Here is a 72,089-nt window from a genome sequence, read left to right on the forward strand (position 1 = left end):
TGAGCTATTAAGCGTTTTTAATAGCTATTATTTTAGGGCCTAAGTTTAATAAAAGAGCCGAGAAGGTTTATTATAATATCAATTTATTAATGTTTAGTAGCGGCAGTACGCGTATTGCTAAAGGTATAAAGACCGACGGTTCTGATGATCAATAACAGAATGTGAAAGGGCAGGCGGGCCGAATTGCCCGTGCCCTAATGCAAGCGAGAGAGAGAGAGCAAAATAAGCAATAGAAGCTCGGGCTGCTGCTGACCCGAGTACGAGCAATAGATAGAGAGAAAGAATGCGAGAGAGCAGCATATATGAAGAGAACGATAGCGAAAGAAAGCTGTAAACGAGGTGCATATATAGACGGCGATTCGTGTGTCACCTATTGACCGAATATATGCGTATGTATATATGCGACGGCAGAAAAGTTCGAGAGATTGCAAAGGCATGCAAGTGCTGGACCAGATCATGACCATTGCGAAGGCATGTTAGGGCAGACGGACCGAATTGCCCGTGCCCTACGCGATGCTACGAAATAGAGAGCGAGGGAGTGTTCGAGAGAACGAGAGAGCTGATAGATCGAGAGAGTGATATAGCGAGATAGTAAAGTAAAGGAGAAAGGTACGAGTCGAAGAGACGAAAGAACGGTTGCATAGGCTATTAGCTTGAGTAATTATAAGCGGATACAATATTTATATGCAGTGGGCAATGCAAATAGCAAACAAAGGTGAAATTACATTAGTTTGCGCCACTGGCTATTATTCGAGGAATTTGTTGGGGAATTTGAAGCTGGGAAACCAGAAATGTAGCTTAAAGTTTCTTACTCCCTTTTTAGAAATCGCGAATGGATTCGAACTCGTCATGGTTGGTATTGGTTTGGAATACTGGATCGTTAATGCCAAAGACTTGGTACATCGAATTGTCCGCTCCTGTGTACATTGTGTTCGCTATAGACCAAAGCGGCTACAAAAACTTATGGGCTCATTACCACCGTCTCGAATCTCTCCTACCCGACCTTTTGAACACTGTGGAGTGGATTTTTGTGAACCCATTAATACATATCTACGGATTCGAGGAAAGGGGCCTACAAAATCGTACTTGGCCGTGTTCGTTTGCCTTCTCACCAAAGCCGATCACATTGAAGCAGTTTCGGACTTATAAACGAAGGCGTTCTTGAATGCATTGAAGCGGATGGGAGGTCGTCGCAAGTTTCCGGCAGACATTTTCTGCCATAGTGCCAATTTTTGTGGCATTTTGTAGGGGCATCAAATCAACTGCTTGAACTCAAAAGGATTATGTTCATGAAGGAGTCCTAAGATAAAATTTATAAATTTTGCGACACAGAAATTTATTAATTTCCAATTTATTCCTCCCAGGGCACCTCACTTCGGAGGCCTTTGGGACGCTTTCCGTCAAGAGTGCGAATGGACTCTTGAATTGAACATTGGCAAACACTAGGTTCACGTTTGAAGAACGTGACACTCCTCCATGCTACCTCCTTTCCGATCTTTGACAGGGATCACCACCCTGTGCCCCGCACAGGTCACCTTTGCTCCGACCGCGCTAAGGAAATTCCCCAGAACCAAATCATCGATCACGCCCGGCAAGACGAGCAACGCCATTTGAACCTCCTGGTTCCCGAACGCCACCTTTGCCTCGAGCTGTGCAGTCACGTCTTGGCTACGGCCATCCGCCAAACGCACGCGTTTATTCGTCGCGGACTCTCTTCCCGCTCCCCTCAGCCTGTCCGCCAACTCGCAGCTAATGAAACTACTGGTGGCTCCCGTATCCACCGTAGCCCGCAATTCCTGCTCTATGCCTTTCTAACGCCTCGAATTCGTCGGCTACAATCATCATGGCGTCCAGGTCTCTGCACCTATTCGGACGCATATATGCCCTCAGGTCCGGAGTAAACGGCTCGCCCCACTTATGCTTCCGTACCCTCACTTCTTGGATCAGTTTTTCCAGATATCCGCGGGGCAAGAAGTAAGCTTGGAAGCTGTCGGAGAACTCTCCCCACGTCTTCCACTGCCGGTTATTTGCCACGAACCACATCAGTGCCCGCCCCTTTAGGAGCTCCGGCATCGCCCTTGGAATCAGATCAGGTTCTAGGCCATACGTCTCGGCCGACCACTCGACCTGCTCCAGGAACTCAAGATGCTTCGTCGTTCCGTCGAAACGGAATGACCACTCTCTTACTTGCTTGGTCATCCTGGCGTAGTCTAATCGGGCCGGCCGGGGGGCCACTGGTTCGACCGGCTCTGGAGTGGCCAGTCTCTCCGGCACCGTGAGACTCGCGATAAGCTCCTGCTGGAAGTCGGCTGATTTTTACCATAACTAGGCTGCGGCTGTGCTTGGCGGAAGTGTCAGGTGCTCGTGCCCGACCTGCTTGTCGTCAGAATGGGGTGTTGGCGATTCTCCACCCGCTTGCCCTTCCCACGCCTCTAGCAGGTCTGCCCACTCGGGTTCCGCCTCGTGCACCTTCACCCACTCCTTAAATTCCTTTCGCATCGCATCTAGAGTGCCTTCCAGTCGCACGCCGCACGCCTGCCCACACCGGATCAGCTCCTCCTTCCTCAAAGTGTGTATCCACTGCCCTTTTCCCATAGTGCTGCTATTCTTTCTCTGTTGTTTTTAAAACCTTCCCCTTCCACTGGTCTCTACTTTGGTCGTGGGCCCCACGTTGGGCGCCAGTTGTAACGAACCCTTTTTGTCCGTCGGAGCTAGGCTGGGCTTGTTTAGTGGACGGAGTTCGGTGCAACGAATTTATGTTGTTGCCCGACGACCAAGTAATCACGCAGGGAGTTTGTGGCTTATATAACTATATTTATTATGTCTTACACTCGGACTTAGGGCTATGGATATATAATGGATTTTCTATGCTTAACGACCTGCGACCAGCGTCGGATCGGTGATACGAGAGGGAACAGCGAGCGGTTGAGTGCGAATTCAGGGAGGCCTGCGAGGACGCTGATCTCCTCTTAATTATACACTCACTCTGTGCTCAGGCTCTGCCTTGTGCTCCGGCTTGTCTCACTCGCCGTTACGTATTCACTCGGACACTTGACCGTTCACTTTCGTTGCCCGCGTGGGAAGAGACCGCATCGCCGCCTCCAGCCCCAATATATAGGCCTCGGCTAACGGTACTCCCACGCGGCTCGCGCTTTTCCATTGGCCATTCCTGTTGGTTCCACCAGCTTCGCAACGGGACTTCGTCGGTGGCGTGATCTCATGCCCATATTTGGGCATGCGCCGAGCCGCTGCCAGCCCGATCCCATTGTCCCGCTCTCCTTGGCTGATCCGTACCTCCTATTCGCCACTCTCCGCGAGAGCGCGGCGACCTCGCCGCATCCGGATATCCACGGATAATCGCCCGGCTTTAACCCCCTGCAGCCTGTAAGGAACCCAACTCCTCAAAACATCTACGAGTATTATTGGAAAGACAAGTTTTGGGGAATCCAGCCGACCGGACCACATCCACCCTCCTACAAAACAAGAGTAGTGGCACGCTCGGCGTTACGTGGCACAAAGAAAAAAGTGATGTATATAGCTTGACCATCACTCCCAAGGAAATGCCACCACCACAAAACAAACAAATCTTATCCACTGCATCATCGTTATTCGATCCAATCGATCTGCTTTCGCCTCTATCTCATCCAATCGTCGCTAAGATAATTCTTCAGAAGTTGTGGCTGTTAAAACTTTATTGGGATGAGTCTATTCCGCAGACTCTAAGCAATACATGGAGAAACTGTTTGGAGTCCTTGAATTCACTCTCGGCACTATCGGTACCACGGTTTTGTTTGCAGCCCGACGCCAGGACTATTCAACTGCATGGATTTTGCGACGCCTCGATTCGGGCATACGGCTGCTGTATTTATGTGCGCTAGGACAGGTTGCAGTGAAATTGTTCACGTCTAAGTCGAGAGTAGCACCAGTAAAGAAACAGTCTCTTCCGAAGCTTGAACTGGGCCGCGCACATTTTCTGTCTCAGCTTTTCAAAAATTTAAGGATATATTCTCTGATCACAACATCACGTAATATTTTTTGAGCGACTCACAGCTCGTAGTGATTTGGCTGCACTCAATCAGTTTATCGATCTTTGTTGGGGATAGGGTTTCTGACATTCAGGAGCTGACATCTAATGGGAATCTGATCTTTGCGAGGCTGCAACGTTAGTGAGCTTGTCAAATCGACATGGCTTTCTGGTCCCTCATTTCTGCAGCAGTAAACAGGTCGTCGTTGACATGGACGTAGTCAACTCGGAGAAGCGGAAAAGTATATTCACCGTGGTACAGGAGAAAAATTATATCCTCGAGATAGTCGATAATATCAGCTCGTAAAGTCATAGTTTTCGTCTCATTGCCTGGATGGGAAGGTTCATAAGGAGATGTCGGGAGCAATCGTTTTTCTTCGCACTGCCTTATTTGGAACATTCAACAAACTCATTTCACAGAAGATATTCGTATACTTCAGAAGCAAAAACCATTGAAGAGTAGCTTAAAGTTTCTTACTCCCTTTTTAGAAATCGCGAATGGATTCGAACTCGTCATGGTTGGTATTGGTTTGGAATACTGGATCGTTAATGCCAAAGACTTGGTACATCGAATTGTCCGCTCCTGTGTACATTGTGTTCGCTATAGACCAAAGCGGCTACAAAAACTTATGGGCTCATTACCACCGTCTCGAATCTCTCCTACCCGACCTTTTGAACACTGTGGAGTGGATTTTTGTGGACCCATTAATACATATCTACGGATTCGAGGAAAGGGGCCTACAAAATCGTACTTGGCCGTGTTCGTTTGCCTTCTCACCAAAGCCGATCACATTGAAGCAGTTTCGGACTTATAAACGAAGGCGTTCTTGAATGCATTGAAGCGGATGGGAGGTCGTCGCAAGTTTCCGGCAGACATTTTCTGCCATAGTGCCAATTTTTGTGGCATTTTGTAGGGGCATCAAATCAACTGCTTGAACTCAAAAGGATTATGTTCATGAAGGAGTCCTAAGATAAAATTTATAAATTTTGCGACACAGAAATTTATTAATTTCCAATTTATTCCTCCCAGGGCACCTCACTTCGGAGGCCTTTGGGACGCTTCCCGTCAAGAGTGCGAATGGACTCTTGAATCGAACATTGGCAAACACTAGGTTCACGTTTGAAGAACTGAGCACCGTCGTCGTGGAGATAGAAGCGGTCCTTAACACGCGCCCGATATCCCCACTCTCGTCAGACCCGAAAGACTTTAACGATCTCACGGCTGCTCAACTTTTAGTTGGCGATTCATTACGTTCGTTGCCTGAAAGGTCCCTCGAAACGTCGAGATGTCATATTTGAACCGATACAACATGATCACCGCCGTCAAGCAACGGTTTTGGCAGATTACGTCAACGAATTGCGATCTCGCACGAAATGGACAGAACCCTCAACGAATCTCACCGAGGCACAGTGGTTGATTCTGCCTATCTGGCAGGCAATAAATCAAAAATTAAAATGTCGAATCTTGTTAATTTTTTTTAATTTTTGGAAAGTAAACATCCCACTGATATTTATTGCTATATTTATATATTTTTCGTATCGATAGTCCAGTACCTGCACGCGGTTGAAACGCAAAAAACTTGTATGTCGATACCTAAGTAAATTTTACCGCCTTTTTATGGCTTTTTGTAAAGCAAAATAAATATTAATGTTTTTTGAATTGTATTAAAATTACCATCCATTTTGATCATAGGTGGTAAGTATTCAATAAAAAATATATGTGTTGGTCCCGTGCTTGCATGTATTAGAGGTAAATCGTTGTAGAACTTAACATTTCCTTTAGTGTGCTATTAATATCATACCCGACACTTGCATGGAATAGATTTTTTGACTTCCGCACCCTTCCGCCTTCAATCTTTTTTTATTTATGAAACCAGTATTTTTTTAATCTTCTGTGTTAAAACCAATTGCAACTACGTGCAACTCGTTAATTTATTTGATTTTGTAGGACAAATGTCAGTTTCGAAAAACGCGCTTTTTGCGATGTTTCGTAAAAAACTGAGTAAGAAAAAAAGCTGAAGCGAGTTGGATCAATGTTTTCGCTCAAATAATTGATTATTGATAAAAACAAACTCAGCGAAACTGATTGTTAGCGAATAAAAAAAAAATTAATTAATTTTGCCTCTGAGTGAAGTGTGCAGCAGAAATTTAAAATACTTCAAAAAACAGACCATAAGTTTTAATTTTGACCTATACTTTTTTTGTATTAATATAAAGTGTTTATAAAAACATTTTATAATATTTTGAAATAAAAAAAAATTATTTTTTTTTAGATTTATTTTTAAAAGTTTTTAAGTTAAAAAATAAAACTTTAAAATTTATTTAAATACTCCGCGGATTTATATTCCAAAATACAAAAATATTTTTAAAAATGTTACTCATTTATTTTTTGAGTTATTAATTATTGCCTGCCAGATTGGCAGAATCGACCACTGTGCGAGGGCACATTGGTCATCATGTATGAGGACAACCTGCCCCCACTACGCTGGGAACTAGGCCGATTGCAGTCTACCGTGCTTGGAAATGATAGTTGTGTACGAGTGGTGCAACTCCTTAATGCAAATGGAACATTCTGCAGGCCAATACACAAGTTGGCAATTCTTCCGGTAGTTTGAAAGTAATCCTTTCAACGGGGCCAGGATGTTTGGTCAAACTCTTACTATCATAAAATGTTGCATTGTATGTTTGAACTTCAATGAATAATCAATTAAATGACCCTCGCTCGCTGACCCCTATGCTCATTATTACTCTCTTTGTTACGCTCTTGCATTAAATTTTTAATTGAACTCACCACATTAGAAGGCCGCTTAAGCTCAGTCTAATGCACTTAGAGACCGAAATAGTTATTGGCTAGTACTCAGCCGAACCCCTTTGACTACATGTCGTTTTTGAAATGACATATCTCCTCGCGGAGATATATGTATCTTTAGAGTCCGCGCGGAGATATGTCGCCAGGGGATAAGACCCCAAGGCTTTTTGAAATGTGTACAATTGTGTTTGCTTGTAGAAGATAGAGCATTGATATCTTTTTCGAGGGGCTAGCAACATACCAATGAATACCAGCAAATACCATCGGATACTTTTCTATTATCTACCGACCTTTTTTTTGTTAAACTGAGTTGAACTTTCCGTACAGAGCCTAGAAAAAATGTCTTATCGGTTTCGTACGAATATCAACCCTGATTCTGTTCGCGAGCTGTTTTTTCGGATCTGAGTACTAGGCATAAATCTTAATATATCTTTTGCTTTATTAATTTGGTCAATCAATTGAACGTTGATCCGCATCTAGTTGGAATCCAATTGAGGTAATTTAAACTTTCTTAATTCAAATAAATTACGGTAACCGTTTGATTTCTTCCGAATGTATTTGGTAATAGCCTTTTTACACTGCCGCATCATTGTCGAAAGTGCGGAAAAATTATGCGAGTCATTTACACCAAAGCCGCATCTTCTTTCGCATCATTAGCTTTTTTGTTATTGTTTGATGGGACAAAAACAGGTGTTTGCTATCGAGATTCCATTGATACCCCTAATAATACGGCAACATTTGCTTATTATCCGCATTATTGTCTTCTTCTATCCACAGGGCTCTTATGGGCATCATTGTCGAATGTTCCATTTAAGGGAAAAATTCAATGATGCGGCCCAGTGTAAAAAGGCTATAATAAGATTGCGGAATTGAAAAAAATACTCTCTTATAATTGTATGTTTTGTAACGTTAAGTGCACAAAGCTGTGCTTTGTGTGTTGCATATTGACACACTTGTATATCACCCATATGAATAGTTTTTATACCCGTACTCAAAAAAGAGTTAAGGGGTATATTAGATTTGTGGTAAAAGTGGATGTGTGCAACGCAGAGAAGGAAACGTTTCCGACCCCATAAAGTATATATATTCTTGATCAGCATCAATAGCCGAGTCGATATAGCCATGTCCGTCTGTCCGTCCGTCCGTCCGTCTGTCCGTCTGTCCGTCTTGATGAGCGCCTGGATCTCAGAGACTATAAGAGCTAGAGAAACCAAATTTGGTTTCCAGACTCATGTGATATCACACTGCTACAAGTGTATTTCAAAATTTCGCCCCGCCCCCTTCCGCCCACACAAAGGACGAAAATCTGTGGCAGGCACAGTTTTAAAGATACGATAAAACTAAAAACGCAGTATCGTAGAGAATGCCCATATCTACCAGATTGCCAAATCTGAATCAGATCGGATCATAATTATAGCCAGAATGAAGAAATTAATTTTCAGTTGCTTCCCCTGTCCCCCCTCCTTCAAACAACAACGCAACTCATTTTCCTTCTCGCTCGCACACTCTGCCGCGTTCAGTGCGCGAGCAACCCCTAGCGGAGGAGATGTAGAATATGAATGGAACATGTACAATCTACATGTTAGATGTAGAATAGACATTGTATATGTAGATGTAGATATCAGATGTAGCAAAAAAATGTAAAATGTAAAATTTTTTTTTTTTTTAATTCTATAAAATCATAAGCTCAAAAATGTATATACTGACTGAGTACGGGTATAAGTAGAGTCGTGTCCGCAGAAACGACTCACACGTTCCTTCTCGTTTTTTTTAAAGTGGTGTTGGTGTACTCAAAATTTTTCTGTTCAATATAGGCGTCATCAATACCCTGCAGTTCCAAAAGTCACTTTTCCCTCGTGATCCATTCGGTGGCATGGCATGTCAAAAGCCACTGGTGCGCCTCACTGGTGAAACTCCAAATGAAATTTGTATGGGCATGTCCGCTTTTGTCACTCGTGAAACTTCATATGAAATTTTCACTGAATTTTCTAGTGATTTCACCGGTGGCTTATAAGCCATGAGTGAAATCACTCGAGACATGCCACGAGTAAAAACCTGTAAAACTTCACATGAAATTAAAAGGATTTTCACGGATAATTTCATACGAAAAAGCCACCCAAAAATTGTTTTCAAATAAAAGTAAATATATTTATTTTACACCGATTTTCTAGATTTTTTGTTGATTTAAATATTTTCAATTATCTGTAGGGCCTGATCGGGTTAAGAAGCAGCAATGCTCCAGAAATGAAATAGTCGGGCGGGGCATTTTAAACATATTTTTGCCGCAAATCCCGTTTAGGTTGTACTCCAAGACTACTGTGTCGTCCAGCACATTTTTGAGGCACCTAGGCAATGGGTCCTTCTCCAGCAACTTCCGAACTTTTTTGATCTGTAAATAAATATGTCAAATTGCATATATATTTTTTATTAAATTAAAAACCCAGTATTTACAGTTACATGGGTTTCCTCTAACCACGCGGCTAGAATGTTCTAAAATCTAGACATATTTTTTCTAGCGAAACCCATGTAACAATTTAATTTAACTTGTAACGAATCATGGTTCTACCCATGGCTCGTTACAAACAACTTCCCACAGCGACACCTCCACGGTAGGCAGCAACCAAAATTCAACTAAGATATGCAGAACAGAAGAACCATGGCTCTAGCCACGGTTCTCCACCAATATTGTGTGTCAGCACCCAGGAAATAAAAATACTTCTAAGCAACGCTCACAATTTAATTAAGAACTCTCAACTCTACACATTTTTGTCCACACAACAATTGTGACATTTCGCAATCGACGGTGCGCATGGTTTGCGTTATTTCACAATAAATCCAGCTAACATAAAATTATGAAAGGGTACCGGCCCCAAATTCCGGGATGCAGCCGCAGCAAAAACGCAAAGCCCCACATTTATTGTCGTAATCATAAGTTAGCAATACACAATTATTTCCGGGTGCCAGCTACATAAAAGGGCCAAGCACGGCCAAAGTCGGCACCCAGTCCAACGGCTCCAAGGCCAAGTAACTAGATCCGCGAGTTAAGTCATTGTAAACAAACCAGAATTAAATAATAAAAGAAACAACGCAAAAGAACACCAACAAAAACAACCAACCACCGGCTCACAGGCCAAGTAACAAGATCCGCGGGTAATCCATCGTAAACAAACCCACAAAGAATTGTAATATGTAATAAAAATAATAAACACCAGCAAAACCGAAAACCACGATTTTCTTGAAGTATTTTTCGTCAGCAACAAAACGCTCCTCCGGTGTCCTACCTCTCTTTCGGTCAGACAAGGCCGCTCCAAACCTGAAAGTCACCTGCGATCTACAAATTGTCTTGTAGTGGACCCTGGACAGGCTGATGCTTACCTCAGCCTGAAATAGGACCTCACAAGTGGCGCCCGAGCAGGGACTTTTTGGAGACTTTAAGGAGACTAACACCTTAATACGGAGCTTTGTGGAGTAAAGACCCATGGCCACTGAAAGAGACTAGGCTAGCAAGGATCAATACCCGTCCAGCACAAAACCGGCACCCTCGCAAAATCCGGTCGCAAGCAAAAGTGCTACAGTACAGAAGTACCACAAACAAAACGTAAGTCAGTGATACTAACCGCAGAAACACACCATGGAAGCCCACGGAGCCGGTCAACCCGACGAATTTTATCCGGAGGGACACCATACCAATCCAGGAGTCACCACCGGCTGGATCTACAAACTCCGGTGGGACGAGCTGGAAACCCTGGCCGAGGAATTCGGATTTGGCAACGAAGGAACAGTCGAGGAACGACGAAAGAGATTCGCCGCATTAGTCGCCGGAACACTCTCGCAGGACGCCTGGGTTCGACTAGGAGACCTTGAACGGCAATACGCCAAACCAGCAGGACGCTCCAGGTCGCCCATGCCCACCACTCCTGGGCCGTCTGACCAGCGGAAAACCGACCCAAAAGCCGGGTTACAAGTCCCCACCGCGGCCGAATACAGCACACCCTGCCCACCTCGCATCGTAACGCCAGCCGATTTGCCCAGACCTCCAGTTACGGAGACCAACCGCTCGCCCACACAGAGGATCGTGCCAGCCATGGACTCTTCCACCGGCCACATCGCGGAACAGATTCGGAAATGGGGGATCAGGTTCGACGGACAGGACGATCCACTCGCGTTTCTGGAACTACTCGAGGAACGTGCTCTCTCATATGGGGTGGACACAAATCAGCTACCTCGGGCCATGACAGAGCTTCTCACCGATCGGGCCAGTCGCTGGTACCGCACCAGCCAACTACAAGGCAGCTCATGGGCATATTTCCGCCAAGAATTCTTGACTTTCTTCTTGCCGCCACGGTATTTTGAACAATTGGAAGACCAGATCCGAGCCCGCAAGCAAGCGGTAGGAGAATTGTTCAAGGATTACCTCATCGAGATACGTCTACTCATGCACCACGCCAGGTACGACGCAGCCAAGGAACTGAACAGGATCTACGATAACGCCCTGTCAGCATACCAGATGTACGTGCGACGACACGAACTACAAAGCTTAGCACAGCTCACAATGTTGGCCACCGAGTTCGAGAGCATCCAAGAGCGGACCATCCCGACCACTTTCGCACCGCCACGAAGCACCCCAAGATACCCAAGGCCGGCCACCGAGCCAAGGAACGGCGGCCCACCCCGGCCACCATTTCGGCAACCCCACGGGGAGGCGACAGACTCGCCAAGGAGGCAGCAAGCCCCTCCAGCAGCCAGACAACGCCCGAGGTGGCGCACCGCATGATCACGACCCCTATCGCCAACCCACGCGCAGCCTGTCGCCGGTATGGTGAAGCGGGGCATGTGGCACACGACTGCCAGAACCCTTCGATCCTATTTTGCTGGGAATGTGGCAAACGCGGCACACGGACCGTAAATTGCTGCCGCCAAAACACATCGGGAAACGACATGCGTCCCCAACTGACACGGGATCAGCCGGGAACGACACCCCCCCTGGATTTCCTATGCGCCATCGAAGCCACGATCAAATGCGGCAGCACACAACTGCAACTAAGCAATCAGTCGGCCACGCCAACCGCACCCGAAGATCCGACCAATCACATACCAGACACCGCGCCCAGAAGCCAGAAACAACGTACCCAACCTACCCCAATGCTCACGACACCCAATAATGCAACGCAGCACTCGACACCCAAACCAATGACAACGAAAACGAAACGCCGGCCCACAACGGAGAACACGGATCCGAAGCCAACACAAGCCAACCACAACCAAGCAATCGGGAAAACGAGTCCCACGGTCACTACGGAGCAACCGCGTCCTAGGCCAACCACAGGGGACACACACCCCAAACAAACCACGAGGATCTCACACACGAGACAAACACACTTGAACCCGGCGCTCGACACAGGAAGCCCAGGTCCAAGACAAGCAACAGAGCAAGCACGCAGAGAAACCGCATCGGAAGCAGGGAACGCACGGACACCCTCAAAACCGATCGCCAGCAGCGAAAAAGGACAACGGCCACCACCATCCGACAGCCCAGCCACACGGGAAACAGCCACGCTAACCCCACGCTGGACGGGGCCCATAATCGAACTGATCTCCACAGAGCCCCTCAACGAGGGCCCGGAAACCAGCACGATGCCCCCACGATGCCCAGACAGCCGTCCTGTCCGACCCACGGCCGACGCCACACCGATCCTCGCCAACACAATGGAGTACCTTCCGCGTACTGACATGATTCTTAGCGCCATGCAGCGAGCCATGCCTAGAGCCTTGTCCGCGATCTTCGTCGCCCACACAAGTCGTTGCTGCGATACCAGAGGGGTCATCGCGACTCACCTGTTCACGTACCAGTCTGGCTGTAGTATAACACGAGTACTACACCCGGCGTACCAAAACATCATACCCATGGTCGACACCACACCCATCGTCGCCCACATAAGCGACTACCAACGGTGGATCGAAACGCCCAGCGCCTTCGACACAACCCTCTCACCCGAAGACCCCAGCCAGCCATTTGACTCCGAAGCCGCCGATCCAACCGGACATGAGCCCGAACCAGTCCCGGAGCCGTGGCCGCCGGACTTGGCCCCGCAGATCCAAGCATTTACATTCGACAGACCCATCCTACCGAAAGACCCCAATCAAACCTTTGACCTCGGAGCCACCGAAGACGACCCAGAACTACCGACGGCTCCTTGGCCACCCGACATAGCACCGCCGATTCAAGAATGCCTGGACAAGGAACTACCGAAGAAAACCGCCGAGAAAACCATTGTCATATGGGATAATCGACCCACCAAGCAGACACCAACTACAAAGCACCCAGAACCGAAGAAAAACTTCCACGATCACAGCAGCAGTAGAAAATATAACGTTACCGACGCCACGCTAAAGTGACGAGATTAACACCGACGAATCCAAAGACTCGGCACAAGCCCAAGGACAGGATAACCCGGTAAAAAGGCGATCCTCAGCACCCGCCAAGCGACGCCACTAATCTCTCCATCACCCACCTGGAAGAAAGGGGGGTGTAACGAACCATGGTTCTACCCATGGCTCGTTACAAACAACTCCCACAGCGACACCTCCACGGTAGGCAGCAACCAAAATTCAACTAAGATATGCAGAACAGAAGAACCATGGCTCTAGCCACGGTTCTCCACCAATATTGTGTGTCAGCACCCAGGAAATAAAAATACTTCTAAGCAACGCTCACAATTTAATTAAGAACTCTCAACTCTACACATTTTTGTCCACACAACAATTGTGACATTTCGCAATCGACGGTGCGCATGGTTTGCGTTATTTCACAATAAATCCAGCTAACATAAAATTATGAAAGGGTACCGGCCCCAAATTCCGGGATGCAGCCGCAGCAAAAACGCATAGCCCCACATTTATTGTCGTAATCATAAGTTAGCAATACACAATTATTTCCGGGTGCCAGCTACATAAAAGGGCCGAGCACGGCCAAAGTCGGCACCCAGTCCAACGGCTCCAAGGCCAAGTAACTAGATCCGCGAGTTAAGTCATTGTAAACAAACCAGAATTAAATAATAAAAGAAACAACGCAAAAGAACACCAACAAAAACAACCAACCACCGGCTCACAGGCCAAGTAACAAGATCCGCGGGTAATCCATCGTAAACAAACCCACAAAGAATTGTAATATGTAATAAAAATAATAAACACCAGCAAAACCGAAAACCACGATTTTCTTGAAGTATTTTCGTCAGCAACAAAACGCTCCTCCGGTGTCCTACCTCTCTTTCGGTCAGACAAGGCCGCTCCAAACCTGAAAGTCACCTGCGATCTACAAATTGTCTTGTAGTGGACCCTGGACAGGCTGATGCTTACCTCAGCCTGAAATAGGACCTAACAAACTAACAACGCACGTTGTAATCACTGAATCCACTTACCTGACTTTAAAAACACTGAAAAACTACCTTTAAAAGGAATAAACATCATAAACATATAGACGCACATCAAAAAAAAATTACAGGCGCTCGCAACAAAAGATTGCACCAATTAATCGGTTTTTCTCCCATCATCCCTTTGAAAAGACGAAATGAACGAGAGTAGAAGAGTTAGGGTCGAATCTATGGATATCTGCTTCTCTTTTTTATATGTCCGCTTCGATCTGCAGCAGTTGAAGCTGGTCAGAATTTCATGCTTTCGTCGACGTCGCTGCCTATGTCGACGTCGAGCCCGAACAATATTTCCTATGACTCTTTCATGCCGTGACAGCCAGAACTGTTGTCCCCATTATCCGATGTCATTGATACAATTTGGACTAGTTTTATTTAGTAATTATTTAAAACAATAATAATTTTTTAGCGAAATTTTTGGATGTGTCTGAATCAGCTCCTTTTGAGTTCCACCATTCCAAGAATTCGCGATCTTATTTAATTTTTGTTGATGAATTGAACACTGATGCCAAACATATTTCGACCAAGTCGCGTTGCACTATCAATTTTTAAAGAAAACAGGCGATATGTACATTCTTGTTGTATATCAAGTCTAATAACACTACTCGACAAAATCGAACTTTCTTTTCTTCAAGGATCCAAACCAACTTTTTCTGATAGATATGGGGCTTTACAATTTTTTAAAGAAATATGGTTTTTTTTCTATGGCAGAACTTTAGCTTGAAGAATTTTTTAAGTCTGGTATTTTTTTTTAAGCTTTATTCAGAGGTAGCGCTTGTTTTTTTCACATAACTCTAGTATCTTACGTCTGGTTGTAAAGAACTTTGCTATTTTGAAAAGATAATTAAAACAGCTAGAAGTTAAGCTGAAACACTTTGTGATTTCAGCTTACCGTCTGGGAAATATAAAGCATTGAAATGCAAAAATGATGATTTTAGTGCGGTATTTTTTACAAAATTTTGACTTTAAAAACTCAGGAAATTATATCCTGTGTCCTCTATTTTTTGTGTATAGGAGCAGTAATTTGGCGTCGTTTAAGGTATCGCTCATGAAAATCTATGGAGAGACTTTGGAGCTAAAATTCGTTAACAAAACCTAAGAAATGAAAAAATTTAACAAAAAATACCTTTTGGAAGGTTGCGGACCAACTGCCAATTGGGAACAAAGAAAACAAAAAAGGGTTGTACATTTGGTACCTGATCGCGTTCCTTTGGTATGAAATGTTGTTGACAGTTACTTTTTTCGTTATCTGAGGTAGGATACCTATTCAGGTCAAATGTTTCCTTTATATTCTCACAAGTGCAGGTCCATACAAATTGGATCTCGTCGCGTCTACCTAATTATATTTCAATAAAACCAAAGTAGAAATACCTGAGATATGGGATTTCATTCCTTAACCCATACAACAATCAGTAATTTTTAGTCTTTTCAGTCAATTCTAAGGATATACAAACCTTTTTATTTGGTTTTATGTTGCTACAAGTTTTTAAACATAAGTGATACATTTGGTTTGCTAATGCTTGTTAACATTTTTTAAAATAATTTAAGTTTTCTGGCTGTCTTCCTTTTGTATTCGAACCAGATTCTCTTATGAGATTCCACACATAGTCGCCCATCATGTTCTCATTCCAAACACCTTGATAACGTTGTTCCATAGATTTAAATTGTTGATAAAATCTCTCTCCGTGTTCATCACTAACGTCGCCTAGGTTTGTCGGAAAAAATTCCAAATGGGAGTGCAGGAAATGGACTTTTAGTGACATATTTGCCCCGATTTTTTATAGTTCTTAATTAGCTCTTGGACGATATTAACATAATCAGACTTGCTGTTTCCAAGAAAGTTTGTTACTACCATTCGGAATGAGTTCCAAGCTGCTTTTTCATTCTTAAATAACATATTTGGAAATCCATCATCTTTTAGTAGTTTTTTTTTTTTGGGGACCATCAAATACTCCTTCTTTCACTTTTGCCAGCGATAGACGTGGAAAAACAGCTTTTAGGTAACGCATTGATTCGCCTTCCTTATCCAGTGCTTTAACCAAAATTTTCATTAGTCCCAGCTTAATGTGTAATGGTGGTAAAATAACGTCTTTAAACTTCACGAGAGCTGAATTCTGTATGTTGTAATTTTCAAAAGTATGTTTCTCCCGTTTTGGCCAGAGTTTTCTTGAGTAATGCTCTTCTCTAGATCTACTATCCCATAGACACAGGAAGCAGCAGTATTTTGTGTAACCACCTTGCAATCCAGTTAACATGGCTACGACTTTTAAGTCACATGCGACCTTCCACTGGTGTTCTTTATATTTAATATTTTCAAACAATTTAGCCATTGTTTGATATGTTTCCTTCATATTAACAGCAAGTGCGATGGGAACAGACGGCTTTTTGTTTCCATTATGTAGCAAAACAGCCTTTAAACTTTACTTGCTGCTGTCAACAAATAACCTCCAATTTTTTGGGTCGTAAGCTTCACCCAGTTCCTTGAATAAAACAAAAAGGTCGTGGCAAATGCACATATCATCTTTCATCGTATAAAATTGTGCGTGAGCCAAATGACGCGTCCGTAATGGGTTATGTTGACGTTTTCCTTTAATAAGCCGGAATCCTTTAAAAAAGATCCAAGAAACTCTGCTTTATATTTAGGAAGATCCAGGTTCCTCACCAAATCGTTCAATTGTTCCTGTGAAATAGGACTGCAAAATTTCCATTCTCCTGAATAGTTATTGCCTGAATCCGTTGTTCCATTCGACGAGGAAGGAGAGGTTCCTTTTTTGCGTTTTATGGGTGGTATTTCCTCTGAAGGACGAGCAGGAAGGGTAAAGCCGAAACCAGATTGTTTCGGGTAAACTATTTTCATGTGTTTCCCAATTCCAGTTTTCTTTACTGAACAAAAGAAACATTCGGCGCCGTGAATATCTGTTTTTTTCGACATCATTGGACTACCCAATTTAAATTTTTTTCTACAAAAAAATTGTAAGAAAAAAAATAATGTTTAGTATTTTGGGTAAAGTTAATAGTTTGTGGATAAGTGTTACTTACTTTTCGTCGTAATCATATGCTGTTAAATTCAATCTACACATTTGACATATACAGCTTGGTGCCCACTCTTCAAAAAAACTTTCGGGTTTGATTTTAAAGTTTTCTCCATACTGTTTTTGGAGAGTTTCGGTAAAAGCGATTTTTATTTCGTTGATCGTCATGTACTTACCACATATGTAGCAAAATGAGTCTGCTTGGAAAGCACATTAAAATGATCGGCCAGAGGTATCCATGACAATTGATTTTAATTAATTGTAAGATGTTTTGGTATACACACGATCGTATTCTGAGGGAAGTCAGAACTACACTAAGGCACAGAAACTATAGGCACAGAGTTATATATCCATGACTATGATTAGGTAGACGCGACGAGATCCAATTTGTGTGGACCTGCACTTGTGAGAATATAAAGGAAACATTTGACCTGACAAACGAAAAAGGGTTGTACATTTGGTACCTGTTCGCGTTCCTTTGGTATGAAATGTTGTTGACAGTTACTTTTGTCGTTATCTGAGGTAGGATACCTATCCTTTATCCTGTTTTCATTATCTTTTCAAAATAGCAAAGTTCTTTACAACCAGACGTAAGATACTAGAGTTATATGAAAAAAACAAGCGCTACCTCTGAAAAAAGCTTAAAACGAGAAGGAACGTGCGAGTCGCTTCTGGGGACGCGACTCTACTTATACCCGTACTCAGTCAGTATATACATTTTTGATCTTATGATTTTTAAGAATTTAAAAAAAAAAAAAAATTTACATTTTACATTTTTTTGCTACATCTGATATCTACATCTACATCTACAATGTATATTCTACATCTAACATGTAGATTGTACAATGTACATGCTCCATTTAGATTCTACATCTCCTCCGCTAGGGGTTGCTCGCGCACTGAACGCGGCAGAGTGTGCGAGCGAGAAGGAAAATGAGTTTCGTTGTCGTCGTCGGGATGGGGGACAGGGGAAGCAACTGAAAATTAATTTCTTCATTCTGGCTATAATTATGATCCGATCTGATTCAGATTCGGCAGTCTGGTAGGTATGGGCATTCTCTACGATACTGCGTTTTTAGTTTTATCGTATCTTTAAAAATGTGCCTGCCACAGATTTTCGTCCTTTGTGGGGGCGGAAGGGGGCGGGGCGAAATTTTGAAATACACTTGTAGCAGTGTGATATCACATGAGTGTGGAAACCAAATTTGGTTGCCCTAGCTCTTATAGTCTCTGGAAGGCGCTCAACAAGACGGACAGACAGACAGACGGACAGACGGACAGACGGACAGACAGACATGGCTCTATCGACTCGGCTATTGATGCTGATCAAGAATATATATACTTTATGGGGTCGGAAACGTTTCCTTCTCTGCGTTACACACATCCACTTTTACCACAAATCTAATATACCCCTTAACTCTTTTTTGAGTACGGGTATAAAAATACCAGACTTCAAAAATTCTTAAAAAAAAGTTCTGCCATAGAAAAAAAACCATAATTCTTTAAAAAACTTTAAAGCCCCATATCTATCAGAAAAAGTTGGTTTGGATCCTTGAGGAAAAAAAAGGTTCGATTTTGTCGGGTAGTGTTATGTTTCGCATATTGCTTGAGTTAAGCACGTGGAATGAAATGAAGAGACCAATGTATGACCGAATTAAAATTTTTCTATTGATTTTAATTTTAGTTATGTATTTCATATTTTAAATTTTTTGAAGTGTCAAGGCGAACATAATCGTTTTCTTGTTCCTCAACTCGTATGTCATGCAATTTTAAATTGTTGGTTAAACGAAAAACACGATCCTTTTTCAATACTCGAAAACATTTCTTGCATTTAATGGAATCGTCATCATTCTCATCGAAATATTTAAACGTGTCGAAGGTTTTCTTCTTTGGTTCCATGTTTACGCATTAAATCAATCAAAATGCATTCTAGCAAGCAACAATCCTAAAATAGCGATGAAAAAGACGATCGCAGAATTGTAGCAAAAACAAAAACACATGAGAGCCGTAGAAAATGAAAAAATTTGATTTACTCTGCTCTCATCTCGCTATCAGTTTTCAGCTACCGCTGCCTTTGCTATTGTTATGGCATGTGACGCAAAAGAACTACAAGCAGAGCAGAGCTAATACTTTTTCATTTTTCGGCTATGCCTCTGCTTCGGCTCTGTTCAAAGTGAGAGCGGTAGCGAGAGCAAAACCAATAGTCGAGTCTGTCTATCCGTTGGTTTTTCGTCTCGATGATAGCCTAGTTCTCAGATACTATAAGAGCTAGAGCAACCATATATTGTTTCCAGACTCATGTGATATCACACAGCTACAAGTGTATTTCAAATTTTCGCCCCGCCCCTTTCCGCCATCACAAAGGACGAAACTCTGTGGAATCCATAATTTTGAAGATACGTGAAAACGAGATGCGAAACGAAATGCAGTATCGTAGAAAATTACCATATCTACCAGACTGCTGAATATGGATCATCTCGGATCATCTGATCTGATCTAATCTCAGCCCCTTCCAGAGCTGCAGCACTACTCACTCTCGCTCGCACACTGCTCACACACTCTGCCTCGTGCGCTCTCTGACGGAGGAGATGTATAATCTTCATTGTTAGTGACAGAAGTAGCAATAAAATGCAAGCAGAAAAATATTTAAAAATTACACACGAATTATAATCTCACATACAAATACTGACAGAGTACGGGTATAAAAGTTGAGTCGCGGCAACAGAAGCGACTCACAACGTTCTTCCTCGTGTTATGTAAAATTTTTTTTTCGGTATTTATAAGATTGCTTAGTCGTATAAAGATTTTTAATTTTTTTGATTTTTTTCTACGAACACGCACAAGCTACTTGAAATGTAGTGAGATGCAGCGCATCCACATCAGACGATCCGACAAGGGATCGTACTACCCCGTCGTATAAAACGCAAAGAATTTACTAAAAGCTGTCAACCACCACTGATTTCATAGCTCCCACATTTACATTTTACATTTTTTTCCTACATCTGTTATCTACATCTACATATACTATTTATATTATACATCTAACATGTATATTCTACATGTACCATTTAGATTCTACATCTCCTCCGCTAGGGGTTGCTCGTGCACTGAACGCGGCAGAGTGGCTATAATTATGATCCGATCTGATTCAGATTCGGCAGTCTGGTAGATATGGTCATTTTCTACGATACTGCCTTTTTAGTTTTATTGTATCATTAAAATTGTGGCTGCCACAGATTTTTGTCCTTTGTGTGGTCGGAAGGGGGCGGGGCGAAATTTTGAAATACACTTGTAGCAGTGTGATATCACATGAGTCTGGAAACCAAATTTGTTTACCCTAACTCTTAAAGTCTCTGAGATCCAGGCGCTCAACAAGACGGACAGACTGACAGACGGACGGACAGACAGACATGGCTATATCGACTCGGCTATTGATGCTGATCAAGAATATATATAATTTATGGGGTCGGAAACGTTTCCTTCTCTGCGTTGCACACATCCACTTTTACCACAAATCTAATATACCCTTAACTCTTTTTTGAGTACGGGTATAATAAATAATATAATATAATATGTACATATATTTATACACAATATATCTATCTATATATATATATAAATGAATCCCTATTTCCCTTGGTCCTGGCATCACGAGTGAACGGCTGGACCGATTTCGCTAATTCTTTTTTTGTTGTGTTGGTTATTGTCAGGAGAAGGTCTAGAAACCCCGATATATTAGCTGTAAAAACGTGAACAAATGGTTATAGCTTTGACAGAGAGACCTATCAGTAGAAAAGATAGCTTTGTATACGAAGCACTTCGATCATATGATGCGTTGCAATAGTTTTCTTTAATTTAAAAAGGATTTTTCGTTTTTAATAATGCCAGCAATTAGACGTACAGGCTTAAGTCGCAAAACTCACAATTCTGCAAGTCACAGATATAGAAGAGCACGTCAAACCGACGAGCAACGTGAAGCGAGGAATGAAGTTGAACGGAATCGATGGAATCGAAATCAACAACATTGAAATGTTGCTTTGGACCCCTATCGAGCTCCATTCAACTATAACGTGGTAGTAGATTACAGTTCACAGCAAAATGACAAATGACAATGACAATGCTATTGGACAAATGAACGTTGTGTGCCAATACTGCAAGGCATTTAAGTTTAACGAGAAGGAACGTGTGAGTCGCTTCTAAAGACGCGACTCTACTTATACCCGTACTCAGTCAGTATTTACATTTTTGAACATATGATTTTTTAGAATTTTAGCATTAAAAAAAAAAATTTTACATGTTACATTTTTTTGCTACATCTGTTATCTACATATACATATATTATGTATATTATACATCTAACATGTAGATTATACATGTACCATTTAGATTCTACATCTCCTCCGTTAGGGGTTGCTCGCGCACTGAACGCGGCAGAGTGTGCGAGCGAGATGGAAAATGAGTTGTGTTGTCGGTGGCTGGAGTGGGCAGGGGAAGCAACTGAAAATTAATTTCGTCATTCTGGCAATAATTATGATCCGATCTGATTCAGATTCAGCAGTCTGGTAGATATGGGCATTATCTACGATACTGCGTATCGTATCTTTAAAATTGTGCCTGCCACAGATTTTCGTCCTTTGTGGTGGCGGAAGGGGGCGAAATTTTGAAATAAACTTGTAGCAGTGTGATATCACATGAGTCTGGAAACCAAATTTGGTTTCTGTAGCTCTTATAGTCTCTGAGATCTAGGCGCTCATCAAGACGGACAGACGGACGGACAGACGGACATGGCTATATCGACTCGGCTATTGATACTTTATGGGGTCGGAAACGTTTCCTTCTCTGCGTTGCACACATCTACTTTTACCACAATTACAATATACCCCTTAACTCTTTTTTGAGTACGGGTATAATTAGTTCAATGAATTATTATTCATACAGACTGATGATTCGGGAAAATGAGGACAATCATATATGAATATGTCGGCGTCTATTCCACCAATATGCTGTGGATATGTACGTGAAAGTTGAAACGGAGCGATTGACATTTATCAAGTTGAACCAGGCAAAACTGCGTTCTGAAGAATACATTCATCTTAGGGATGATATCAATGCTGACGGAAATGCACCGAATGTAGGTATAATAACTATTTTCCCAGCAACATATGTCGGAAGTCCGCGACATATGCATGAATACGCTCAGGATGCTATGTCGTATGTAAGTAATTATGGCACACCAGATTTGTTTACAACGTTAACATGCAATCTTAAGTGGACAGAAATTAGACAAGAATTATTTCATGGCCAATATCCCATTGATCGCCACGACATTACCGCAAGGGTGTTCAAAAGAAAGTTAAAATCACTCATGGATTACATTGTTAAGCATCGTGTATTCGCGTGTAAACGCGCTGTTGGATGTATTCAGTCGAATGGCGAAAACGCGGATTGCCACATGCACACATCCTCATTTGGTTGGTAGAGAAGATAAGACCGGATAAAATCGACGATGTGATATCTGCGGAAATTCCTAATAATGATGAAGATCCATTGTTATATGAGATTGTTACAAAAAATATGATTCATGGTCCCTGTGGAACATTAGTGGAAATGATGGTTACCCACTTTATCGCAGGCGATCCACTGACGACAACGGAGGGACAACAACAGTCAAAGTGAATCAGCATGACATTGAAGTTTATAATCGTTGGGTTGTTCCGCTTTCGCCGTTACTCTCCAAAGCATTTAAAGCACACGTAAATGTAGAATATTGTCATTCCGTAAAATCAATCAAATATATCTGCAAGTACGTGAACAAAGGTAGTGACATGGCTATGTTCGGAGTTGCTGCCGAAAATTCAAACGATGAGATAACTCATTTTCAAATGGGACGCTATATCAGTAGTAATGAGGCGATGTGGCGTATTTTTCATTTCCAATACATGAAAGATACCCCACTGTTGTGCATTTGGCCGTACATCTGGAAAATGGTAAAAGGGTGTACTTTACAACGATAAACGTATTACAACGAATTGAGAGGCCGCCATCGACAACATTGAACAGCTTCATTGAATTGTGCCAGAATGATGACTTTACAAGAACACTTAAATTTCCGAAATGCCACGTTATTATACCTGGAATCAATCATTAAAGAAATTTCAACGACGAAAACAAGGACAGCCAGTTCCAAATTACCAACAAGGATTTTCCACAGATGCACTAGGACGTCTTTACAGAGTGCATCCCAGCCAAGACGAGTGTTTTTATTTTCGTTTACTGTTAGTCAATAATCGTGGCCGAACATCATTCCAACATCTGCAAACTGTTAATGGTGTATTGTGCGGCACATACAGAGAAGCATGTCAACGTAGGGGACTGCTCGAAAATGACACTCATTGGGACCACACTCTCGAAGATGCTGTGATATCGTGAAATTCTAAACAATCACGAACATTGCTTGCCATACTTTTGTCTACATGCTTCCCATCAACACCGTTTAATTTATGGAACTAATATAAAGATCACATATATTACATCAGGAGCGTGTTAGAACCCTAAATGATAATTTGCAAATAAATTAAGAAATGTACAATAAAGCATTAGTTTTAATTGAAGACATGTGCTTGATGCTTGCCAACAAAGTATTAATACATTTAGGAATGACAGCGCCCAATCGCCAAATGCACGACGCATTTAATCAAGAGTTGATTAAACGAAACGAAATATGAAGAAACGTTCCCCTTTTAAATGAGCAACAAAAATATGTCTACGGTACGCTAATGACAGTAGTGAACGATGGAACTGGCGGATTTTTTTTTATATGTTACCGGTGGGACTGAGAAAACGTTTTTGATATCATTGATTTTGGCAACGACTCGATCGCAAAATGGTATCGCACTTGCACTTGCTTCGTAAGGTATTGCAGCTATGTTGTTGGAAGGCAGTCGAACAGCTCATTCCACACTCAAGTTGTCGTTGAACATGCAAATAAATGAAACACCAACTTGCAACCTTTCAAGAAATTCCGCGCTGGCCAAAGTATTGCAACAGAGCAAATTAATAGTTTGGGATGAGTGCACACAAAAAATCATTGGAAGCATTAGACCTCACGTTGCACGTTTCCGAAAGAATCAAACCCGGTTTGGTGGTGCACTGATTTTATTAGCAGGAGATTTTCGCCAAACACTACCAGTAATTCCACGATCAACACCAGCCGACGAAATTAACGCATGTTTTAAGTCATCTGTTTTATGGAAAGGCGTTAAATCGCTCAAATTAAATATAAACATACGAGTCGAATTGCAGAACGAGCAATCTGGAGAAGTTTTTTCCAGACAATTGCTAGATATTGGTAATGGAAAAATACCTGTTGACTCAGTGTCTGGATACATCACATTTCCTACCAATTTTTGTACCTTTACTGAAACAAAGACACTACTCATCGAGAAGGTTTTCCCAAACATTGCTCAAAATTTAAAAAATCACGTGTGGTTGATCGAAAGAGTTATATTGGCTGCAAAAAACGTTGATGTTAACGAAATGAATTTTCAGATTCAAAAAAATATAGCTGGCGAATTAATAACATAAAAACCGATTGATTCCGTTACTAACCCAGATGATGTTGTCAACTATCCAACGGAGTTCTTAAATTCGATGGAATTGCCCGGGCTACCACCTCAAAATCTGCAACTAAAGATCGGATCGGTAATCGGTAATTATTATGTTGTGGAATATAAGCCAGCCACTTCTTTGTAATGGTACCCGAATTGCGGTGAAGAAATTAATGAACAACGTCATCGAAGCCCCACGGATTCCTTTGATTTCGAACGACATGCCATTCGACTTTAAACGGTTACAGTTTCCAGTGAGGCTAGCATTTGCAATGTCGATAAATAAATCTCAAGGGCAGTCGCTAATTTTTTGTGGCATTCATCTTGAAAATCAATGTTTTTCGCATGGCCAGTTATATGCCGCCTGTTCCCGAGTCGGAGTACCAACCAAACTATTTATATACGCGCCAGAAAAAAAACAAAGAATGTTGTTTATCATAAAGCATTACAATAATAAACACTTTCTTTCTGAAATATTTTTTAGTTAATTATACCAATTCGAAATCAATATTTTTAGTTAAGACAGCACAACGTCTGTCGGGTCCGCTAGAAATGATTTCCATGTGGAACAAACGGATAAAAAGGCGCAGCTGAAAAATTAGTTTACTGTCGGAAAATCGACAGACGGGTCGAGACGAAGAATGGATTCGATGGATTCGATGGATTCCATTATTAAAGATCAAATCGCTGGAGATCATTCATACAATAAATCGCAAAGCCAATCTTTGATAGTCTGTTGGATTAATCAATGTGGAGTTTATCTGAAGGCGTTGAAATGGGGCGATACAACGTTCGCCGGGTCCGCAGGTATAATATAATAATTATAATAAACTACTATCGTACCCTAACCACCGTGTCCAGAATTCTAACCCAAGTAGGGAACAGAACGCGAATACACGTTATCACCTACCATCAATATTTATTTTATAAAATTGGGGTCCGCTCTAGGTAATATTATAATAAATTATAACATAATACGAATACTGTAAAATAGGAAAATAGATTGATTTGTAATCTTTTTGCAGTCTTTTAAGCAGAGAATGCTTAAGAAATAATATGCGTTACAAAAATAAAAAATAAAAGTGCAAATAATAAAAAAGGGCTTTAATATGCTGTTATACAAAGCAGCGTATTAAAACTTTTCTTGGCTCTAGGGTCTGTATCACTTTCGTAGTTCAAATTATTGGATTTTACTATTAAGTCAATTAAAGCCAAGAATAGTCTAAGTAGACCGAGAAAACTGTTTGCAGGAGCTGGCGATTCATATTTATGTTAATTTTTACAGATTTGCATGGTTATAAGACAGTTTTTTATATATATGTTATGTGACTTGCTTATATAAAGCCATTCGTACTTTTCGCAATTTAAGTGATAGTCGAGAGCGTTGTCAGTTGGATTGTTTTTGTTGACGGTGACGCCATCGGCGATGGTGTCGGAACGAATAGGCTAGAAGATGCAGTTTCTGTTGTCAAGCTTCGCTCTTCATAAACCCCGGCGCGTTCCTGCTGATTATATATTTCAGATTACATATACAAACATTTATATATATCTTACATTAGATTTATCGTATTTAAATCTTTTCCAAATATTCGTTTTTGGTTCCATTGGTGTACCATCGACGTTGTAATTCGGATTTGAAAATGTTAGTACAGATCTACTAGAACCGCGAGTGTTACGCTTCTTTTTTTTCCGGTTTGTGTTGAAAGCAAGCACTAAAAATATTATTAATGTTCAATATAACACAAAACTATTTAAACAATTAATAGAGGGAGCCTTACTGAAAATTATAAGTATTATTATAACAACCATAATAATGACCACTCCTAGCGCAACGAGAACAAGGAACTCCCGCTCGCTATCAATTTTACGATTGTTATCTTGTTCATCTTCCGTATTTAAGTCACCAAACTGTTTTGGCGGAGAATCATCGGTGAGTTCCTCTGAGTATTCAGACTGTTGATCGTTATCCAATCGTGCATGAAACAACACCTTTGGCCTGGTGGAACATACGGGTTCATTTGGATCGGACCGGTCGGGGCAGGCGCAAACATAATCAACTGCTCGATATAAACATAGATGCGAACAACCACCATTTTCCTGAGCACAGTGATTCCAACTTTTACCCTGGCGGTGCAAAGAGACGGCGCGTATGTCCAATGCACCACTTAGACCATCACGCACTTTAATGTAGCCGCTCCGTGGTACACTCTGTGAACGGTACACCGACTTATTGTACCAATCCGTCCAAAAGATATTACCGTCAAACTTAACAAAAAAATAGATTTCTTGTTATAAGTAACTGTACGTTACAAATTCCTTCTTACCATGGTTAAACCAAATGGGTGCGGTGCGTACTGTACAATAGTCTGACGGCGCTTGCCATTAAAGTCAACTTGGCCAATATTGTCTTCCAAAGCGTCAGCCCAAAGAAGACGACGGTTTCTATGTTAAATTAATGATCTCGTTAATAGTATATTTTAGTTATTAGGCTTGCCTGTAGTAAGCTCACTCAAAATCAATTGTAAGGCCTGTTGGAAAGCCAATTCCGGAAGTCACAATTACCGTACGGTTGGTACCATCTAAGTAGCTCCGTTCAATTTTAGCAGGTGAGCTCCAATCTGTCCAAAACAGAAAGCTAAGAGTAAAAAATGTAATTATTACTCCTGACCTATAATGGCTTATGCATGCATACATACGCTTTTTTCGGATGGACAATGAGTGACCGCGGATCACCCAGGTCATCTTCGATTATTCTTTTACGGCAGCTGCCATCAATCCGTGCAACTTCGATCAGCTTACGATCAGTATCGGACCAGTATAGATTTTCAGCAATCCAGTCAACAGCTATACCATTGGGTGTTAGAACGTCTGTGCTCACTATAACCTTACTATCAGTAAAGTTTAACAGATTAACTCTCCGTATAACGTCTAAATTCACATCGGCAAAGAAAAGAAAATTTTTCCGGTAGAGGTAATCGAGGACAACAGCTCCATGCACTCCATTTATAGGCAATACCACGTCCATGTAGTCCCCAGTGTTTAATGAAATCATTCCAATTCCAGAACGCAGCGCTATGAGGAGGTAGTCCTGTAAAAAATGAATAGCTTACTTTTAATGAATCATCTTCATTCGACTGATCAATGCTTACGTCAGGAAGACTCTGACACTGTTTTGTACTGTTTTCTTGCAACCGCAATCCAATGGGGCATTGACACGTGTAGCTTGATGGACTTCGTAAACAAAGGTGCGAACATCCACCATTATTGAGTCCACACACGTTTTTTGTCATAGGTTGATGCTTGTAAATTACTTTAATATCCATAAGTCCATCAATGTTATTCATTACATCATGCTTTGCGGTTATGTTTCGCCTTTCAGTCATGTGTAAAGCTTTTGACTTCCAGTCTGTCCAATAAATGTGTTCTTCAGTGAGAGCCAATGCATAAGGATGGTGTAAGGAGGACATAATTAGCTTGCGCTGGTTCCCTGTGTAGTCACAGGAGTCAATAGTCTTGAGACGGGCATCCACCCAGTAAATGCGCTTGCTTTTTAAATCAAGGGATAGGCCATTTGGCCATCCGAGGTTGGCAGTAACAATTCGTGATCGTTCATTACCATCTAAATGAGATCGCTCGATCTTACGATAATGCCCCCAATCAGTCCAAAATAAGAGACCAGCTTCATAATCAAGAGCGAGACCTCGTGGAGACTCGAGATCCTTGTAGGCTATAATATGCCGGTTACTGCCATCAAGACTTGCCACTTCGATAGTGTGGCGTCCTGCATCGGCCCAATAAATTGTACGACCAACAGAATCAACCACTAAGCCATCAGGATTATCCAAGCTGTCTCCAACCACTTTATGAACGTGCAGGCCATCGGGACTTGAACACATTATGACATTCTCGATAGTGTCAGACCAAAAAATGTTTCCCGTATCTCTGTCAACATCCAAAGCAACCGCATTGGATATTGGGGGAAGAGGCAGAACCACGTCAATCAAGTGGTCAAAGTCTAAGGATATTTGCCGGATATCAATTCTATGAGCAAAAATGATGTATTTGGTAGGACCTTCGGAACATGTTCGCTTATCTTCCTTAAGCTGAACTCCAACAGCACAAGCACAAGTGTAGTTTGTCGGATTCAGTAGACATAAGTGCGAACAGCCACCATTATCTTTGTCACAAGCATTAAATGCCCGCCTTCGAGTGCGATGAAAAACACGTACGTCCATTAGATCACTGGTATTTGCGATTATTATGCTGCTATCTTTTCCGGTCAGTTTATCCGCACTCATTACAGATTTAGTATCCCAATCGGTCCAGTACACACGGCCATCACTCACATCTAGTCCAAACGGATGTTTGAGTCCATCTATTAAAAAATACGATTTTATCTAATGCATAGGAATAAATTGTTGTTTACTCACTTATAACTACTCGACGGTCGCTGCCATTGAAATTCATATACTCCAAAGTCTTCGTTCCGCCATCAACGAAATACAATTTACTTTTATCGAAGTCAATGGCTAATCCATTCGGATAAATAAGTCTTTTTGAAGATATAATAACGCGATCATGACCATCCATATTCGAACGTTCAATCATTGGCTCTTCTCCCCAATCGGACCAAAACATAAGGCCATCTTTATAGTGAAATAAATCATTTAAAAGGTGTTGTTAGACATTATTAGACACCACCCCACATATATAAAAATGATGTCCGTCCGGGGAAACTTACTGTAAATCTACTAGGTGTAAGTCGAAATTCAAAAGTAGGTTTTATTATTCCTATTCTGGTGCTGGAGGTTCCAATTTACAGCCACTATTATTGTTTTAAAAATCTAGCCAATATTTTGGTTTCTAAATTTAAATTGAAGCATAGTTGCTCGTTTTTTCAAAACGTTGCGAAAATCATAAATTTGGAATTACTTAAATTGTGGAGCTATTGAGCTTCTTCAATAGCATAGTTTTAGATCGTAAATTATTTGAAGCTAAGACACCGTTTATTGGATTACGTAAAGTATTTTTACTTTATTTTTCGTCAGGTATATACAAAAATCGTCTAATACTTATAACCGACCTTTTCTGAAAGATTTGCGACTTTAATTTCTTTTAGAAGAATATTTTTTTTTTTTTGCAGCAGAACTTTTTTTTAACTTTTTTTTTACGCATTTTTCAGATGTAGCGCTTCTATTTCTTAAAAGCTATTAAATGCAATTATCAATAAAAACTAAGCAACTAAAACTAAAGTACGAATTATTAAGCTTTCAAATGAAAAAGTGATAATTATTGTGAGGTATATTTTATTTTTCAAAACTTTTTTTTAAAGACTCAAAAAAAAAGTCGAAAAAAATTATATGCTGTATCTTTAAATTGTTGACCCTCTGGGCCAACAATGGAGCGGACGAAGGATAAAGCAAGGGTTGGGATGTCAACCCAAACGTCGGTGGAAAGCGTGGCTGCTACCACCGGCGGGCACGGGAGGAGCAATCCTCTCTGCGTGTCGCCAGCGGCCACACCTCTGATAGGACGGGAGCAGGTCATATCAGTTGCAATGCAACTGCCACAAAAACGACTCATTCCAAGTTGAGTCGCACAGGGGCCGTGGTCGATACAGACTCGGACCTGGAGAGCGTGCTCTCTGTAACCAAGACGGAGGAAGACAGCCTTCTCCGCTCCCCGGAACCAGGTTCCAGCTCCCTGCGTAGGGAAGGGCCGAAGCGTTCCAAGGAGGGGTTGAAGGCGAAGGCACATTACAAAGCGGCCTTCAAGATCATGGGACGGCTCCAGGGCAGGAAGGACCTCTCTGAGGAGGAGAAGGCCAAAATGACCTGGGCCGAGCAACGGATAAAAGAGGGACGGCTGCACTTCTCGCAGATGCCGCAGATGAAGGCATCGACGGAAGGATTTGCCAACAAGGTGGAGGAGAGTCTCGCCACCAAAAGGCAACGCTCGACCGAGAGTGCCATCAAGGACACTCCGGTGAGTAAGCGGCAACGCGGGCCCAAGGTGGCAGGCCCCACACCCAAACAGGCGAAGCGATCCCAAAAAGCGAAGGTCAGTGAGGTGACCAAACGACACTTAATCGTGGCACTCATTGACCGGAGCGACGAGAACGGCAAAATAACGGCGGCGCGGTGGAAGACGGTGCACGCGCGGCTCGTGGATGTGCTGTTCACTCGAATGGAGGAGGACCCAAAAGCAGCTGGACTAGACGGAATATTCCCAGCCATGCTACAGGTGACCAAAAATGTGAACACCCCATGGCTCTCTGCAATATACTCAGCTTGCCTGAGCACGGGCTATATCCCTATTCAATGGTGGACCTCGAGGATTGTCTTCCTTCCAAAGGCAGGAAATTTCAGCCATATGAGCTCAAGGGTTGTAGACCGATTAGCCTCACCTCTTTTCTACTCAAAACTCTAGAAAAGCTGCTGGATCTACACATCAGGAACAATGTAGGGGGACAGATGTCAACCAACCAGCACGAATACACCAAAGGGAAATCGGTAGAGACGGCACTGCATTCGCTAGTAGCCACCATCAAGAGGGCCCTTCATAATAAAAAGTGCGCTCTAGGAGTATTCGTAGACATATCCGGAGCATTCAATAACGTAAATTCGACTGCCTAGAAGTGACCAACACGCGTCCCGCAATCAACCTCTGGATAAAGAACCTTCTAAGTTGTAGACGGGTGTATTCAGAGTGGGGCACCGCTTCCATGGCGAAAGGGGCACACAGAGGCACACCTCAGGGTGTGGTCCTCTCGCCCCTCCTGTGGAACCTGGTGGTCGACGACTTAATAAAGAGATTCGAGAGGAGAGCCCCAAAAATAACAGCTTATGCAGATGACATAAGCATAATTATTACTGGAGCATGTCCATCGACTCTAAGCTCCATAATGGAATCAACACTCAGGGAGATATGTGAGTGGGCTGGAAAAGTAGGACTCAGTATCAACGCGGACAAGACGGACCTCATCCTCTTTACCAAGAGATACAAGGTACCGGCATGGATCCCCCCGAAAATGGATAAAACCAGGCGGACCCCGAAAGCAGAAGTCAAATACCTCGGCATAGTACTGGATAGCAAGCTGGCATGGAGGCCCAATGTAGTGGAAAGGGTGAAGAAGGCCACCATAGCGCTATATGCATCCAAGAAAATGCTTAGCAGTACATGGGGCCTGTCACCTGCTCTAATGACCTGCATCTACATCTCGGTGGTGCGACCGACTCTGCTGTATGGAGTCTTAGTGTGGTGGCAAGCGACATGTATATCTGACTACATGATCCCCAAACTTGCCTGGATGTAAAGACAACCTCATTTATGGGACCCGACGACTGGAAAAAGGGGTCGGGATCAGACTCAACACCTCAACATCTACACCGACGGCTCCAAGATGGAAGGAGGAGTAAGAGCGGGCGAAGGTCAACGCCATACGGAAAGCGGCGGAGGCAGCTCAGTCCATCGATCGCTCACACTGCGTGGTAAACCTGTTCGTGGACAGCCAGGCGGCGATAAGATCCATGCAGTCGTCAGCAGTCAGTTCCAGAAACGTCCTGGCGCGTAGGAAGGCATTAGTCTACCTAAGCACGACAAAGTCAGTGCGGATCTATTGGGTTCCCAGCCACAAGGGCATCGAAGGTAACGAGACAGCGGATGTACTGGCTAAGGAAGGCGTCGGGCTGGCCATGGACAGAACCGAGAACGTGCCTGTCTCCCTTAGAACGCTACAAAGCGATCTGGAGAAACGAGCGGACACGAAGGCCAGAAGCAGGTGGAAGAGTACCACCACCTGCAGAATCTCGAAAACCACGTGCAAGGAGCGCAATGGTAAACTTATCCACTACTTACTGCACCTGCCACGGAAGGACTGCAGAATGTTAGTGGGAATACTCACAGTTCACTGTCTGACTGCAGCACACGCAGTTAAACTAGGCATCACCAACAGTGGTAAGTGCAGGAAATGCGATGAAGAAGGGGCTATCGAAACCCTGGAACACCTCATATGCAGCTGCCCGGCGCTATCAAGGGTAAGGAGAAAATACCTGGGTACCCCGGTGATGGCATCACTGGAAGAGGCCTCTATAAAGACACCAGGGGAACTACTTGCCTTCGAGAAAAACACCTCGATCCTCAAGGACTTTGAAACCTCACAACAATGAAGAAGGTTCATGCACCCCCCCATCCGGACAACTAAGGGCCATATCGGCCTATGCGTAGCCCCGTGAGGGCCGTCCGGGTCAACATAAACTAACCTAACCTTTAAATTGTTGTATAGGTACTTTAAATAGCTTTCGTATAAGGTATCGCTTACTTGATATGTACTTCCAGAGACTCAAAAAAGGGGCATTTATTTTTAAATTCTCATGTTTTTAACGCCTTTTCCGTAATTTTGACCAAACGAAAGAAAAAATGTAATTTAAATAGAAAAACGACTTAATAACCAAAACTAAATATTTTCCAATAAGTAAATTTGATTCCTATTAACTTATAACAAAATCAATATATGTAAATGCAACTTTCTTTTTTATACCCGTACTCAAAAAAGAGTTAAGGGGTATATTAAATTTGTGGTAAAAGTGGATGTGTGTAACACAGAGAAGGAAACACTTCCGACCCCATAAAGTAGATATATTCTTGATCAGCATCAATAGCCATGTAGCCATGTCTGTCCGCCGTCTGTCTGTCTGTCTGTCTGTCTGTCCGTCTTGTTGAGCGCCTCAGTATCTGAGATCTAGGCGCACAACAAGACGGACAGACAGACAGACATGGCTTTATCGACTCGGCTATCGATGCTGATCAAGAATATATATACTTTATGGAGTCGGAAACGTTTCCTTCTCTGCGTTACACACATCCACTTTTACCACAAATCTAATATACCCCTTAACTCTTTTTTGAGTACGGGTATAAAATCGCAGTATCGTAGAGAATGCCCATATCTTCCAGATTGCCGAATCTGACTCAGATCGGATCATAATTATAGCCAGAATGAAGAGATTCATTTTCAATTGCTTCCCCCCGCCTACTTCAGCAAGAGACCCGTTACTCATTCTCCTTCTCGCTCGCACACTCTGCCTCGTTATGTACGCGAGCGCACTCCAGCGGAGGAGATGTAGAATCTAATTGGTACATTTATAATCTACATGTAAGATGCACTACATAGTAGATGTAGATAACAGATGTATCAAAAAAATGTAATTTTTTTAAATTCTAAAAGACCATAAGCTCAAAAATGTATATACTGACTGAATACGGGTATAAGTAGAGTCGCGTTCCCAGAAGCGACTCACACGTTCCTTTTCGTTTTTGATACATCTGTCATCTTTATCTACAATGTAGATTCTACATTTTTCCACCAGAGGTCTCACACTGCGCGGCGCACAGTGTGGGAGCGAGAGAGAGAGAATCAGTTTCGCTGCAGCACTGGAAGGGGGAAACTTAGCCAACTTTTGCATTGTACTCACAACCATGCAGGTGCAAAATTAATGATTTCCCTTTTAAGGCAGCAGATTTGGGTAGTTAACACCCGAGAAGTATGGAGAAGAACACAATTCCTCAGTGTGCACTGTTTCCGGTACAAGTCCATCCTAATAGGACAGATCATAGAAAACCTGCCAGCTGATCGAGTGCGAAGAGCTCGCCCTTTCTGATTTCTGGGGTAGAGCCAAGTGCTGGAAGAGCTTCACGCAGAATTTCAGAGGGACCAGGATCGGCTCATGACGTACGCAGCACAAAACGGCGCCGAGTGGTGTTTCATAGCAAAGAGAGCACCACACTTCGGTGGATTGTGCGAGGCGGCAATCAAGGCAGCCAAACAACGGCTGATTCACGGAGTCGGCAACGCAAAGCTCTCCGCAGACGAACTGAGCACCCACCTGGACGCCACCTGGAGCACCCACCATCCCCAACTCCCGGCAAATCGCGTCGCCAGGAAACGACCAAAGCGATGGAGAAACACTGACGACAGGCCACCAGCTCATCGGGCAGCCGCTTCTTTCGCTGCCGTCCGAATCCGGGAAGACGCCAAATGTAGCAGGGGCAGCTTTGAGTTTTTGAAGCGGTGACGCAGGGCTGGTCCAAGGACTACCTGGCCAGCATGCAGGTAACGGCAGCAATGGTCCACCGAAGGGCCGGACCTCGAGGCAGGATGCCTAGTGCTCGTCATCGAGGTCAACAGGCCGCCACGGAAGTGGACTACAGGGCGATTGGTGGCAACAATGGGAGGAGTCGATGGGACAGTGCGCGAGGTGCGAACGTCCGCAGACGTTATCAAACGCGCGATCCACAAACTGGCAAAGCTTCCAATGGATGGTTGAAGCGCCGGAGGCCTTCAACGGATCCGGAATATTGAATCAGCAGCAAAATAGAATAAGTATAAGAGAGTCACGAAGTTACATTGCATAGTTAAGCTTACGCTCAGTCGCGGTTACGACTTTCCCAGCATGTTCGATCGGCTCCCTTCTGGAGTGGGGCCAAGGTTGGCATCGCTGGAATACATTAATTTAAATTGATAGGCTGTGTTTTCGCTGCGAACCGCAAAATATTCGGTCAAGACCAAACCAAGAGTCATCTCTGTAATCCATTTTTCGTTCCTGCAAAACCTTACGGACTTTTCAGTGCGCATCGTTGTCCTCTGGCTCCACAGCGCCCAAAAATGTTAGTTATACAATGTAATGAAATACATTTTTATGTTGTAAAGAGACTATCGAAAAAAAGAAATGGAAGGGCTGCTTAGTTTGGACGTTGATATGCACTGGCCATCAAGTGCCGAAAACTGTTACGCGCGGAGCCCAGGCAGAAACGGGCTCCTCCCGACCAACCGACGGAGGGGCGGTGCCGGATGACGCCTGTTACCGAACCGATCGCGAACATTCAGGAGAGATAAGTGTTAGACTAGTATTTGAGGAAAATTAGAGCTAAACACAACTAAAAGAGCTGAACATGCAAAGATAGCTAAGAAATAGTACTAATTACGGGAAAGGTATATTAGTATTAGTTATTTAAGAAGAGGAAGGAAATTGCTGTGGATATTATGTATAATGAAGAGGGAGTTATAGTCCGAGCATAAGACCCTTAACGGATCATGCTAGGAATAATTTGATCTGCAAAGTGGAAGGAACAAAGGAATAAAGTTTATAGTAGATCTAATGGGAATCGTAAAGTTTATGTGGCTCAACAAGTCAGGGCTATCTACGTCACCCTTGATCAGGATGTGCATAAAAAAACACCAAGCATTTTTCTATGACTAACTAAGGTTGGAAGGTTTATTAAAAGCAATCTACGAGGGTAAGATGGCAGTCTCACACCTGCACCCCAGTTAATGCCACGCATACAAAAAAAGTTAAAAAGTGTTTCTGGACTGTTTCTATACGGTCCTGGTGTAATTTGTACTGCGGGCATATTACTTGGAATTTTGAGGCATTTAGGTGTAACATATTTGCACAACACCATGGCTGAAAGCTGAGATCAGATTGCAAGCGAAAGTAAAATGAAATCTCCTTATACTGGACACAGCGTTTAACATCATCCGCATGAGTACTCGAGAGTTTGTCAATACTAAAGGCAGGTCTTGGAATGGTTTATAGAATCGAATGCTTTACTGAAATCAGTGTAAATGACATCCGTCTGCAAGTTACCTGGAAGCCTTTCATAAGCCTCTAATAAATTTGTGGTTGCTGATCGTCGTCTTATAAATCCGTGCTGAGACGGAGATATAAGTGATTTGCAGAGATGTTGCAAATGCGGGGCTAACATTTTTTCAAACATTTTAGGAATAGCGGATAACTTAGATATACCTCTATAATTATTTGCATCATACTTGTTTCCTTTCTTATGGAACAGAATAAAAAAAGATTCCTTCCAGATTGGGGGAAAGCATGAAGAACTAATGGATAGGGTGGGTGAATAGTTTAAGGAGGGGTCCACACAGAGCGTCGGCACAGTACCTGAGTACACAGCCGGGAACTCCGTCAGGACCTGGTGAAAAGACCAGCTTAACTAGTCGAAGATCGTGAAGCAGTGAGCTTTCATTTAACAAGGGGCTGAAAATGCCGTGCGACCTTGGTAAACTGTATGGATACGACTGACCAAAGTAGCTTTCATAAGAATAGGTTGTTTGGAAAAATTTGGCAAAAAGATCGGCAATTGCCTGATCATTTTTTGCTGCCATATTAAGAAATGATAGCGAGGATAGATGTGCGGACGCTCTACGCTTACTATTTACGAAGCTGTAAAACTGTTTAGGGTCCTGTGAAAATCGTATCCTGCATCGCGATAGGTAATTTTTATAGCATTGAGCGCTAGGAACGGAGAAATTTTACCGAGCTATTAAATAGTGAGAGAGAGAGAGAGAAGAGGGAGAACCAACTTCTCGATATTTTTATAAAGTCTTGATTTTAAGTTTTTTGGACTGGATAACTCTTTGGTAAAGCACAGTATCGGAATCGAAAAATTCCTGTCAAACTCCATATAAAAAAAACTGTGACAGGAATGTTTCGTCTACGTATTTCTGGAGTGTGTATCCAGCAACACGAGCGAAATCCACAGATTTATATCGATAGTTGCCTATCAGGACCGTGTGTGGACTGAGAGAACAGCTGATACCCAGCTCAGAAATATATACTTTACAATTCTTCCTGAAGTGAATGGTGCAAGATGTAGGCAAAAACTGACCGCAAAACCAATAAGAGAGATGAAAATTATTCTTTTTTGTTTTGCAACAATATATGCCCCGACCAACACAATCACTTCATCATCAGAGTGCATTTTTTTCCTTTTTTAATTTTAGCAGAATTTTACAGTTGCCTGTAAAACACAGCTGATTCATCAACCCTGTTTTAGCTATGTTCCACACCCTCACGGAATAACTATCAAATTCCTTGCCGCAATTTTCCGCGGTGCTGGAGACAGGCCTTAAACCAGGGAGGCTTCCCAGATCTAACCGGACAAGAAAATGGGACACAAGAATCAAAAAATGTGTCAGGTACATTTTAAACGAGAAGGAACGTGCGAGTCGCGTCCCCAGAAGCGACTTATACCCGTACTCAGTCAGTATATATATTTTGGATTTTGATTTGATTTTTTAGAATTTTGGAATTTAAAAAAAATGTACATTTTAAATTTGTTTGCTGCATATATTATCTACATCTACAATGTATATTATACATATAACATGTAGATTATATATGTACCATTTAGATTCTACATCTCCTCCGCTAGATGTACGCGCTCGCGTACATAACGAGGCAGAGTGTGCGAGCGAGAAAGAGAATGAGTAGCGGGGGTCTATCTGAAGGTGGCGGGGGAAGCAACTGAAAATTAATTTCTTTATTCCGGCTATAATTATGATCCGATCTGATTCAGATTCGGCAATCTGGTAGATATGGCCATTTTCTACGATACTGCTCTTTCAGTTTTATCGTATCCTTAAAATTGTGCCTGTCACAGATTTTCGTCTTTTGTGTTGGCGGAAGGGGGCGGGGTGAAAATCGTTAGCTCGGCCTTACGAAAGCAGCGCACACATTCAGATAGCCTATCCATTCGATATAATACAGTAAGCCCAATATCGAGCAACACTTTGCATGTAGTATGGTAGGAGTCATCAGGTATAGTGAGCGGAAGAGTTCGGGCTAGCAACGCTATGGTCGGATCTGCGACAAAGCACAGATCAAGGAATCAACCCAAGGAATTTTTCACATGGCTGACTTGAGACAAGGATAGGTCTAGTAAGCCGTCGATAAAATCATGTCGTGACATGGGCACAAGGATATTAGACTCGTTTACCGAAGACCAAACAGTACCTGGCAAATTGAAATCACCAAGAACTTTCATATGATCTTTATCTGATAGCGAGGAAAGTGGAATATGCGAGCAAGTAATGAAAATGGAAAAGCCTGGGAGAATCAGTTTTACGTACAGGAATTCCAGGTCTTGTTGAACCTGGACTATGAAATGTTCCAACGTGAAGTTTGAGTCCACTGCAATGAGGACCACACCTCCACGTCGAGACGAACGGTCATTTCTAAAAATTATGTACCGACCTACCAAAACTACGGAACTAAGGATGTCTGGCTTTAACCAGGTCTCGTTAAACACAATATCGTGCGACGATAATGCGAGACTCTCAATAAAAGACTGCTTAGCTTACTACGTAACCGTCTAGCATTCTGGTAGATAACTTAAGGAGAGGAAGTTAGTTTTTCGGATGGGTTTAATTAGAGCGGGAAGATGAGGGTGGAGATGGAGCACTGGTCTGACTACTAGGAAGGGTTTGGGTGGCCTATTCTTCTTCTTGGGCTTGTACTCTTTCACAACCAAGTGCTGCGGTCAAAATTTGGCAGAGCAAATGGTTTCGAAATGATCTTTTGAAATGAGACGCTTATCTCAAAGGAAGCTATCTCCCTGGCATAAGAGAAATTAAATTTCTCTACCTTTAGCCATTGGCTTTTATTTTGCTTTGATTAAAACCAGCAGTTACATCGTTAGATGTAAGGTCAGTGGTAAGCCGTAATACCAAAACTTGCCGCTTTGGTGGGACTCCCACCAGTGGTCTTGGCACCTGTGATGGCAATATCTGGTGGTCCGGGGCGTCTTTTAGCTGGTGGGAGTGAAATGGATGGGCAAGCTAAAGAATTGGGTGCGGACTCGACGGACACGGACGCTACAGACATTTCTTACTGCATACTCTCCGAACTGACGCATTCAGCTCCTTAATCTGCATCACCAGCAGCGATCGTTGCCCTCGCTCTCACGCTTATGAGCGTTTTTCCCCCCGGTGACTCGCTCTCGCGCGCTCAGACTCACCACGCTTACGCTCCCGCTCTCGCTGCCGACAGCCACCGGCAGTTGCTGAGCGCAACTCCCGATTCAAATGCGCTTCTTCACCCACAAGCAAACCGCCGGCTTTGCACGCGATCTCTTGCATATATATATATATATATATATATATACGATACGACTAAAACCCCCAGGAATATACTGAATAAACCCTACTGTGAAGAACTTGGACTTTTTCATTTCGACTTGGGATTCTGAACTTTGGGACTTCGAGACGCCTCTACGCTCAAACAAGCTCTTTGAAGCCACTCCGCGTCTGTCTCTTGAACGCATGTCGTTTTCCACAGCACGGCATTCCTCACTACTATAATGCAGGCCGTTGTTTTGGGAAATGGCCCCAGATCCCTACACATTTTGCGTGCACTACGCTTTCGCAAAGCCAGCAAGGGATATTAGTCTGGTCATGGGTATCTGCTTCTTGGAGTTTTGTTTGGCACAGATGGCAGCAAAATCCAGAATGATGTCTTTAATTTTTTTTTTCGCGAAAAAAGAAGTTCAAAAGAAAAAGTAACCAATGTGCAGAGCAAATGCTTAGAGCGATGCTAAAGCGAAATCGGTAAAATTGAGATGAGAGAGGAGAGTGGTTGCAGCAACAGCTTATAAGTGAGAGCGCTACTGCACAGAAAGAGCGAGATAGAAAGAACAATTATTGAGATTTAGGAGATAGAGATAGATTTTGTATTTATTTAAATAGAATTTTTTTTATTTTTTCTTGAAAAAATAATTTTTTTAATTAATAGTATTCAAATGACATTTCTCGAAACTGAAATGTATTTACTATTAGATGGAATTTTTTTTATTGGTTTCGACGCGGTCCGCTGCACAATGGGTCTCGGCCATTTCATCTTAAACCAATTCTGTTTTATGTAACGCTATTTTGGGTCATATTTTTGCTTGTATCTATAAAACCGCACGCTCGATTATTGCCATTTTTGAATATGGGGCTTACCAATTTATATTCAACAAGAATATTTTTTTTTTCTAAATTTCGGTTTTTCGACTATTTACACCCGTACTCAAAAAAGAGTTAAGGGGTATATTGTATTTGTGGTAAAAGTGGATGTGTGCAACGCAGAAAAGGAAACGTTTTCAGTTGCTTCCCCCGCCTACTTCAGCAAGAGACCCGCTACTCATTCTCTTTCTCGCTCGCTCGTTAAATATGCGAGCGCACCCCCAGAAGCGACTCGCAGGTTCCTTCTCGTTTTTCATAATTTTGTCGTACGAATTTAACGTAATGCCAGAAAGGAACTGCTCATATATGTATACAAAAAATATAAGGACACAGGGTACAAATTTGTTCGACTTTTCCTAAATATCGCACAAAAATCATAAATTTTTCATTTGAAAGCTCAATATTTCCCAGACGGATGAAGCTACAAATTTGTCTGGTCCACTTCAAAGCTGCATTTATCAACTGTTCAAAATGGCAAAATTACAACCAGATGTAAGATACTTAAGTAATGTTAAAAAAACGATACCTCTAAGAAAAAGAAATTAAGAAAAAATACGAGAGGGGCTATTTATTTTTCTGGCCAAGGTCACTCCTAGCGATATTGGGACAAAATGGTAGTTTTCATACAAAATTTTGGACTTTTATGGATTAAACCTACATACAACTTTTTCATGTACGACCACGTTTTATATCGATTAACGATAAATCAAAATAATATTTCAAGCAAAAATTTTAACTTACACCATATTTGAGGTGGGTTTTTAAGCCAAGAATGCTTAGATCAGCTTAGTTCAACTTTTATAAATGAAGCACCATACATTGCCAATCTAAAAAACTGGTATCTCGAATTCATTCGTGGACATCCTTCGTTGCAGGACGAATTTCGTGAAGGTCGTTAAAATTAATTGTTGTGCCACAAAATATCAATGCTGTGCGCGAAATGATTGAGTAAGATCGTCATGTCCCCTACCGTGAGATTGAGGTTTCCTTGAATAGGACGTCCATTAATAAGACTTTCCGTGATCACCTCGTGGTAAAAAAGGTGTGTTAGCGTGGAAACCCTAACAATTTAAAAATTGAAAATAGAAATAGAAAATTGAAAATGGAGCTGCAATAGCTGTGCATAACATCTATACAGGTGAAGAATCATGGATGTATAAGTATAAGCTCGAAAAAAATCAATAACACTAACCGACACGAATTTTCCTTAAGGAACCGAACCGGCTTTTTCTGATAGATTTGAGGCTTTGAAATTGTTTGATGATATTTTTTTTTCTAACAGAACTCTGTTTTAAGAATTCTTAAACACTGGTATTTTTCACATAACTTAATAAGTATCTGACATCTGGCTGTTTACTTTTAATGTAATTCCAATTTTGCAACATGTAAAATTCAAAAATGTCAAAACAAAAATCGCTTAGTGGGTCAGCAATGTTCCAAGCGGTAAAATGTTATTTTTGGAGAGTTGGTCAACCAATTTTAGATCCGCGGTCTCTCCATAGATTTTATTGAGCAATGCCTTAAACAACGCCTAATTAATACACCTTTGCACAAAAAATTAATATTTTATATATATTTTTGCCTTTTCCTAAGTTTTTAATGTAAAAATTCTTTAAAAATACCGCAAAGCAATTAAAATTTTTGTATTTTAAAGCTCAATATTTCCCAGATGGTAAGCTAAAACTATAAAGTGCTTGAATCCAGTTTTTGGCTGCATCAATTAGCTTTCAAGAATGGCAAAGTGTATTACAGCCAGGTGTACGATACTTAACTTATGTGAAAAAGAAGAAGCACTATCTAATAAAAGCAAACAAAAATACTTTAATTCTTAAAAAAAAAATTAAAAGCCGCACGAGGCCTCCGTTAAAGTGCTACATTCGCGTGCTGCTACCGCAAAAAATGATGAAATTTGAATTTGAAAGCTAAATATAGTTCAGGCGTTAAGCTGCAGATACAAAAGGTCTGGGTCGGATTTATAGCTGCATTTGTCAGCTTTTCAGAACTGCAAAGCAACCAGATATAAGATACTTAAGTTATGTGACAAATAGAAGCACAACCTATGAAAAATACCATGAAAAAAAATACCAGATTTTAAAAATTCTTAAAAAAATTACACGATACGAAAAAATAATAAAGTACTACAACAATTTTTAAATCTATCAGGAAAAGTAATTTTGGTTCACAGCCTAAATAAAAAGTTCAATTTTGTCGAGTAGTGTTATCATTGAAGAAAAACAAAAAAAATCAGAATCAGAAATCGGAATTGCAGAGATAGCAAAAAAAACAAAGATTTTGGTGTAATTCATTTTTATAGCCGGTACTCAGTCAGACTTTAGAATAATTCCCCTACAACTGTCTCTCTCGCTCTTTTCCTACACCAACACCACCCGTTGGGGGGGGAGGGGTGGCAAGCTCTAAAAAAATCAACCAAAAATTTGGTTGCTCTAGCGTTGATCTAGTTGATAAAAAAAATATATTCTTTATATGGACAGAAACGGGTATAATAAGGCTTAGATATATATACATAATTAATTGAGTTGATTTTACTCACCTATGGGATTGACGACAATATCTCTGGGCTTGTACAATTTTTCCCATATGAGCAAAGTCCGCATTTTCCCATTTGTTGTAGCAACTTCAATACGATTAGTTGATGGGTCTGTCCAATAAAGTTTATCAGTAATCCAATCTAAGGCTAATCCTACAGGGGAAACTAAGTTCGAATGCACCACACGCTGTTGGTAGCTGCCGTTTATATGTGCTTTATTAATTGTACTACGCTCTACATCCGTCCAATAAATGAAGTCTGTATCACTGCACCAATCTAGTGCAACGGCGTGCTTAAGGTTGTCCAGTGGAACAATCATATCTACCTCGCTTGGCTCTGCTTGATTGTTTTTAAGTTGTCTTAAACGTATATCCTTACGGCGTGCTACCAGTACCAATTTATCTGCTGTACTTTTGCAAGTCTTGCCATCATCCTTCAATGAAAGACCAATGGGACAAACACACCGGCGTGACGTTTTGTTTGGCAAACACAAATGAGAACAGCCACCACGCAATCCTCTTCGGTCTTTTTGGCAACGGTCAGGGTATTCAGGTTGACGCGCAGGGTGATAGGCATGAATATCCATGGGAAAATGAAAATTTTCATGAACTGCTCTAAACTCATTTCCAGTTATTTTGTTAGCTGCAGATACTGTCTTTGTGTTCCAGTCTGTCCAGTACATGGTGTCTTCGAAGATAGTCAAAGCAAACGGGTGTGGTAGATGGGTGCTAAGAATTTTAGTGCGATCAGTGCCATCTAGATTTGAGCATTCTATAGCATGTTGCTTTGCGTCAGCCCAATACATTTTTCGATTCGGGTAGTCTATTGCTAGACCATTTGGCCAAGTTACACCTTTTGATACAATCACTTGTCTTTGTGATCCATCCATATTAGCGCGCTCAATTTTTGGATTCGGTCCCCAGTCACTCCAGAATGCTAACGCCTCGCCTGGATGGATTACAATGGCACGAGGCTTATCCAAATCATTTGAAGCGATTACGGTGCGTAAGTTGCCTTGAAAATTCGATACTTCGACACGTCGAGTACCTGAATCAGTCCAAAATAGTAAGTCATGAATCCAGTCTACAGCTATTCCGCCAGGGGACTCTAAGCCCCATTTAATTACGTCGCGAACTCTTGTTCCGTTCATGTATACCATTTTTATGACATCTGTAGACACATCCGACCAAAACATCAGACCCTTGCGATAGTGAAAATCTAGTGCAATCGCATTGTGTAATCCCTTAACTACAGCTGTATAACGGTTATTGCTTAGCGTAACACGTCGTATATCCCAACGATTGGCTACCAACAGAGTCATGGCGCCACCTAACGCTTTACAAGATCTCAAATCTGGTCGAAGAATGTAACCCATTTCACATGAGCATATAAATGAGCCTAGTGTATTTTGGCATTTTTGAGAGCAGACAGGACTAGTCAGGTACTGGCACTCATCTATATCGGTGCAGCTAATCAAATAATACTGGCTTTAGAAATACGGTCGTAATTAAGTATTCTTAACACTTACTTCACTCTATTTTTATCCATAATGTAACCAAGCCGACAGGCACACTCATTAGAACCGTTTTTGGTTTTTATACAAAGTTGTTCACACGGTTTAGGTTCAAAGCAGCTTTGCTCCTCAGGACAGTTCACTTCATCTTCACCAGAAGGGCAGTCGCTATGACCATCGCATATGTGTTTCTGATGCACGCATATCCTAAAAACGAGTACAATCAACTATTATTTCATGAAAGTACATAGTTTTTTACATTTTACTGACTTTAGGTTGGTGACGTTTTGCTTTGTAGGGCACAAAAATTGACCAGGGTCGCACTGTAGGTGGCAGTCGACCTCATCTTCAGCTGAAGAACAGTCTGCATATCCATCACACAGCCAGGTTCGCTAAGATATTGCATAAAATTTGTATACGTTAATAAATATTTCTATAAATTTTAGACTACATAAAAAATAATATGTTACCAAAATGCAGCGTCCATTGTTGCAGGAGAACTCGTCAGATCCGCAAGTTAGTGGATGCTCCACTATCCCACAGTCATTTTCATCTTCACCACCATCACAGTCCTGCTCTTTATCACATTTCCAGCGTTTTGGAATGCACGTTCCATCTGAGCATTTGTACTCATTTGATGTACACAACGATGGTTTTTGTGGGCAATTTTCTTCATCACTCCAGTCGCCACAATCATTATCACCATCACAGCGAAAACGATTGAGTATACATTGTCCGCTAGGGCCTCCAGCGCCAGCCAAACCACCGCGACACTTAAATTCGCCTTCAGGGCAGATGTTTATAACTGCTGCACATTTAAACTCGTCTGAGTTATCATTGCAATCGCGCTCACCATCACACCGAAACGCCAATGAAATGCAATATCCGTCATTGCAAGTAAAATGCTCTTCAGTACATCTAGATCGATTACAGTGCGTTTCGTCTGAAAAGTCCTTGCAGTCATTTTCACCATCGCACAGCCACGTTCGTGGAATGCAAAAGCCGTTTTGACACTGAAATTGATCATCCGTACAGTTAGTGTATGCTCCGCAATGTGTTTCATCCGAGTAATCACCACAATCATCGTCGCCATCACAAAGCCAGTACTTAAAGATACATCGAAAAGTTTTCGGACACAAAACGTGTACGCCACTTTTTTCGCAGTCCATCTGCAGTTTGGGGACCATATCTTCAATATTTTTACAGGTATTTTCGCCAGACCCATCACTGTGATTCTGGCAGCTGGTAACGGTTTCGCTCAGTTGACTGGGATCATCCTGGACAAGCACTGCCAGATTTACCCGAAAAGGTTTTTGTTTATTATTGGGTCCACCTATAAAGCCTTCACGTCCACGTGAATTGACTTTGCGATCACCTTCTCGTTGGCCAATTACTTCAGTCCGACTTTTTTGCGCACCAATGTTGCGAAACTTTGGAATATCGCCTGTGTTGGAATTGTCTGAACTACCTGTTTTATATGGGACTATGGTTTCCATGGTAAATACGGGATCATAAACTCCTGTGCCATCATTTTCGATTTTCTTGTTGTAATCTTTTCGATTTTGATATGGTGGGTAGTCAGGCATGGAGCTAAATTTCTCCCCATTTTTAGGGAAATTCTTTGCCAACTTATTTTCATCAAATTCCTCATCGTTTTCTAGATAAGCTGTGTTGCTTCTCAAACGCAGTTGCGTCTGCTTTAACAAATCTTGACGCCCGGACGTATTTATTGGAACCGTGCCTAAATTTACATCGCCATGGGTACTGCCACTATTGTTTGAACTATGCTCATATTGCTCAGAGCCAAATTTTGTTGAATACGCAAATGCAAAACCTATTTCAATAAATAATGTTAAATATTAGGTAATCATGATGTGGCTTTTGTATGGCTATATAATTTAATATTTCAATCACACGCTGCTAGTCAGTTACGGTACTAGGATAGAGATGGTGGAAGAGAGAGAGAGAGAGAGAGAGAGAGAGAGAGGCGTGACCTCTCCTACATTCATTCTAAGCTACCCTGGGTGTGTAAAGGAGAATGAGTGAGAGAAGGAGAGTGCACGAGTCAGGAGATTCAGCCACATTGTATTGTTTTCTTCATTTCGGCTATAATAATGACCCGATCGAGATTGTGCAATATTGTACATAGATAAGATGATGACTCGACTAGAGCAACCAAATTTTGTTTCCAAACTATTTAAAAATTTCGCCTTCACAGAGGACGAAAATCTGTGGCATCCACAATTTTGAAAATACGAAAACAACGAAAGAAATAATATCGTAGAAAGTGACCAAATCTACAAGATTGCCGAATCTGGATCAGATCAGATCAGATCGGATCATTGTTATAGTCAGAATGATCCGATCTAATTCAGATTCGGCAATCTGGTAGATATGGGCATTCTCTACGATACTGCGCTTTCAGTTTTATCATAGCTTTAAAAATGTTCCTGCCACAGACTTTCGTCCTTTGTGGGGGCGCAAGGGGGCGTGGTGAAAATTTGAAATACACTTGTAGCAGTGTGATATGACATGAGTCTGGAAACCGAATTTGGTTTCTCTAGCTCTTATGGTCTCTGAGATCTAGGCGCTCATCAAGACGGACAGACGGACGGACGGACAGACGGACATGGCTATATCGACTCGACTATTGATGCTGATCAAAAATATATATACTTTATGGGGTCGGAAACGTTTGCTTCTCTGCGTTGCACATATCCACTTTTACCACAAGTCTAATATACCCCTTAACTCTTTTTTGAGTACGGGTATAAAAATGACAGCAAAAAAATGTAAGCTGATAAAATAAATAAAAATTCGACGTATGGGTATAAAAGTAGAGTCGGTGCTACGGACGCGACTCGCAAGGTTCCCCCCTCGTTATCGCAAAATTTGGCGCAGAAAAGATCGCATTGCAGTCACAGGAAACGCATTTTTGGTTCGGTTTGTAATGTATTTCCATTATTTGACTGTTTTCTTATGAAATCACTAATTTCTTACTCATTTTAAAATTAATTTTCATTGTGAATGTCCTATTCGCACTTTTGAACATTACAATTTTGAGTTATTTCAATTAAGTTATTTTCCTTAGTCTCATGCAATGAATATTTTTATTAACTTTTTTAAAAACTATGCCAAACTGAATAACAAATTTTTAAAATTCGAATTAACCGTTTTCTTTACACTTTTCTTAAATATTACGGATTTTATGAACGGGTTTTTTTTGACCTATTCAAGTTTCGGGCAGTGTACATACATATGACATAAACTTATAAAAGTATTTTATGTTCAAAAAAATACTTACACAACCATACAAAGCAACCCAATGAGCGAAATAGAAAGGGTATCCAATACATTGCCACGCACCATACAAAGAATCGGACACTCCCGGGCAAGCCGTTGTTCGGTATTCGAGCTTTCTTGACGGTTAAGTGTTGTAGCGCTATTCAGCGCTTGCGTGCTACGTAGCTGGACTTGTGTACTGAATACTTCACTTCACTTATTTAATGAGTAGGTGTAACATTGATATATTAGATACTTTCATGTGCTACATAAAGTTCTTATTCACTGCATTAAAATAACAAAATGATTTTTGAGTAATTTTTTTAAATATAGTACTATGTACGTACATACATACATACACATACATATTTTTTTTTTATCACTGATAATGTATGAGTTCATTTTAAACGAATAGTCATGCTTTTTTTAATATTAATATGGCACCAATTCTGCAATGAACGGACTTTTTTTCGGATCCGGACGAACGAATTCCGTCGCCAAAAAACGTTTTTGGTACAAAGAAAATGTATTCTCTCAAAGCTCAGAGCAGCATAGTCTATTTTTAAGGTAAAGCATCTAATTTTTTTTTTATATTTTCAAATTTTTTTTCTGGATACATTTACATTTTCCGTCTCGGCTTTTAAAACTGTTGAAAATTTCAGTATCGCAGACGTAATGTATATTGCAAATACGGGTCCGGGGTACCAAAAGTGAACAGTCGCATGCCCATGTTTTAGCAATGTTGATGTCCCGCTTATATATATGTATGTATGCTACGTATTTACGTAATGTGTATATGTACATTCGTTACAAATTTCAAAACAATGGATGCATAATCTTAAATTCTCGTCTAAAGCAATGACCATTTCATAAGATCGAAGTGCTGAAAATGTGTTGACATATGTAAACATATACATTAGGTTGAGCCAAAAAAATGTTTTTAAATTTAAACGGGACACCCCTTAATTTTGTTATCTTGGGTTTAATAGTAATATTAAAGTTTTTATTTTTATTTAAAAAAAAATGGTTAGAGGTTGCTACCAAATTTAAATAAAAATTTTAATTTTAATTTTAAATTTGATTTGGATAATTTTGGGAAATCTATTGCATATATATTGATACAACTAATATAATTCAGCAATCGCCAATTTTTTAACATTAACTAAAATAAGAAATAAAAATACCTTATTATCAATATGAACTAGTTTCTAAGTTTCAATAGTATTTGAAAAAACCGACGAATTCAATTTTTTTAATGTGTATTTAATTAAAAAAGTGTATTTTTGTTTTCGTGGTAGCAACCCCCAAATATTAAACTAAAAATTTGAAACAAAAATTGTATAACTTAGGGGAAATAAAAAATGGGAAATCCGCTTGAAAAAAAAAATATTTGTTAAAATTTTGGCCCAGCCTAATATTCATATACATTTTGTATGTATTTTTCAAACTATTTATTTCTTATATATTGTTAAGTTTAATGTCTTTTTTATTTTGTATGAAAACTTTCGCGTGCTTTATATAATGCAGATTACACAATCCAACTTGATACATGAATTTTTTTAATAAAAAGGTTTACAAAATTCTATATACATATGTATCCCAATACTAAAAGCTTGCCTTTACATTTCTGGAATAGATGAAAACTACACAGCTCCGCTTACATACATATTTATGTACGGTCTTAAAAGTTTTTTTTATTTATAATATTTATATAAATATGTTTTTTTATATATCTGTATATGTATGTATATGAAATTATAGCAAATATTTACATATTTTGAATTATACATATAAATGTTGCATACATAAAGGAGCAGCCACTAGCACATGTGAAGCATGCGCATAATACACATTAATATTTAGAAAACAGCACTATATGTATATAGATGTTTATATACTCATACATATGAAAATATGCACGTGAAAATTGATCACATCATAATAAACCTTCACAAGTTTTTGCGAACTAGTTAATCTACGATATCTACTTTTGCCTTTTATTCCACATTTATTTACACCCCGCTCGAAATTTTAAATATGTACATATTTATGTCCATGCTAGTAGGTTATTCGGATTGTAGGTATGCTGTATAGTTAGGAATCTTTTGTTTGGCACACGCAACGGGATAAAGCACAGAGCTTGTTCCGTCGTGCTCAGTAAAATGACAAATGTAAAGTTTCTTGAGATTACAGCACCGCTCAGTTCAAAAGCGCAGACAGTGAAAGAAACGATTCACTAAAAGCCCTATTCGATATTAAAAGTTTTCTCTGTACACTTGAGCTTTAGCTTTCCAAATTCAAGCTTGCACCCTGTAGTCGTAACTTTTGATGTTGCCATTGAGGGCGAAGTCAATTCAGTGTTAGAAAAATATATACATATGAGAGAGTTGAATAGCCGCCAATTCAAAAACTAGCTGGTACGTTGCGAGCCGCTAAACTGTCCCTATCAAAAAAGGTATAGAAAAAGGCGCTGCCGCTTACGTAAATTTGTATTACAGTGCACTATGGTCAAAGGTTACTTTGGTTGGACAAAATTAACAACTCGACAACGAAATTTTAAATGAAATAAAATTAAATAAATAGTGCATATTAAAAAGTGATTAGTTATAGTGAGTAACATTTTTATTAAGAAATTAATTTAAATGGTTGCCGTAAAAAGAGACGAGAAGGAACGTGTGAGTCGCTTCTGGGGACGCGACTGTACTTTTATACCTGTACTGTAGTCAGTATATAAATATGTGAGCTTATGATTTATGTAGAATTTTGAAATATTTTACATTTTAAATCTGTTATCTATATCTACAATGTAGATTGTACTTCTTCTCCGCAAAGGTCGCGCATTGCACAAGGCAGAGTGTGTGCGAGCAAGAAAGAGAATGAAAAGCTTGGTCTCGTGCTGGAGGAGGTGGGAAAATAAACTGAAAATTAATTTCTTCATTCTTCAATCTGGTAGATATGGTCATTTTCTACGTACTGCTTTTTTAGTTATATCGCATCTTTAAAAGTGTGGCTCCCACAGACGTTTGTTCTTTGTGTGGGCGGAAGGGGTGGGCCGAAGTTTTTAAAAACACTTGTAGCAGTGTGATATCACATGAGTCTGCACACAAAATTTGGTTGCTCTGGCTCTTATCGCCTCTGAGATCTAGGCGCTCATCAAGACGGACAGACAGACAGACATACAGAGACTCGGCTATTGATGCTGATCAAGAATATATATACTTTATGTGGTCGGAAACGTTTCCTTCTCTGCGTTACACACATCCTCTTTTAACACAAATTCAATATATCCCTTAACTCTTTGGTGGAAAACGCTTTTTCCAGGGTGCTCGTTGGGTCAGAAAGGTGGCGGCTTTCCTATTGGGTTCTGCACAGCCTTGTGAATTAATTTAGCCTCCTTTGGGCAAAAAAAATACATTTTTTAGAACAAAATAGAATAACAAACAACTCTGTATTGTTGCTTTTGGGGTTATGATATTGTATACCTCCGACGTACCCACCCTACCAGAGATCCGGATCAGACCATATCGGATCTCCCTGCCATGTGCAGCATCTTTCTCATCCTCTCGCAGTCCTGGTTCGCCTTCCCCCCAATTTAAACAATTAGAACTTCATTCTTTCTTATATTTTCAACTTAAATCCATTCTTACGCACATTTTCCTATATTCCTATAATTCCCTATCTTGGTTTTAGGTCGACCTCCTATTGCTCCATCTGAAACACTTCCTCTCTTCAACCTAAACTATGGATATGGGCGTGTTACAATAAAAATGAATAAATTAATATAAATAAGGACAATTAAATATAAATACAAATAAATAAATAAATAAATAAATATAATTAAGAGTAAATAAATAAACGTATAAATAAATATGGGACGGCCTGTCGATTTAAAGCATTTAATTTAATTTCGTTTTAGGAAGCGAGGATGATACTTTTGTTGGGGTCCACTTCCAAGCCGGGCGAGAGACCAGGACCGTACAACCCGGGTGGTTGCAAGACCATGCCACTGTGGACAGGACGGCAGAACTGGGCACAATTCTTGCTCTTGTTTTTCCGCAGCTTTGTTGGTTCGTCTGTTTCAGTTCCGTCCCGCTAGACAGCTCTAAATACTCCTTCCTGTTTGTTTTTTTAAGTCCCGATCAGTAACTTTTTTTAGTTCTGCCTTCCGCTAAAGAATTTTCCGTTCACTCCCCTACTGGCTAAGCTTCCCATACCTATATCATTGGCCGCCTAGCCCCATCGATCTCTTCTATTGCCCTTGAACCAGGTTCAAGGGCATGGCACACTCTTCCTGGTAGCCGCTCTCTCCCCTTAAGTGTGTGTGGGTGAGTTGGCTATGTGAGAGGCGAGGCTCTCCTCTTTCAACAGGGAATTCGAGAGCGCGCGGATCTCTTGCAGTTTCAAGATCGCCCGACCAGGGGGCGCCACTGTCCGCTAAACACTTCCCCTTCAACCTTTCCCACCCTGTCTGGAAATCTTTCCCCTTCCTCGCTACTATGCAATTTTGCCAATCGATATACCCTGAAATGCAACACCTAGTGAAAATTCGGGAGACCATGGGCGCGAAGAATTATTCATAAACATTGAAGGAACTATAAATTAGGGCCGGCCTTGCTTACCGCGACCAACGTAGGCTTACACCCACTCCTCTACCAGTTTATACGTGAGTGCGTTTTCTCTTACTATCTCGGTCTTACTTTTTTTTCTACATTTTTATGTCTTTCGCGTGAAAAATCCCCACAGGCTTCCCCGACAGATCCTCCAACTCATAGGCATTGTTGCCTACTGGGCGTACGACTCGGTATTTTAGAAATTTTCGGGCGAACTTGGCGTTGTAGTTTTTGCCAAAGTCGCTGAGTGTGAAGTTGCGACGGAAGACTTCTTGACCCGGTCTGGCGTGAAATACTCGGGCCCGTTTGTTGTAGCGTTGGCTGCTCCGCTCATATGCTTTGTGTAAGTTTTTCTTTATATGTTTGCGAATGATCTGACGCTTATCAGAGGGATCCAGGGCATGCACCTCATGCTCCGTTAACGATTGAAACTTCCTCGCAAGCTTGTAGCAGTTTTCATTCAGGAACATTTTCTGTTCGAACACTGCGAAGAAAGGCTTCGTTCGACGACGAAAATCCAGGCCTGTCCCCTTTTCGACCTGGGATACTTCCCCAGGAAATCTATGTAGATTCTGGAATGGCCTCTCCGAATAACTTCCTGACCGATTTCTACCTGGCTACGATAATTCGGTGCTTTGGACTCCTTACAAGTGTCGCAGTTTCGGACATATTCCCGCAGTTGTGTCGTCATCGCTGGCCAGTAATAGTGCCTTTTTAACCGATGCAGGGTCTTCTTCATCCCACCGTGTCCAGCTTTGTGGACTTCATGGGCCTTGGCGACGAGAGTTGCTGTCCCAGACGCGGGAATCCATAACTTCCAAATTGAACCTTCCACTTGGTCGTCCATTTGCGCAAAGGCCGTTCGCTTGAATATAAGGTTTCCCTCTGCTCGAAGATCTGGTAATAATTCTGTTTTTTCAGATTTCTTCTCGCAGCTCCTTATACTCATCCGCTTCGAATTCCGTTGTATCGAATCCGAGGATCTCCGTGGGATATAGAGCTAGCTCTTCAATGCAGCTTGAGAGTGTATCCGCCACGATATTGTCGTCTCCCTTTCGATGTTTGATCTCAAAGTCGAACCTCTGAAGCCGTAAGGACTATCTTGCCAAACGCCCGTTCAAGTCCTTGAGAGACATTAGCCATTTCAGACATTTCATTAGCTTGCGTGATCAGTGATCACGGTAAACGCCATTAATTCCACGTACGGTCTGAATTTTTCTATCGCTAACACCGCAGTTTGGCACTCCTTCTCCGTTACGGAATAGTTCAACTGGAGAAAGAAGGGACGTCTGAAATCATCATGAACCAGTACCGGAGCCGTAGTGAGTGCCTTCTTAAGGGATTCTATCGCCGTCTCTGCCTCCCTTGACAACGAAAACTTCCCGCGCGGATGCTTCTTCAGCGCATCTGTAAGTGGCACTGCGATGGACGCAAAATCCTTGATGAAGCGCCTGTACCATCCTGTGGTTCCTAGGAAACTTCGTAGCTCCTTCACGGAATTCGGGTTGGGAATTCTCTGGATGGCCAAAATCCTCTCCGGATCCATCCATCTGCGTGCCGCCTCGACTTTTTTAATGCTATCGTTAAATTGGCCCTTTTCAGGCACTGTGCTACCAATCTCAAATACCGAATACCAATCTCTATAACTCCTAATTCCAGCATTTTGTCCACCTCGGCCCAGACCACTTCCTGCATCGCTGGAGATTGAGGATAGTGCCGATCCTTAAAGGGTTCAGCACCCTCCACCAACTTGATCCGATGCTCCTCTACCGTCGTTATTCCCAATCCAGCTTCTTCGTACGTCAGGAACTCCTTCTTGACCTTTTCCAGCTCTTCCGATTTCATTTTTTCCAGATCCCAAGCATCCACATCTACGTTCTCCTGGTGATCTTCGGCATATTGGCTGATTTGACTACTCGACAAAATTGAACTTTTTATTTAGGCTGTGGCCCAAAATGACTTTTTCTAATAGATTTCGGGGTATAACATTTTTTAACAAATTATGGTTTTTTTATGGTGTAGTTTTTTTTAAGAATTTTTTATAATGTTTTTTTTCAGAGGTAGTGCTTTTATTTTTCACATAACTTAAGTATCTTATATATCCAGACACTTTGTATCTGAAGCTTAACGCCTGGAAGATATTAAGCATTTAAATTTTAAAATTTTATGCGGTGTTTTTTTTCCGAAATTGACTTTAAAAACTCGGGAAAAGTCGAAAAAAAAATTCTTGGCCAACATTTTTAGTTTTAGATAGACGCATTAAGTGGGCGTCGTTTCAGGTATTGTTCATTCATTCATTCATTGTCGACGAAATGACGTTGCAGTGACCGCTGCTGGAAACAGGGTGGCTTTCCTGAAGCGGAAAGCACCAGCACTTTTTTGCAACACTCAATCAGATCGAGAAGCTGAACGGCACCTTTAAAACCGTGCACAGCGAGCTCGACAAGCTGGACCTCGATGACATCAACACTGTTGGACTTGCGTCGGATCTGGTTCCCACTTTTTCTGCGGTCTTGTTTTCGGGTCTGCAAGCATCATGGAGTTCCTGCAGGCGCTATGTTTTGTGGTCTTCCAAACGAGCTTCCTCCACTGAGCCCCACTTAAAGCGGCTCAAACTCAACTGTCGCTCTACGAGCTGTTCACTTGAAGCGAGTTACACACCTTGATGGAAGGAAGAAATAGTCCCAACAACGACAAGCTGCGTCTGCTCAACCTCATTTTTTGTCTGTTGAAATACAAGCTTTCAACGGGGGGAGTATGTTCGGTCTCCCAGCCGAGCATTAGCCAGTATTTATAGTCAGTGGTGCAGCCTTAAAGTAAATCATGTTATTTGTTCGTTATTTGCACTGACCACTGTACCTAATTGTAATCGACATGTATCTATACCCGCCCCCTCACTGTAATAGCCGTTTCAACCGTTCCTTTGTCTCTTCGTTTCGCACCTTTCTTTCTATCGCCTTTCGAAATCACTCTCTCGATCTATCAGCTCTCTCGTTCTCTCGAACACTCCCTCGCTCTCTATTCGTAGCATCGCGTAGGGCACGGGCAATTCGGTCCGTCGGCCCTAACATGCCTTCGCAACGGTCATGATCAGGTCTAGCACTTGCATGCCTTTGCAATCTCTCGCACTTTTCTTTCGTCGCATATATAAACACGAATCGCGGCTTATATATGCATTTAGCTTTCCTCTTTCTTTCGTCTTCGCTTTCGCTCTCTTCATCTATCTTTCTCTCGCTTGCATTAGGGCACGGGCACTCGTAGCACTCGCACCTGACACATCGTCGCCTAATCGATCAGGCATATTAGCAATAAACAAAGATATATGTACATTAATCTGTTCGTGACGTTTCATTGTCAATAAAGGTGATACATTTGGTATCCTCCTCTAAACAACCTCTGAAACAAAACATAAAAAAATAACAGATTTTAAAAATTTTCTTTAAAAAAAAACTACAAAATAAAAAAAACCACAATTTGTTAAAAAATTTTGAACCCCGAAATCTATAAGAAAAAGTCATTTTGGGCCACAGCCTAATTCTCGTGTTGACTAGTGTTTGTGACATCTTTACTTCGGATATTTGTGCCTCGCTGGATGTGCTTGGCTTTTCTCCCAAGACTGTTGGAGCTAAAGCGAAGGAACTCCAGAAGTCGACCCCCACATACATGGCCTGTTCAAGGTACGGGCAGACATAAAATAGGATCTCTTTGCTCACTCCATTGTACTCCACAGAGATATTTATTCTCCCGATAATGGACTTGTCTTCCCCGGATGCTGTCTTGACAATTGGGACGTACTTCTCCATATCCTCTCCAAGGTCAATCAGGAGCTCTAGATTGCCCTTGCCTAGTACGCGTGTTGGCGTGAACATCTCTGGCTCCCCACAACGGTAACAAAATATTTTGCGCTCCTTCGCCACACAATCCCGGAATCCGTGGTCACCTTGGCCACAGTTCCAGCAGCACAGCTTGGGCTTGTTCGTCAGGTGGGTTTCCTCAACCATAACCTCTTCCTCCTCCTCCAATAGTTCCAGCTCTGGCTCTATCTCCTCCGCTCGCTTTCCGGATGACTGAAACTTCGGTGCCAAGCGATAAGCTGACCTCTGCTCCCGCCTGCGAAAGTGATGCACCACTTCCAAGCACTCTTCTCTCAGCTGCTCCAGATTCCGGACCCGGATTGCGTAGACATACCAGGCGATCTCATCATCGAGTCTCTTCTGCACGACCTGCAGTCACCGCCAGTCTACACATTGCTCTAAAATATTCCTCCACCGATTCTCCAGATTTCTGTCGCCGCTCGTAGCGTAGCCGCTCGTGTAGCCGCTCAAACTCGCCATCTACGGCTCGGAACCGGGACACCAACTCGTCCTTCAAGTCTTCCCATATCTCCGGAGGGCGCTCTCTGATAAATTGCCAATACCATTCAGCTGCCTGGCCTTTGACAAGGTGATGTAAATTATCCAGGACTTCATCCCACGAGCGTCGGTTCTGCCTACGTAAAATCTCGACCCGTAAGACGAAATCTTCCACCGTCATCTTGTTGGGATCTGGATCGCCGTTGAAGTGGGACTTGTCCACACCCTCCCATCTGGAGCCTCTCCAATCATCTCTTCTTTCCTCTGGCGATGCGAACCTCCGACTTGATGGCTCGCGATTTTGCCTTCCTGCGTTTGGAACCGGATCCTCGATGTCCATTCTCCGGAACCAGTCTTGGCTTAACCTCTCCGGCTTCCTTGGAGGCTGCGGGGGATTTTGCACAACATCATCCCTGGACACTTTGGGCCTGGTCCCGGTATTTGCCCTCTCCGGTACTCTTCTGGACATTGTTAGTAGCCGCCATCCAGTATATTGCCACCATCTCCGGTCCCCTTATGTTCCCGTATCCTGGATCATCTCCACGATCTGCCGCAGGGGCGTCATCGCCTCCGTTATGGCGCCCATCAGTTCCATAAAGCCGCGCCGTATCTTCTCTCGCAGCGTCCTGCTGATGGTGTCTGCCAAGGCTTCTCTCTGCGTCTCCTGAGCTTACGCGATGGCGACATTTATGCCGGACACTATTTCTAAGGGCAGTGCGATCGAAAATCCGGGCAAGTTCCAGCTGTCCTCACCGCCCTCGGCGCCTCGCATATCGTCGATTTGCATCTGTTCGCGGACGGTACCTGGCGGAGGTCCTGCGAGTCATTTTCGGCTTCGACCTCAAGTTGTAACTACTCATCAACCTATCTCTAACTAACTCTAACGACCTACCCTATGTATTTATTAATTAATATTTGTATTCTATCAAATTTCACAGACAACCACTTACGGACTACATATACCACCTACTCACTGTTCTTCTACACAATTCAAAATACAAAAAAAAAAACACTAATGTGGGAAAGAACCCACAACTACAAGAACTACTCTGCACCTGACTTTCTATGTCTTTCCTCGTCCACTTTCCAGACTTCTCGCGAGCACTGTTGACGTCCCATCTTCTCCAGAAGATTGAGAGTCAAGGGCGCTCACTTTCCTATGCCCACTCACATGCCCACTACCCCACTGGACGTTCTTCACGGGATATTGTAGCTGCTCTGAGTGCTACGCGTGGCCGACTCATATCCCCACGGGCCACTCAGAACAAAAATATCTTGATCACGATCCCGATCCGATCCAAAGGTAAGTAGGGGAAGCAACACATACATATTCTGCCTTCATCTAACTGCCGTACTCTCTCTTTTCGCACACCAGGCATCGAGACGGTTGCTAACTGTTTGAGGATTCTCCTCTGCCAGTGCCAACCCGAGTCCCCTACTAGAGTTCCTGCTTCCCGTTGTCAGATAAGTGCAAGAAAACTGAACAAAACAAAAAAAGACAAATTTACTTTGTGGATTCTTTGCATTTCCAGGTCCTTCAGCGCCGTGCATCTGTGAGCCAACATATTCAGTCCATCACAGTCGAGCACAGACTGCGACTCTACTTTCTGTCTAAGATTGGGCGCCATTATTGTTACGAACCTTTTGGTGGTGGGGCAAGGCCGGCTAGCCAGTCATCCCAGGGCTGGATACTTCCCAAGCCCTCAGGTCGCACAACAAACCCAACAAATCGATAATCGCGGACAACATTTGAAACAGCTACAAAAAAAAACGGAAAATAACGAAACGACACATCAAAAATACTTCTTACGGACGCTACTCGACAAACGATCTCCTACCAAAACGTGGACCAGGTTGAGGCGTTGATGTTATACCTCCGACGTACCCACCCTACCAGAGATCCGGATCAGACCATATCGGATCTCCCTGCCATGTGCAGCATCTTTCTCATCCTCTCGCAGTCCTGGTTCGCCTTCCCCCCAATTTAAACAATTAGAACTTCATTCTTTCTTATATTTTCAACTTAAATCCATTCTTACGCACATTTTCCTATATTCCTATAATTCCCTATCTTGGTTTTAGGTCGACCTCCTATTGCTCCATCTGAAACACTTCCTCTCTTCAACCTAAACTATGGATATGGGCGTGTTACAATAAAAATGAATAAATTAATATAAATAAGGACAATTACATATAAATACAAATAAATAAATAAATAAATATAATTAAGAGTAAATAAATAAACGTATAAATAAATATGGGACGGCCTGTCGATTTAAAGCATTTAATTTAATTTCGTTTTAGGAAGCGAGGATGATACTTTTGTTGGGGTCCACTTCCAAGCCGGGCGAGAGACCAGGACCGTACAACCCGGGTGGTTGAAGACCATGCCACTGTGGACAGGACGGCAGAACTGGGCACAATTCTTGCTCTTGTTTTTCCGCAGCTTTGTTGGTTCGTCTGTTTCAGTTCCGTCCCGCTAGACAGCTCTAAATACTCCTTCCTGTTTGTTTTTTTAAGTCCCGATCAGTAACTTTTTTTAGTTCTGCCTTCCGCTAAAGAATTTTCCGTTCACTCCCCTACTGGCTAAGCTTCCCATACCTATATCATTGGCCGCCTAGCCCCATCGATCTCTTCTATTGCCCTTGAACCAGGTTCAAGGGCATGGCACACTCTTCCTGGTAGCCGCTCTCTCCCCTTAAGTGTGTGTGGGTGAGTTGGCTATGTGAGAGGCGAGGCTCTCCTCTCTCAACAGGGAATTCGAGAGCGCGCGGATCTCTTGCAGTTTCAAGATCGCCCGACCAGGGGGCGCCACTGTCCGCCAAACACTTCCCCTTCAACCTTGGCCACCCTGTCTGGAAATCTTTCCCCTTCCTCGCTACTATGCAATTTTGCCAATCGATATACCCTGAAATGCAACACCTAGTGAAAATTCGGGAGACCATGGGCGCGAAGAATTATTCATAAACATTGAAGGAACTATAAATTAGGGCCGGCCTTGCTTACCGCGACCAACGTAGGCTTACACCCACTCCTCTACCAGTTTATACGTGAGTGCGTTTCTCTCTTACTATCTCGGTCTTACTTTTTTTTCTACATTTTTATGTCTTTCGCGTGAAAAATCCCCACAGGCTTCCCCGACAGATCCTCCAACTCATAGGCATTGTTGCCTACTGGGCGTACGACTCGGTATTTTAGAAATTTTCGGGCGAACTTGGCGTTGTAGTTTTTGCCAAAGTCGCTGAGTGTGAAGTTGCGACGGAAGACTTCTTGACCCGGTCTGGCGTGAAATACTCGGGCCCGTTTGTTGTAGCGTTGGCTGCTCCGCTCATATGCTTTGTGTAAGTTTTTATACCCGTACTCAAAAAAGAGTTAAGGGGTATATTAGATTTGTGGTACAAGTGGATGTGTGTAACGCAGAGAAGGAAAATTTTCCGACCCCATAAAGTATATATATTCTTGATCAGCATCAATAGCCGAGTCGATATAGCCATGTCTGTCTGTCCGTCCGTCCGTCCGTCCGTCTGTCCGTCTCGATGAGCGCCTGGATCACAGAGACTATAAGAGCTAGCGAAACCAAATTTGGTTTCCAAACTCATGTGGTATCACACTGCCTCAAGTGTATTTCAAAATTTCGCCTCGCCCCCTTCCACCCACAACAATGGACGAAAATCTGTGGCAGGCACAATTTTAATGATACGATAAAACTAAAAACGCAGTATCGTAGAGATTGCCGATATCTACCAGATTGCCGAATCTGAATCAGATCGGATCATAATTATAGCCAGAAGGAAGAAATTTAATATTCAGTTGCTTCCCCCGCCCGCGCAGCCAAAGAAACGCTACTCATTCTCTTTCTCGCTCGCACACTCTGCCGCGTGCGCGAGCAACCCCTAGCGGAGGAGATGTAGAATCTGAATGGTACATGTATAATATACATGTTGGCTGTATAATATACATAGTAGATGTAGATGTAGAGAACATATGTAGCAAAAAAATGTAATATGAAAATTTTTTTTTTTAATTCTAAAGCTCTGAAAAATCATAAGCTCAAAAATTTAAATACTGACTGAGTACGGGTATAAGTAGAGTCGCGTCCCCAGAAGCGACTCACACGTTCCTTCTCGTTCTTTATATGTTTGCGAATGATCTGACGCTTATCAGAGGGATCCAGGGCATGCACCTCATGCTCCGTTAACGATTGAAACTTCCTCGCAAGCTTGTAGCAGTTTTCATTCAGGAACATTTTCTGTTCGAACACTGCGAAGAAAGGCTTCGTTCGACGACGAAAATCCAGGCCTGTCCCCTTTTCGACCTGGGATACTTCCCCAGGAAATCTATGTAGATTCTGGAATGGCCTCTCCGAATAACTTCCTGACCGATTTCTACCTGGCTACGATAATTCGGTGCTTTGGACTCCTTAAAAGTGTCGCAGTTTCGGACATATTCCCGCAGTTGTGTCGTCATCGCTGGCCAGTAATAGTGCCTTTTTAACCGATGCAGGGTCTTCTTCATCCCACCGTGTCCAGCTTTGTGGACTTCATGGGCCTTGGCGACGAGAGTTGCTGTCCCAGACGCGGGAATCCATAACTTCCAAATTGAACCTTCCACTTGATCGTCCATTTGCGCAAAGGCCGTTCGCTTGAATATAAGGTTTCCCTCTGCTCGAAGATCTGGTAATAATTCTCTGTTTTTTCAGATTTCTTCTCGCAGCTCCTTATACTCATCCGCTTCGAATTCCGTTGTATCGAATCCGAGGATCTCCGTGGGATATAGAGCTAGCTCTTCAATGCAGCTTGAGAGTGTATCCGCCACGATGTTGTCGTCTCCCTTTCGATGTTTGATCTCAAAGTCGAACCTCTGAAGCCGTAAGGACTATCTTGCCAAACGCCCGTTCAAGTCCTTGAGAGACATTAGCCATTTCAGACATTTCATTAGCTTGCGTGATCAGTGATCACGGTAAACGCCATTAATTCCACGTACGGTCTGAATTTTTCTATCGCTAACACCGCAGTTTGGCACTCCTTCTCCGTTACGGAATAGTTCAACTGGAGAAAGAAGGGACGTCTGAAATCATCATGAACCAGTACCGGAGCCGTAGTGAGTGCCTTCTTAAGGGATTCTATCGCCGTCTCTGCCTCCCTTGACAACGAAAACTTCCCGCGCGGATGCTTCTTCAGCGCATCTGTAAGTGGCACTGCGATGGACGCAAAATCCTTGATGAAGCGCCTGTACCATCCTGTGGTTCCTAGGAAACTTCGTAGCTCCTTCACGGAATTCGGGTTGGGAATTCTCTGGATGGCCAAAATCTTCTCCTGATCCATCCATCTGCGTGCCGCCTCGACTTTTTTAATGCTATCGTTAAATTGGCCCTTTTCAGGCACTGTGCTACCAATCTCAAATACCGAATACCAATCTCTATAACTCCTAATTCCAGCATTTTGTCCACCTCTGCCCAGACCACTTCCTGCATCGCTGGAGATTGAGGATAGTGCCGATCCTTAAAGGGTTCAGCACCCTCCACCAACTTGATCCGATGCTCCTCTACCGTCGTTATTCCCAATCCAGCTTCTTCGTACGTCAGGAACTCCTTCTTGACCTTTTCCAGCTCTTCCGATTTCATTTTTTCCAGATCCCAAGCATCCACATCTACGTTCTCCTGGTGATCTTTGGCATATTGGCTGATTTGACTACTCGACAAAATTGAACTTTTTATTTAGGCTGTGGCCCAAAATGACTTTTTCTAATAGATTTCGGGGTATAACATTTTTTAACAAATTATGGTTTTTTTATGGTGTAGTTTTTTTTAAGAATTTTTTATAATGTTTTTTTTCAGAGGTAGTGCTTTTATTTTTCACATAACTTAAGTATCTTATATATCCAGACACTTTGTATCTGAATGCTTAAGCATTTAAATTTTAAAATTTTATGCGGTGTTTTTTTTCCGAAATTGACTTTAAAAACTCGGGAAAAGTCGAAAAAAAAATTCTTGGCCAACATTTTTAGTTTTAGATAGACGCATTAAGTGGGCGTCGTTTCAGGTATTGTTCATTCATTCATTCATTGTCGACGAAATGACGCTGCAGTGACCGCTGCTGGAAACAGGGTGGCTTTCCTGAAGCGGAAAGCACCAGCACTTTTTTGCAACACTCAATCAGATCGAGAAGCTGAACGGCACCTTTAAAACCGTGCACAGCGAGCTCGACAAGCTGGACCTCGATGACATCAACACTGTTGGACTTGCGTCGGATCTGGTTCCCACTTTTTCTGCGGTCTTGTTTTCGGGTCTGCAAGCATCATGGAGTTCCTGCAGGCGCTATGTTTTGTGGTCTTCCAAACGAGCTTCCTCCACTGAGCCCCACTTAAAGCGGCTCAAACTCAACTGTCGCTCTACGAGCTGTTCACTTGAAGCGAGTTACACACCTTGATGGAAGGAAGAAATAGTCCCAACAACGACAAGCTGCGTCTGCTCAACCTCATTTTTTGTCTGTTGAAATACAAGTTTTCAACGGGGGGAGTATGTTCGGTCTCCCAGCCGAGCATTAGCCAGTATTTATAGTCAGTGGTGCAGCCTTAAAGTAAATCATGTTATTTGTTCGTTATTTGCACTGACCACTGTACCTAATTGTAATCGACATGTATCTATACCCGCCCCCTCACTGTAATAGCCGTTTCAACCGTTCCTTTGTCTCTTCGTTTCGCACCTTTCTTTCTATCGCCTTTCGAAATCACTCTCTCGATCTATCAGCTCTCTCGTTCTCTCGAACACTCCCTCGCTCTCTATTTCGTAGCATCGCGTAGGGCACGGGCAATTCGGTCCGTCGGCCCTAACATGCCTTCGCAACGGTCATGATCAGGTCTAGCACTTGCATGCCTTTGCAATCTCTCGCACTTTTCTTTCGTCGCATATATAAACACGAATCGCGGCTTATATATGCATTTAGCTTTCTTCTTTCTTTCGTCTTCGCTTTCGCTCTCTTCATCTATCTTTCTCTCGCTTGCATTAGGGCACGGGCACTCGTAGCACTCGCACCTGACACATCGTCGCCTAATCGATCAGGCATATTAGCAATAAACAAAGATATATGTACATTAATCTGTTCGTGACGTTTCATTGTCAATAAAGGTGATACATTTGGTATCCTCCTCTAAACAACCTCTGAAACAAAACATAAAAAAAATAACAGATTTTAAAAATTTTCTTTAAAAAAAAACTACAAAATAAAAAAAACCACAATTTGTTAAAAAATTTTGAACCCCGAAATCTATAAGAAAAAGTCATTTTGGGCCACAGCCTAATTCTCGTGTTGACTAGTGTTTGTGACATCTTTACTTCGGATATTTGTGCCTCGCTGGATGTGCTTGGCTTTTCTCCCAAGACTGTTGGAGCTAAAGCGAAGGAACTCCAGAAGTCGACCCCCACATACATGGCCTGTTCAAGGTACGGGCAGACATAAAATAGGATCTCTTTGCTCACTCCATTGTACTCCACAGAGATATTTATTCTCCCGATAATGGACTTGTCTTCCCCGGATGCTGTCTTGACAATTGGGACGTACTTCTCCATATCCTCTCCAAGGTCAATCAGGAGCTCTAGATTGCCCTTGCCTAGTACGCGTGTTGGCGTGAACATCTCTGGCTCCCCACAACGGTAACAAAATATTTTGCGCTCCTTCGCCACACAATCCCGGAATCCGTGGTCACCTTGGCCACAGTTCCAGCAGCACAGCTTGGGCTTGTTCGTCAGGTGGGTTTCCTCAACCATAACCTCTTCCTCCTCCTCCAATAGTTCCAGCTCTGGCTCTATCTCCTCCGCTCGCTTTCCGGATGACTGAAACTTCGGTGCCAAGCGATAAGCTGACCTCTGCTCCCGCCTGCGAAAGTGATGCACCACTTCCAAGCACTCTTCTCTCAGCTGCTCCAGATTCCGGACCCGGATTGCGTAGACATACCAGGCGATCTCATCATCGAGTCTCTTCTGCACGACCTGCAGTCACCGCCAGTCTACACATTGCTCTAAAATATTCCTCCACCGATTCTCCAGATTTCTGTCGCCGCTCGTAGCGTAGCCGCTCGCGTAGCCGCTCAAACTCGCCATCTACGGCTCGGAACCGGGACACCAACTCGTCCTTCAAGTCTTCCCATATCTCCGGAGGGCGCTCTCTGATAAATTGCCAATACCATTCAGCTGCCTGGCCTTTGACAAGGTGATGTAAATTATCCAGGACTTCATCCCACGAGCGTCGGTTCTGCCTACGTAAAATCTCGACCCGTAAGACGAAATCTTCCACCGTCATCTTGTTGGGATCTGGATCGCCGTTGAAGTGGGACTTGTCCACACCCTCCCATCTGGAGCCTCTCCAATCATCTCTTCTTTCCTCTGGCGATGCGAACCTCCGACTTGATGGCTCGCGATTTTGCCTTCCTGCGTTTGGAACCGGATCCTCGATGTCCATTCTCCGGAACCAGTCTTGGCTTAACCTCTCCGGCTTCCTTGGAGGCTGCGGGGGATTTTGCACAACATCATCCCTGGACACTTTGGGCCTGGTCCCGGTATTTGCCCTCTCCGTTACTCTTCTGGACATTGTTAGTAGCCGCCATCCAGTATATTGCCACCATCTCCGGTCCCCTTATGTTCCCGTATCCTGGATCATCTCCACGATCTGCCGCAGGGGCGTCATCGCCTCCGTTATGGCGCCCATCAGTTCCATAAAGCCGCGCCGTATCTTCTCTCGCAGCGTCCTGCTGATGGTGTCTGCCAAGGCTTCTCTCTGCGTCTCCTGAGCTTACGCGATGGCGACATTTATGCCGGACACTATTTCTAAGGGCAGTGCGATCGAAAATCCGGGCAAGTTCCAGCTGTCCTCACCGCCCTCGGCGCCTCGCATATCGTCGATTTGCATCTGTTCGCGGACGGTACCTGGCGGAGGTCCTGCGAGTCATTTTCGGCTTCGACCTCAAGTTGTAACTACTCATCAACCTATCTCTAACTAACTCTAACGTATGTATGTATTTATTAATTAATATTTGTATTCTATCAAATTTCACAGACAACCACTTACGGACTACATATACCACCTACTCACTGTTCTTCTACACAATTCAAAATACAAAAAAAAAAACACTAATGTGGGAAAGAACCCACAACTACAAGAACTACTCTGCACCTGACTTTCTATGTCTTTCCTCGTCCACTTTCCAGACTTCTCGCGAGCACTGTTGACGTCCCATCTTCTCCAGAAGATTGAGAGTCAAGGGCGCTCACTTTCCTATGCCCACTCACATGCCCACTACCCCACTGGACGTTCTTCACGGGATATTGTAGCTGCTCTGAGTGCTACGCGTGGCCGACTCATATCCCCACGGGCCACTCAGAACAAAAATATCTTGATCACGATCCCGATCCGATCCAAAGGTAAGTAGGGGAAGCAACACATACATATTCTGCCTTCATCTAACTGCCGTACTCTCTCTTTTCGCACACCAGGCATCGAGACGGTTGCTAACTGTTTGAGGATTCTCCTCTGCCAGTGCCAACCCGAGTCCCCTACTAGAGTTCCTGCTTCCCGTTGTCAGATAAGTGCAAGAAAACTGAACAAAACAAAAAAAGACAAATTTACTTTGTGGATTCTTTGCATTTCCAGGTCCTTCAGCGCCGTGCATCTGTGAGCCAACATATTCAGTCCATCACAGTCGAGCACAGACTGCGACTCTACTTTCTGTCTAAGATTGGGCGCCATTATTGTTACGAACCTTTTGGTGGTGGGGCAAGGCCGGCTAGCCAGTCATCCCAGGGCTGGATACTTCCAAGCCCTCAGGTCGCACAACAAACCCAACAAATCGATAATCGCGGACAACATTTGAAACAGCTACAAAAAAAAACGGAAAATAACGAAACGACACATCAAAAATACTTCTTACGGACGCTACTCGACAAACGATCTCCTACCAAAACGTGGACCAGGTTGAGGCGTTGATGTTATACCTCCGACGTACCCACCCTACCAGAGATCCGGATCAGACCATATCGGATCTCCCTGCCATGTGCAGCATCTTTCTCATCCTCTCGCAGTCCTGGTTCGCCTTCCCCCCAATTTAAACAATTAGAACTTCATTCTTTCTTATATTTTCAACTTAAATCCATTCTTACGCACATTTTCCTATATTCCTATAATTCCTTATCTTGGTTTTGGGTCGACCTCCTATTGCTCCATCTGAAACACTTCCTCTCTTCAACCTAAACTATGGATATGGGCGTGTTACAATAAAAATGAATAAATTAATATAAATAAGGACAATTACATATAAATACAAATAAATAAATAAATAAATATAATTAAGAGTAAATAAACAAACGTATAAATATATATGGGACGGCCTGTTGATTTAAAGCATTTAATTTAATTTCGTTTTAGGAAGCGTGGATGATACTTTTGTTGGGGTCCACTTCCAAGCTGGGCGAGGGACCAGGACCGTACAACCCGGGAGACCATGCCACTGTGGACAGGACGGCGGAACCGGGCACAATTCTTACTCTTGTTTTTCCGCAGCTTTGTTGGTTCGTCTGTTTCAGTTCCGTCCCGCTAGACAGCTCTAAATACTCCTTCCTGTTTGTTTTTTTAAGTCCCGATCAGAAACTTTTTTTAGTTCTGTCTTCCGCTAAAGAATTTTCCGTTCTCTTCGATCTCTTGCAGTTTCAAGATCGCCAGACCAGGCGCCACTATCCGCTAAACACTTCCCGTTCAATCTTGGCCTTGCCACCCTGTCTGGAAATCTTTCCCCTTCCTCGCTACTATGCAATTTTGCCAATCGATATACCCTGAAATGCAACAATTTTTGGTCAAATGTAGTATTTCTTACTATACACATTTCAACAAAAATGTATTAATCGACCTTTTTAAAAATCAGTTTCATTGTTTTCTCAAAAAAAAATAACTCTTTTTAAATTATAATTACGAAGACATCACAACTACTATATCCAGTTAACAATAAAAAGCACGTAGTAAAAACCTGATTATTTATCAAAAAAAAATATGATCAAACCATTTCTAAGCCCCAAATCTTCTAGAAAAAGTTTGTTTTGTTCCTTGAGGAAAAATCTTGTTGACTAGTGTTATCAATATGAAATAGTTTCTAAGTTTCAATATTATTTGAAAAAACCGACGAATTACATTTTTTTAAAATTTATATTTAACCAAAAAAGTGTATTTTCTTTTCGTGGTAGCAACTAAAAATTAGAAATTGTATAATTTTATTGAATAACAAAGAACAGAATTGGGGGGTGTCCCTTGGAACAACAAAAAACTAATTTTTTGGTCAAATTTTGGCCCAGCCTAATGGTCACTCTTTTCCTAATATAGAGTAATACAAAACATGGTTCTTTTTTAACTTTTGAAAAATGGGTTTTGGCCAACAAAAGTGTTCGTTGGGACCATAGTGCAGTGGTTGGCACCAATACAACGTTCCGTTGTGCGTGCTGCATATGCCCTGCAGTTCCAAAAGTCACTTTTCACTCGTGATTCATTCGGTGAATCACTCATGGCATGTCCTAAGCCACTGGTGACTCACTGGTGAAACTCCAGATGCAATTTGTATGGGCATGTCCGCTTTTGTCACTGGTGAAACTTCATATGAAATTTGCACTGAATTTTCTATTGATTTCACAGGTGGCTTATACGCATAAGCCATGAGTGAAATCACTCGAGACATGCCACGAGTGAAAACCTGTAAAACTTCTCATGAAATTAAAAGGAATTTCACGGATAATTTCATACGAAAAGCCACCCAAAAATTGTTTTCAAATAAAAGTAAATATATTTATTTTACACAGATTTTCTAGATTTTTTGTTGATTTAAATATTTTCGATCGGGTTAGTAAGAACCAATGCTCCTGAAATGATATAAAAAATAACAAATATTTAGCCACAGAAGGTAATTTTTTTTCTGAACTAACTTCTGAGCTATGTTCTGATTTTTATAAAGCAATATACGTATGAAATTTGATTTTACTTTTGAGAACCGAATATAGTCCGGCGGGGCATTTTAAAAATTTGTTTGGCTCAAATCCCGTTTAGACAATGGGTCCTTCTCCAGGAACTTCCGAAATTTTTTGATCTGTAAATAAATAATTCAAATTGAATATATATTTTTTTAAATTAAAAATCCAGTATTTACAGTTAATAATAATTAATTCAAATTGAATATATATTTTTTTAAATTAAAAATCCAGTATTTACAGTTACATGGGTTTCCTCGAGCGAAAAAAAAAACACACGCAGCGACACACTCGGTTAACCACGCGGCTAGAATGTTCTAGAATCTCGACCTATGTAAGAATTTAAGTGTTCCCCCGCCGGAGTCACTGGAAGATTTCTGAGTGCTACGCGTGGCCGACTCATATCCCCACGGGCCACTCAGAACAAAAATATCTTGATCACGATCCCGATCCGATCCAAAGGTAAGTAGGGGAAGCAACACATACATATTCTGCCTTCATCTAACTGCCGTACTCTCTCTTTTCGCACACCAGGCATCGAGACGGTTGCTAACTGTTTGAGGATTCTCCTCTGCCAGTGCCAACCCGAGTCCCCTACTAGAGTTCCTGCTTCCCGTTGTCAGATAAGTGCAAGAAAACTGAACAAAACAAAAAAAGACAAATTTACTTTGTGGATTCTTTGCATTTCCAGGTCCTTCAGCGCCGTGCATCTGTGAGCCAACATATTCAGTCCATCACAGTCGAGCACAGACTGCGACTCTACTTTCTGTCTAAGATTGGGCGCCATTATTGTTACGAACCTTTTGGTGGTGGGGCAAGGCCGGCTAGCCAGTCATCCCAGGGCTGGATACTTCCCAGCCCTCAGGTCGCACAACAAACCCAACAAATCGATAATCGCGGACAACATTTGAAACAGCTACAAAAAAAACGGAAAATAACGAAACGACACATCAAAAATACTTCTTACGGACGCTACTCGACAAACGATCTCCTACCAAAACGTGGACCAGGTTGAGGCGTTGATGTTATACCTCCGACGTACCCACCTACCAGAGATCCGGATCAGACCATATCGGATCTCCCTGCCATGTGCAGCATCTTTCTCATCCTCTCGCAGTCCTGGTTCGCCTTCCCCCCAATTTAAACAATTAGAACTTCATTCTTTCTTATATTTTCAACTTAAATCCATTCTTACGCACTTTTCCTATATTCCTATAATTCCTTATCTTGGTTTTGGGTCGACCTCCTATTGCTCCATCTGAAACACTTCCTCTCTTCAACCTAAACTATGGATATGGGCGTGTTACAATAAAAATGAATAAATTAATATAAATAAGGACAATTACATATAAATACAAATAAATAAATAAATAAATATAATTAAGAGTAAATAAACAAACGTATAAATATATATGGGACGGCCTGTTGATTTAAAGCATTTAATTTAATTTCGTTTTAGGAAGCGTGGATGATACTTTTGTTGGGGTCCACTTCCAAGCTGGGCGAGGGACCAGGACCGTACAACCCGGGAGACCATGCCACTGTGGACAGGACGGCGGAACCGGGCACAATTCTTACTCTTGTTTTTCCGCAGCTTTGTTGGTTCGTCTGTTTCAGTTCCGTCCCGCTAGACAGCTCTAAATACTCCTTCCTGTTTGTTTTTTTAAGTCCCGATCAGAAACTTTTTTTAGTTCTGTCTTCCGCTAAAGAATTTTCCGTTCTCTTCGATCTCTTGCAGTTTCAAGATCGCCAGACCAGGCGCCACTATCCGCTAAACACTTCCCGTTCAATCTTGGCCTTGCCACCCTGTCTGGAAATCTTTCCCCTTCCTCGCTACTATGCAATTTTGCCAATCGATATACCCTGAAATGCAACAATTTTTGGTCAAATGTAGTATTTCTTACTATACACATTTCAACAAAAATGTATTAATCGACCTTTTTAAAAATCAGTTTCATTGTTTTCTCAAAAAAAAATAACTCTTTTTAAATTATAATTACGAAGACATCACAACTACTATATCCAGTTAACAATAAAAAGCACGTAGTAAAAACCTGATTATTTATCAAAAAAAAAATATGATCAAACCATTTCTAAGCCCCAAATCTTCTAGAAAAAGTTTGTTTTGTTCCTTGAGGAAAAATCTTGTTGACTAGTGTTATCAATATGAAATAGTTTCTAAGTTTCAATATTATTTGAAAAAACCGACGAATTACATTTTTTAAAATTTATATTTAACCAAAAAAGTGTATTTTCTTTTCGTGGTAGCAACTAAAAATTAGAAATTGTATAATTTTATTGAATAACAAAGAACAGAATTGGGGGGGTGTCCCCTTGGAACAACAAAAAACTAATTTTTTGGTCAAATTTTGGCCCAGCCTAATGGTCACTCTTTTCCTAATATAGAGTAATACAAAACATGGTTCTTTTTTAACTTTTGAAAAATGGGTTTTGGCCAACAAAAGTGTTCGTTGGGACCATAGTGCAGTGGTTGGCACCAATACAACGTTCCGTTGTGCGTGCTGCATATGCCCTGCAGTTCCAAAAGTCACTTTTCACTCGTGATTCATTCGGTGAATCACTCATGGCATGTCCTAAGCCACTGGTGACTCACTGGTGAAACTCCAGATGCAATTTGTATGGGCATGTCCGCTTTTGTCACTGGTGAAACTTCATATGAAATTTGCACTGAATTTTCTATTGATTTCACAGGTGGCTTATACGCATAAGCCATGAGTGAAATCACTCGAGACATGCCACGAGTGAAAACCTGTAAAACTTCTCATGAAATTAAAAGGAATTTCACGGATAATTTCATACGAAAAGCCACCCAAAAATTGTTTTCAAATAAAAGTAAATATATTTATTTTACACAGATTTTCTAGATTTTTTGTTGATTTAAATATTTTCGATCGGGTTAGTAAGAACCAATGCTCCTGAAATGATATAAAAAATAACAAATATTTAGCCACAGAAGGTAATTTTTTTTCTGAACTAACTTCTGAGCTATGTTCTGATTTTTATAAAGCAATATACGTATGAAATTTGATTTTACTTTTGAGAACCGAATATAGTCCGGCGGGGCATTTTAAAA

The 72,089-nt window shown here is 42.1% G+C and overlaps 1 protein-coding gene across 3 annotated transcripts; it reads right to left on the bottom strand.

The window, feature by feature from the left end:
- Positions 1 to 26,148: 26,148 nt before the first annotated feature.
- On the bottom strand, positions 26,149 to 50,216 carry LOC111075662 (low-density lipoprotein receptor-related protein 4). 3 transcript variants are annotated; one of them, XM_022369104.2, is made up of 14 exons: positions 50,027 to 50,214; positions 48,061 to 48,323; positions 45,227 to 46,590; positions 45,027 to 45,148; positions 44,772 to 44,963; positions 43,247 to 44,712; positions 29,330 to 29,545; positions 28,049 to 29,274; positions 27,596 to 27,987; positions 27,409 to 27,534; positions 27,224 to 27,341; positions 26,678 to 27,164; positions 26,454 to 26,611; positions 26,149 to 26,401 (listed from the first exon to the last, which is right to left on the bottom strand). In XM_022369104.2, the coding sequence occupies exons 2-14, from the start codon at positions 48,110 to 48,112 to the stop codon at positions 26,264 to 26,266; spliced, it is 6,057 nt and encodes a 2,018-aa protein (XP_022224796.1). In that variant the 5' UTR covers positions 48,113 to 48,323; positions 50,027 to 50,214; the 3' UTR covers positions 26,149 to 26,263. The 3 variants fall into 3 exon arrangements, with proteins under 3 accessions (XP_022224796.1, XP_022224795.1, XP_022224797.1); XM_022369103.2 differs by having other exon boundaries at positions 26,149 to 26,404; XM_022369105.2 differs by lacking the exons at positions 26,149 to 26,401; positions 26,454 to 26,611; positions 26,678 to 27,164; ... (3 more) ...; positions 28,049 to 29,274; positions 29,330 to 29,545 and adding an exon at positions 41,455 to 41,756 and having other exon boundaries at positions 50,027 to 50,216.
- Between the last annotated feature and the right edge of the window lie 21,873 nt (positions 50,217 to 72,089).

This window comes from Drosophila obscura, unplaced genomic scaffold, assembly GCF_018151105.1.
Source record: "Drosophila obscura isolate BZ-5 IFL unplaced genomic scaffold, ASM1815110v1 contig_58, whole genome shotgun sequence".
In the NCBI taxonomy this organism is placed as follows: domain Eukaryota; kingdom Metazoa; phylum Arthropoda; class Insecta; order Diptera; family Drosophilidae; genus Drosophila; species Drosophila obscura.

Bases quoted from the DNA above. Each gene is read 5' to 3' on its own strand.
- LOC111075662 (XM_022369103.2), bottom strand. From the start codon at position 48,112: ATGTATTGGATACCCTTTCTATTTCGCTCATTGGGTTGCTTTGTATGG. The intron at 44,964-45,026 runs GTCAGTAAAATG...ACTCGTTTTTAG, and splicing joins CAAAACGTCACCAACCTAAA to GATATGCGTGCATCAGAAAC. The intron at 26,612-26,677 runs GTAAGGCTCCCT...TAATATTTTTAG, and splicing joins AATAATACTTATAATTTTCA to TGCTTGCTTTCAACACAAAC.